Consider the following 72,089-nt stretch of genomic DNA (forward strand, 5'->3'; position numbering starts at 1 on the left):
ACTTATTATTGACGCTTTTACGACTTTGTCAAAAGCTCAAGACCATCTCTACCAGGTATTTTCTAAAAATATGACATCAAATATGCAATCCTTCGAAGACTTATCACGAAAATTAAATAAAATTCCCTCGCAATTGGCTGAAAATGTTGCTGCTATGGATAATTCGTTGTTGAAATCTATTTCGTCAAGTTTGGAAAAGTCTCATTCTAATGTTGTTGCTGATGAGAAGACTTATGTAACAAAAGAGGATCTCTCTCAATATAATCGACGCTTCAATGCCGTACTTTTTGGACTCCCTGAAAATCTATCTCCTGAAGGTGAGCTTGATGTTATGGTCGAGCTTTTTAGCGCCTGTCAAGCACCGACAACTACTTGGTTTTTTCGACTTGGTCGCTCCCCACCCCGAAACTCTCGACCTAGGCCCATTAAAATTACATTTGAAACTATTTCACAGAAAAAGGCGTTCTTAAGTCTCATAAAATTTAGGCGCCAGGATTCTCGTTTTACTCTCTCCGCTCGGATCGACCAAACACCGAAGCAAATTGAAGATTATAAAATGGCCCGTTATTAACTTGCTTGTCGTAAGAGTGTGGGTGAAGCTAACTTACTTATACGTCAAAATAAAGTGGTCCTTGCACCATCTACTAAACCGATCACTATTAGTGACATTACTACACCAATGACTTTATATTCTTCCCGCATTTACAATCAAGATAATTCTGCTCATTTTACAACACAACCTCCTGAAACTGCGCATTTTCCACTTGACGTGGCTGATCACAGTGCTACAATGCCTACGTATCACTATCAAATACCACAACTCTCAACCTCCATAGGTTTTCCTGCGTTTTCTTTGCAATTGTCCTCACCGCCAACTACATTCCCAAAGACCACTACATTCACACCGACAACTATATCTTCACCGGCAACTACGTCTTCACCGCCATCTACGTCCTCACTGCCATCTACGTCCTCAGCGCCAACTACGCCTTCACCGCCAACTACGCCTTCACCGCCAACTACGCCTTCACCGCCAACTACGTCCTCACAGGCACCTACGTCCTCATCGCCAACCTCTTTCTCACCGCCTTCCACGTCCTCGCCGTCAACAACGTTCTCAATGAATTCGTTTTCTGCTACGTCAATTTTAAATCATACCGCTAGTGAATTTATACCTGTCCATACAACACATCGTGTATGTCTGTTGCCTAAATCTGGAAGTTCATTAGCGCTTTTAACTAACATCTAAGGTCTGCTCAGCCCCTATAAATTCATGGAACTTCAAAAAATTTCCTCAGTAACAAAGCTATCTTTGTCGGCATTACTGAAACTTTTATCAAGCCTGACATTTTGGACAGTGAACGTTGCATCGCAAATTTTTGCCTATTTCGCAAAGATCGGGACCCATTAAAGGACAGAGGAGGTGTTGCTCTCTATGTTTCAAGTCTCTACGCTAGTTCAACTGTTGAACTGTTTGACGAGGTTATGTTATCAGACTGGTCTTTAAATTTGGGACTTGAGTTTTTATTTGTTTTATGTTCTAATGATAATTCTTCTATCCTTGTCTGTTTGTTATATCGTTCTCCGCTCTTCTCAAGTCATGAAGAAATTAAACTTATTATAAAAGCTGTCAATGATTATTGTGCTGCTCGGAATCTTGGGATTTTATTTCTTGGAGATTTTAACTACCCAAAATTAGATTGGAATACCTTTCAACCCGAAAAGGACGCTACCAAAAGTGCTAGAGAATTATTGGAACTTCAATCTAATACTGGTTCGCATCAAATGGTCACTACACCTACTCGCATTGGCACAATCAGTCAACGAGCGAATACTCTTGATCTCGTCATTACTTCTGATTTTAATCTTGTTTATGATGTCCGTACCTTTCATCCTATTGGCTCTAGTGATCATGCTACTGTGGTGTTTGAACTCGCTTTTCCTCCATCGTTACATGATGTTTATAATAGAGAAGCTCGTGCTTATTTTAAAGGTGACTACGAAGGCTTTAGAACGTTTTTAGGCACGATTGATTGGAGTGGTCTGCTTTCCTCGGATTCTATTGACGTTAATTGAAACAAATTCTGTAGGGTTATTAGTGAAGGTACTTCAAGATTTGTACCGTTTATAAAACAGAAACAAGATTGTAAGCCTGCTTTTGTTCGTTCTGTGAGGTCTAAAAAATTGAAGCAGACATCATGGGAGCGTTATGTTCAACTAAAACGCCGGCATGTCTCCCTAAAATTAATAGATCAAGCTTATGAAATTTACAAAAAGGCTCGTAACGCTCTATCGAATGCCTCGAGGAAGTGTAAAAGAAAACTGAGAATCAGCTAGCTGATTTAATTTTCCAGAACCCGAAAGCTTTCTATGCTCACATTAATAGTAAGAGAATTAGTCGTTTCAAAATGTCTCATCTCAACGATGACTATGGAAACGCTATTGTGGATCCCAGGGATATTGCTAATCAGTTTAATGATCACCTCGCTAGTGTGGCGTCAAATGTCTCTGGAATACTGTCTAAAACTCGAACTGTTTCCTCTACTGATTCTTTATTTCGTTTTTGTGTAACTTCTTCGGTTTTTCTTACATCATCAGTCCATTTTGAAAACCATTCTGGTGCAGCTTGCTCTTGTTTTTGATTAACCTTTCTTTTTTTAACCTTTGTTATCACAATATCATTGTCTTCACTCACCACATTTAATGAAGATCTCGATGGCGAGGAGCTTGGTGTTGAGCAATAAACTTCAGTCAATGATGATGTTGAAATTGGTTTAATACCACTATGTTTTATCGTTGACAAATCTGTAAGTAAGATAAATATTTTAATGATTTTGTTAAAGTTATACCAGAAATCACATTCACTGGTGAAATTAGAATGTTCGGCACTCAAAACCTCATCCATTGCATCGAAAAACTCCCATAATATTTTCCCTCTGCCAGTCTTATTCGATTTGTCCTTTATCTTCTTGTAAATATCATAAATTGGTTATTTATCCCAACAGTAGTACCTAAACTTTAAATTTCGCCATTTGGCATCACATTCATGTGCATTACAATCGAAACCCTTTTCCTACATTAAAAAACTTATTCGTTCCCAGATATCCTTTTTTCTTTTGGAGGTTTCAAAAGCATCTTTGAGGTCTTGGAAAAGACTTATTTATAACAAAATGTTATTTTTTTACAATTTTTTTTCTCTACCGCTTCAGTCTCTAATAGAATGAGATTTTTCAAATACACAAACATTATTAATTGAGTTTTGATAAAGTTTAAGTAGTGCTATTTAAATTTAAATCTCACCATCATCGTCATGTCTCAAGACATCGTTAATATTATTTTGGATTGTAGGATGTTGAAATGTAGGTTGGTAAACTGATTTAGGTTCAGGCGTTACGCCAAGTTCAATAGCACGATGCAATTTTTGAGTTGAAAATTGAGTATCTATTAAAAAAGATTACAAATAACAAAAATCTAATAAGCTTTTTTGCATTCATGCGAAAAATGTTAATGTGCTAATCTTATTTCTCAAACTAAAAATATCTGCAGAAATCTAGTAGTTTTCAAATTCCATTCTGATGTTTTTAAATTCTAACTTATAAATATATTTTATTTAGCTACTTATTTAGAATTTTATACAAGTCATTTTGTAAGCAAGAATACTAAGGCTTATCGTAATACAAGCATTTTAAAACAATTATCTCACCGAATGCTAATGAACTAATGAACTTACAAATTAATATCATACCTGTACATATTTTTTCGTAATCCGATGCTTGGACAGTAATTTTGTAATTATTTCCTACGTTATCTACCAAATTAATTTCTTTGAAATTTTCATTAGGAACTATAGTCGCCATGTTTAATCTTGAATCCGTGACGTTTGACCTGCTCTTTCAATCGTTGAGTTTGTTGAGCTACATGTAAGGTTGCCAACGTGACGTCAAAACCGGAAATTACAAAAACCGTTCAGTGAAAAAAAGTTGTCATCGTTGAGACCGTTGAGCTTCACTGAACGTAGCCTAAATGGCCTCAGTTTAACACCTTTCTTTTATATACACTTCTATTTTTATAGAAGTTATTTTACTTTTGGGGAGTACTGTAATGGTTAAATATTAATTATATTATAATTTTCCAGATATTAAGGTTAGTTATAAATACAAACATTTTCTTGGGCTTTTGGGGGAAATTGATTTTCCATAGCTATAGGCCAATGTGCCACACCAACAAGTTAGTCGTGGTACATTTCCAATTTTTCCCAGGGAATGTTGTCCATTTTAGTTGAAAAATTAATAGTGTATCCGCTTCGTCTTTAGGAAGGAAATCCAGATCGTAGTAGATTCTGTGAATACGTTTATTGCATTTTATTTCCATTGAAAACATGCATAAGGATTGAATAAACTAATTTACAATTATGGTTTCACCAAATTTTTGTCTAAAGCAATCCAGCGTTTATATTTCGGCACTTTAATTTAGGGGATCACTTCTCATGAAGACATTGTAAACGTCGTAGCATCACCAGCTCCAAAAATATTTTCTAACATAAACGACATAGTGGCTACTTAGAGTAACCTACCCTTCATGAACTTAAATCGTATTTTAAACTGTAAAATTGTAAAATCCTTTTTTTTCACCATCTGGAAACTAAATACCAACACGGGGTTCTTTGGGGGAAGCGATTCGTAGAGTCACGCTATGTGTCTACAGTTAGCGCAATCGCGATTGGTTTTATTCTAGAACTCTTCGAAGTAATTGAAGATGGTGTCTTAGTTAGAATTAATATCGTTGTTGTTGGTGTTCACAGTCGGAACAAGCGTACATATCCATAAAATAATCGTCGTAAACGGGTTTAAAAAATTCAACGATAATGTAGTGGTAGAATTCTTTAGTATCTTAGCCCGAAAATTAAGTTTTTTTATCAGAACGATATAGTCTCAACCAGTGGCGTAGCTCAGAACTCAGAGCCCCCCCCGCCAAAAATCTCTATGAAGCCCACCTTTTAATTTTTTTTTGTTAGCGGGGCCGCCCGAAGTTCGAGGCCCCCGCACCGTGGGCCCTGCGGACCATCAGCTACGCCACTGGTCTAAACTTTAAACACGGGAAAGGGACCTATAGAACTATGTTTTATTAAATCAATAAACGCGTTTAACCGATTGTCAATACTCCACGCAGCGCCGTCTTTAGCTTTCAGGCGCCCCTGGGTTAATTATATTAGGCGCCCTTTCATATATTATTGAATACTTTAGAATTAAAATAAAAAAATTAAGGGCTTAGCCCTACCTAGCCCAATGGTAGAGAGGGGCCTGACTCCACGAGTTGGAAAATTCATTTCTAAAGGTATTGCAATAGAGATGAAAACCAGCAATTTAGAAATCCATTTACTAAACCTGGGCACATAAGTTTTGTAATGCAAAAAGGGCACTAAATCTCGATAGTGAAACCATTTCCCACAACAAGAACACCGAAAATATAGTTCTTCATCCTCAGGCTGCCTAGAAATGCAATGTACTTGGGGTTTCGATTATTAAATGATCGACAGTAACTGCTATAGTTGCTGCTATATCAAGATTAGCATAAGATTATCGAGCCCCTTTCCCCCCTTAGTTTGAAACGAATGGGATTTAACCGTTAAGCTAATGACTGGCCAAATTGGCTACATGAATCCACTTTGTAGTGACTAGCCGGAACTTATGTCAAAATGCCCCAATACATGCTACGAAAAACTGCTACGTAGATGCCAAGATACTAAGAGGTAGTAGGGGATTGGGAAGATTTGCTCTCTTTCTCCGCCAGTTAGCGTGGATCGTAATTTTGATTAATCTCTTGCCTGTTAAGTGCTGAATACATGGGCCCTAATGCCCAACTCAAACTTAGTGGCCCGTGATTGTCTTATGATGTTGGAGAAGTTATGAGATGTACAGCTAGGACTGTTCGGGCCTGAGAACGATAGTGAGTTCGCGGCGTTATTCGTAGCAGACACATATTCCCCATATTCTTTAGTCTGCTTTTTAATGTATTCGACCAATTCTTCTTTTACTTACTTACACCACAAGTGACGTCATAGTGGGCCTCGGTTATCTCCCCATTACATTTTACATAGTTGACGTTTTTCGAAAAATAGTTTTGAAACCAGTGAAGAATAGAGCCGGAGAGTCCTTGATGTTAGAGTTTTTGAATGAGACGAGAGTGTGAAACCCGATTGAAGGCCTTCGATAGGTCTATGAACACGCAATCGACTTGGTCTCGAATGGTGACTAAATGGTCAATGTAATTGGCAACGGATAGCAGGTTCGTCTCAACTGACGTCCTTTGACGAATCCGTGTTGAGAATCTAATTTAAACCATAAGTAAATTTGGCGCTGAATAGTGAAGTCAGAGACCATAGCGGGTGATGTAAAAATGGAGATTGGACGATAGTTAGCTGGATCGCCTATAAACTCTCTCTCATGAATTGGCGATATTAGTGCGCTGGGAAATACGCCAGTTGACAAGGATTAATTAAATATAAAAGTCATAGGTGTCTTGAGGAGATCACTACAATCCTGAATTATAAAATTAGAGATCTCGTCAAATCCAGAAGAGGTATTCGGCTTTAGCTTCTTGATCGACTGTAGAACGCCAACTAGAGGCGTTGGCGTATTGTCGGTGATCGGTACATCGTTCTTAACGAGAGTGATACTCTGTTGAGGCTCTTTCCTTTTCTTATTGACGTAATTCCAAAATACTTTCGAGTTTTTCCAACGGATAACTGAAATTTTCGCGGCGTAAGTTGAGCGCTTAAAGTATTCCTTTTTTCTTCGCTTGGGATTCTTTTCAATTCCCGATGGAGATATCTTTCTTCCTTAGTGATTTTATCGTCTCGGGAGAAAACCATTTTGGGTAAGTATTTATCGATTTTTAAATGGTATTAATTTTACCGTTAAATTCTCTATTTTCCTTTAAGGAACAGCGTGGTCGAGAGCTGATAATATGGCTGATGTAAATAAATAAATTAATTAATAAAGTGGGGTATCGTGTCGTGTGAGGGGGAAGCCAACTATAATCCACGCTTAGTACCCCCGCGCGGGGGACGTGTGTGCCACACACTGCTTAGCTAGAAAGACGGTAATCAACTTCTCCCGTAGAACGTCATTAGAATGTAGTTGAACTCGTATATTATTTAAAGCAACTATGAAGTTTAATTTCCGGAGAAATTATAACAACGTCAAATAGCCTAAATATATAAACTGTAATAATCTACTAATTAATTATCTTGTAGCATGTTTCGAACGCAAAAGCAAAGTGTTATCAGAAGATTACTGAACATTTTAGGTCTGTTTGTATATGCTATACTGTGTGTGCTTTGGCATTCTTCGATGATTCAAAATTGCATCTTAGTATAAGACTATATTTGTGGAAAAATAACATTACTACATTGGTAAAATATGGCCGTAAATAAGTATTTTTTATATTGTTTATCGTGAGCTGGAATAAAAAATGTGGTTCATTTTGGACCGTTATTCGGTGTAAGCAACGCTGGTTTAACCAATGGGCACGATGAGCACGGTGCCCAGGACCTATGTTGGTTTGAAGGGGCACACGAAGGTTAATGGGTATGAAAAAATTCAGTAAAACAATTTCTTCTCAGAAATATGTCCTACAAACGTCTTAGTGCCCAGGGCTTACGAACGTCTTGAAACGGTAACGTCCCATTCGACCAAAATCCAATTGGACCGTATAATTTCGAGCCCAAAGGGTTAAAAAAATTAAAAGTACCATTCAATTTAGGTTAGGTTGGGTTGGGTTGGGAAGGATTCGGCTTGGTTGGGTAAGGATAGGTTGGGTTAGGTTAGGTTAGGTTGGGTTAGGTCAGGTTAGGTTAGGTTAGGTTAGGTTAGGTTTAGGGCTTCCGTAGACGGTAGTAAAACGTAATTTAATTTTGCTCGAATGGGACACCTAATAAAACGCATTTGGTTGAATGGGACCAAAGCCTTAAAACGGCACTGGGTATAAGCCTCCACGGTTGGGGAGATACTCGCACACTCACGAAACTGCTTTGACTCTACAAAGGTTAAGCTTTGAGACGTACATCTAATTTGACTATTTTATATAATAAAGCACTTTTTAATATAAACTTTTAAATAAAATAAAAAATAATTTTTCGAAATAATAACATTTTGTTACTTTGGTTTATTTACTTCTGGAACTGTTGAAATAGATTACGAAACCAGCTTTCTTAACTAGTCACGCAATCACCCAATGTTTATTTATATAATAACAAATTTTTGCGTACCTATATAAAAGAGTAGGTTTAGTTCTATCATAAGCCTATCATAAGGTCCCCATAATCAAAGGTCTAGCCAAATTTTTGACTATCACAAACCCGTTATTAAGAGGTAGGCATTCAAAATAAGATATATTTAGATGTAGAAATTTTGAAAACGAAGAAGGCGCTACTGCCCTATCGTCGTACGTTCAATTTCGTATCTCCAAGACAACGCCGTTCACATGGGCCCCTATGGTAGACCTTTGCTTATGGGGACCTTATGGTAAGCTCATGATTCTATGTATATATAAACTCTAAAACCTACTCTTTTATCTAAGCACGCAAATGTATTACAGCAATTCAAAAGGTGCATACAGATAGCAATTTATTTGTATATGTATATAAATAAATATATATAACGGCTATATATTTATGTTGCTTGTACTCTTTCAAATGGGCAGCTTTACGGCACTCCTTTAATTGCCGTCGTTTAGTTTTATGTAAATCGATCGCAAAGCCAGTTTAGAGTTCGCTTTAACTCCCAGTTTCTATTTAAAGGAACTCTGAGGCATGTGATTATTGCATCGAAATTTTTAAGAGTAACATACTGAAATAGATCAAACTGTAGAGAACCTCATTTAGCATTACTGAATAATTTTCAAATACTTATCAATTAATTGGCAATATCAAAAATGTAAGTGACCGTTAAATTTTATAATGCATGTATGATTAAAATCGTGAGATAATTAAGACGAAAGCAAAATAAGAATCCATTCCTCTCATTATCGTTAGTGAATGTGTTAATTTTTTTATGGATTCAAAAAAGTATTTAATTATTTAAATTAAATAATGAATGCAAGCTAAAGTCAATTGATAATAGTTATATGTGTGAAATTTAACTAGCACTGTTTATAAAATAAGATAATTTCGAAGTGTTTTTGCTTTGAAGCTAAATTCTGATAGTTTAAGACATTCTTTTAGCTTACACTAGTATTACTTTTTTTTCTTAATTTTCGGTTTCTCATTAATTGGATTAATTTAAAAAATTATCTAAACTTGTTCATCTAAGTCATAATGTATCACCGCTTACCCAGGATAGCGTGATATCAGCTCGCACTCGCGAAAGTTTGAGCTCTTCGTTTTTCGATATTTCTGAAGCTTCCATAGGCAAAATTGAATGTCATAATCATTGGCCAGGGAACATGCTCTGTGGTTGTAAGTTGGTTGTAATAAAACGTGTGCAGCATTTCCCTTGTTACTCGTACACACATTTTCTATGAAATAAAATTTTTATTTAAATTACATACAGGGTGTTTCAGAGATGTCTGTCACAAATTTATAAGCGTGTTATTTGGGTAACAAGGATTGAAATAGGTCCGAACAAATGTTTTCCCTAAATTGAACCGTATCCAAGTAATTGTCCGTCGAAAATCAGCCTCGAAAACGTCTAAAACGCGCAAATGTTCAGTTTCTATTATTCCTTGGACCCAATTGTTTCCTTTTACTAAGCATTTGGTTTTTTATCGTAAAAGATAAGAAAATGATCACTTGTATTAAAAGTGCGTTTTTAGTTGAAAGATGTTTCCTAAGTGTAGAAATTAACAATATAATATAAAATGCTTCATAGTGACCACGTCAATTGAAAAAAAGTTCCTAACTAATGAAATTTAACTGAATTAAAAAAATGTACAAAATGATCACCTGGGGCACACGCAGATCATTCTTGAACCCGTTCGAAGATTCAAGGCATGTTACGAATTCGCAATCGAAAACTATGGTTGAACTCCCCAACGGCGGCGTTCGGAACTACTAGTCGGATGTCAAATTTAATGCACGGTGAAAGCTAGCAAGTTAGATAATTAAGCAGACGCTTGAAGTTTCGGCACCGTTGCGTCATCTAGACCCGTTTTGGTCGCGAATAGTTTCTTTGTTTTAGGGTTTCTCAGAGGTTACATGTACAGTTACAAAAGACCATAACAATGATCATTGTATTTACCAAATTTGTTGGAAGTTGGCCCCCATGGGCGTGTAGGGAAGCTTGGACGCGTCTTCGGAAAGATTCTCGAACATGACAAAAGATTTCTGACGTGTTTCGGATTGTGTCGCAGGCGTCAATTATGCGTTGACGTAGGTTATCAAAGTCACGAACTTCAGGCTGGTATACCAAGTCCTTGATATGGCCCCAAAGTAAGAAATCACATAGGTTCAAATCAGGTAATCTGGCTGGCTATGCATCAGTTCCACCTAAACCTATCCACCTCTAAGGAAACTCGGCATCAGGATGAGCTCTACCCCGAAGGCTAAAATGAGGGGGTGATCCGTCTTGCATTGAAATTAAGGTCCAATTAAATGGTCGCCAACAATCCAGCACCAGACGTTGAGACGTAACTGCACTTGATGTGTCCTAACGGTTGTCACGTGCGGATTGTTTTGCTGCAACTCATGACGTTTACGTAAATTGAAGATTCGGTCAAGGGAAAAATTAGCCTTGTTAGAAACTAGGAGCTTACTTAATCAATTGAAAATGCTAGTTAGCTTCTGAAACCAATGAAAAAATTTTACTCGTCTTGAATAATTGGCCTCATTGAAGGATGGAACCTTTTGTTAATAGAATGGGTGGTACTGGTGTTCTCGAAGGATACGTCAGACAAGTACATGGTAGACCCGTAATTGAGGTAAAACTTGAAACGTACTTTTCATAGCAGGTCTCATGGGTTATATTTTTCCCGTTTATCTTAAGTGTCTGTCAACCACCGTGAACGTTTGAAGATTTGGACGCTGTCTTTGATAAAAGTGCTCCTGATACAAGCACCGCGCTTCCACCGAATTTCCCTTAGCCCCTCATATTATTGCAAATTTAAGCCTCGTACCCGTCCAAAACAACTATTAGAACATGTGTTGTAGACTAAACCTGAAGACTTAAAACATTTTGTTGTGGGTGACTATATTAATGAGACCATTAATTACAAAAGTCAACTACATTCAGTTTATTAGCAAAAACAAGTTGGCAAGCCAAAATATAGCTCTCCTCGGAAGAATTGTCCCTAGTGGTTTAAATTTATCGAGAGAACTCTTAAAGATAGATCTCCGCAATTCAGAGTTATTTACTAAAACCGTAATCCCGGTTCTACCCCGCCCGGTATACAATTTTAATTATAATTAAAATAATTGAGACGAAACAACCGATTATAATTTATTCAGAATATTATAAATTAAGTAGTAACAACAGTGCGTTAGACTAACTAAAACAATGCACAATTGAATTAATCCTTATTACAGTACAATTTTATTAGTTGAATATAATACGAAGCAAATTTTAATGAAATAAATATCTACAGAGGGTATTTGTATTTTTCTCGTTTACGAAATAGTTGCCGGATCCTTAACGCTCATTTTATTTCAACACTCGCCCTTTATAAAGATACCGTAGAATAGCTATATTCGACATCTGGTAGTTGTGACACATACCGCATGAAAAAGACCAATGCCGTCCAATTTCCAATATCATATTATGACTCGCACACCCAGGAAATCAATGGCTGCATTAGGAATCGTAGATGTCCAAAAATCCACACCAATAAAAAAATTATTAACAAGAAGCGAAAAACTTACCACTCACAAAGCACAGAAAGCCACTTGACTAAACGACAGCTCGTATATCACTAAATGACGGAATAGTTATGGCTCTTTATAAATAAAAAAACGAACCCAATTGATGAACTGCATTAAACATCTTAATCAGTCGAGAAAACATTTAAAATAAATTACGAAGTGATGACGACCCAGTTAAAAAATAGACCAACATAAGTGTAAGGGCACGATGTATACAACTCGATAAAAATATACGACTGAAAAAACGAAATAGATTACAAAAAACTAACGGGTTCTACCCTTTAACTATCTTATCTGCTAACTGCGCTAAAACAAGATTTGACCTTTAAATTTTCATACGTAAAATATTTAGACTTTAACAAGTTCACAAAAATTAAAAAAGCAAAGTTCAATAAACAATATATACAGATATTGTATTCATCCGTTTAGTAAAAAGAAAAACCCGCCTTATCATAATGGTTCCTTTACTTTCATATTTTAGCTAAGGAAGTCAATGGCTCGGCGTTGAACTATCCGCATTGTAACAATGCGACCCGAGTTCAAATCCTTATCACGTTCAAGTTTTACATTAAAATACTTAAATATTTAAATAAGTATAAGATTAATATAATTTATAAATATTTAATTAAATATAAGATTAATATAATTTATAAATATTTAATTAAATATAAGATTAATATAATTTATAAATATTTAATTAAATATAAGATTAATATAATTTATAAATATTTAATTAAATATAAGATTAATGTAATTTATAAATATTTAATTAAATATAAGATTAATATAATTTATAAATATTTAATTAAATATAAGATTAATATAATTTATAAATATTTAATTAAATATAAGATTAAAATAATTTATAAATATTTAATTAAATATAAGATTAATATAATTTATAAATATTTAATTAAATATAAGATTAATATAATTTATAAATATTTAATTAAATATAAGATTAATATAATTTATAAATATTTAATTAAATATAAGATAAATGTAATTTATAAATATTTAATTAAATATAAGATTAATATAATTTATAAGTATTTAATTAAATATAAGGTTAATATAATTTATAAATATTTAATTAAATATAATATTAAAATAATTTATAAATATTTAATTAAATATAAGATTAATATAATTTATAAATATTTAATTATATATAAGATTAATATAATTTATAAATATTTAATTATATATAAGATTAATATAATTTATAAATATTTAATGAAATATAAGATTAATATAATTTATAAATATTTAATTATATATAAGATTAATATAATTTATAAATATTTAATGAAATATAAGATTAATATAATTTATAAATATTTAATGAAATATAAGATTAATATAATTTATAAATATTTAATGAAATATAAGATTAATATAATTTATAAATATTTAATTAAATATAAGATTAATATAATTTATAAATATTTAATTAAATATAAGATTAATATAATTTATAAATATTTAATTAAATATAAGATTAATATAATTTATAAATATTTAATTAAATATAAGATTAATATAATTTATAAATATTTAATGAAATATAAGATTAATATAATTTATAAATATTTAATTAAATATAAGATTAATATAATTTATAAATATTTAATTAAATATAAGATTAATATAATTTATAAATATTTAATTAAATATAAGATTAATATAATTTATAAATATTTAATTAAACCCTTCGACAGTCCTAGCAACGATTAACCTTTGCACGGAAAATGCGACACATTCGCAGGACACACAGACAGACATGGTGATTGTATAACCCCTCCTAGGGAGAGGTAAAAACACGGATATGAGCGAGATATTTTCCAAACCGCCTCATAAGGTGTTAAATTTGTACTTACTTATGGCATTAGAAGAATAAAAAAACAAAATTAAAAAATTCCCATTTTTAATAGGTGTAGTCAGTTAGAAACACCTTGTTATTGTTAAATTGTATTTCTACACATAGCTAACTGCTTTCATTTTAATTACGCACTTTTAATACTAGTTTGGTTTTTCATCGAAAAAGATTAGAAACTAATGTTTTGTGAAACCAATGCTTTGTGAAACCTGATTATATCGCGACTTGATTCCGTTTCTATTTTCACTAAGGCTGTGAAAAAAAGCCACCTTATTGATTATCTTTCTAAATTTTTTATCTTTTCTTCATTAAAGCACGCAAATTTATCGCGAGATTCTAATATATCTTTGAATAAAAATAATAATAAAAAGTATAATAATAATAATAATAATAATAATAATAATAATAATAATAATAATAATAATAATAATAATAATAATAATAATAATAATAAAAATATTTATTTGCTTTCTAGTCAATATAGATCCCCTTTTGTAACAGGGTGGAACCATTTTAAAGATTTGCAAGCGACAACGTTCGTAAATACATAAACAGAATATTTCTTAAAATACAGCTACAAACAAAATCCATAGATCTTTAAATTTTCCCGTAGCAGCAATACCTTCTTCGCGCACTGGGTGTGATCCGAAACTGAGAAAAGACTCCAGGGTCTTCCAACTTTTCACATTCAAAATCTACATGATGAATATCTTCCACTTGGGCTCCACACAGTTGACAAGAAGGATCACCCCGGAAAATTTGAGAGACATGAGAAGCATTTTTTAAACAGCTCTTTCTAGCTTGATACAAAAGCGCACTGGCACGGTCATGGTTGTAAAACGGTCAGGGGCGTAGGAACCAGCGGGGGGGGGGGGCAAGGGGGGCAATGCCCCTCTCTAGAATTTTACTGGGAGGGGCAACTAATGTTATTGCCCCCTCCAACTTTTTGGTCAGTTGAAATCTTCGCAAGGCTCAAATTATCATTTTAAAAGCATGTAAAGCTTATAGAACCTCAACTGTGTTTAAATTTCAGTCTTTTCCCGCCAATGTATATAGTAGAAAAATGTACAAATGCATTCGGAAAAGCTACAGTCCATTAAAAATTCAAAACCATTCTCCAGACCCCTTTTGGTTTCCCTTTGCCCGCTCCAACTTCTAGAACGTTCCTACACCTCTGAAAACGGTTCTATCGAATGGACCTCTTTGTTGAAATACAACGCTAGACTTTGTGGCTCCAAATTTCCGATCTCCAAAAGGCATTTGTTGATTCACTTACGGCTTTCCTTATTTTCTGGTTCCATACACGCAGAGTGGTGGCATCTATCATCTGAAAACTTTTATTGGTCAACGAGTAAACATATACTTTCTTTACCGCGTTACTTTCAGACATAAAATGTAACCGTCCCAAGTATAGAAGTTTACCAGCGCCTTCACGTTCGGTGAAATCAGCCCATGCCTGCTCACCTTTGATTTAGACGTGAGGACCAAAAGTGGCCGCCAACCGCCGCCTTACCGACGGAAAACTGTACTTTATGAAGACGATGATTTACTTCCGGAGTATAACAAAGCACTTCGTTCGAGTACGTAGGCCAAGAACCGCGACTGCTTTCCAAAGTGAACGAGTAACTGTGTAGCGGTTATAAGAATGTAAACCTTTGTTTTATCGCACCCATCAATTTTAAAGCCTCGCTGCGCACCTTGGCTTCGTGGGAAGTCAGGTGTTTAGGCCTACCGTCAAACAACACTCCGAGATATTCGAAAGTTTCCGCGCGCGTAATCTCTTGGTTCTGAATTGTCAGGTCGAAACGAACTTCACCATCTTTCTCTCCCCAAGCGATGATCTTGCATTTCGAGACGCTGAAAAAGAGGCCATAATCCGCTTTGGTCGTAGGGAGGGAAACTGATTGTTGCTTCCGACTAACCCAATTGACTAGAGTTGCACCCATCAAACAAAAGATTCCCGACGTTGATCGTCTTGTCTGCTCACAACCGCCGTAATCAGTATCACTGTACGGAGTATTGGTCGGTGAACAACAGTCTCAGGCTTGTTGTTTCTTTGATGTAACGAATTCCAGTCTGACATATGTGGGCTTGCCATTGCTTGAAATGCACGATTTACAGCATTCTCGATGTCAGACCATGTTCCCAAGTCTCCATAAAGTAGGCTCCCAATTTCCGAGGTGTAGAGTGTCGAATCAAACTGCTTCTTCCTTCATCACTTGTATATGGGGCGCTAGCTGGTATTTTGACTGCTTTGCGGTCCGCCAAGTTGAAATGTTCCAAGACCCTCTCCAGATGTAAGAATATTGAACCATCAGATGTAGAGTCAAGGTTTAAGCCAAGATACGTCGTTGCTGTTCCAGCAGTGATTTAGAATTCTTCGCTGAAATTAAGCAGGAAGGCGTCCACTTTTGCAATTGTGCTCCCCGCGATCAGGCCATCATCTTCATAGTGTACCAAAACCCGGAGTTTTTCGGCAGATGACAGCGCATCGAGAAAGCGATCTCCATTAGCACTTTTGAAACCGTAACCCACAAAGATACTTACTTAGTTTCCATACTTGCCCTGTACCGTCATTGAAGCCTTCTGGTTGTCGCTTGTAGGTCTTCGGCAAGAGTCCCGTAAAAAAATGATGTTCTTACGTCAAACTGCCTCATACAGTGCTTCTTCTGGGCTACGACGTTGAAGAAGATGCGAAGTGTTTCAAAGCGGGCGATACCCCCTCGTTCCGTGTGGCTTTTTTCTACCAGTAGAGCTTTGTGTTTCGTGATTACGCCATCCTCGTCACTCTTCGTTTGGAAAAATCATCTGTTTCCAACGATCTTTCGTCGAGCCGGAAGATCGACCACTTCGTATACTTCGTGCTTCTGCATGGATTCTCGTCAGTCATCAAAATTCTGGAATTTAATGTACTTTGTCGCATCGTTGGTAATATACTGTCTGTCCTCGGATGCAACATACCAAGCTTTTTCCGACGATGAGTGGTAAACCAAGCCATTTGCCGCCAAGAGATCCCCGCCGCGGATGCCGTCACCCTTACTGCTGCATTATCGTTCAGCTTCATTCTCCGATGCCGTCTTTGGTTTCGGACAGTCTTTGGCTATGTGACCATGCTTAGAGCAATTGAAGAATTTTGGACCGTTGCGTTGGTTCCTCCTTTTCTTGTCACTTCCAGTACCCGACGTCTTTGGTACGTTGTTGAAACCCCTTTGGACTCGACTGGTAAATAGTCCAGATGACTCTTCAGTAGCGTTGCCATCTCGGGTAGCAGGACCGATCAGCAGGGTCTCCAGTTCAGTGACTGCCTGCTTTTCTTCGGGTAGGGTTTCCCACAGCATTACAATCTCCTGAAACTTAACTTGTGGCTGTGATTAAAAGAGGCAAGCTATGAGGATCGAGTCATTGGAAGATACATCTTTTTCTTTTTTCGCCGTCGTAAGTTTATCGTCCCACAACGCCTGAATCGATGATAGGTGTTAGTCCATATCGAGTTCTAGATCCTGTGTTGTACACATCGGGTGGGCCAAGAGATTTCACAGTCTCTTGGACGATTTCTGCTCAAATATGTCAATCAATTTAACCCACATCTCCTTGGGCTCCTCGTTGTTCGTGATCATGTTGCGGATCTGGTCAAACATCGTTGACCAAATGAGTGTTCGGGCAATACTGAAAGCGACCTCGCAACATACGTGATCATTGCTGATTCTGCTGCAGTTGAAGACGGGGCTGTCAGTGCAACGCGTTCGCCAGTGACATCTCGGATCGTGAGCATATCGACAATTTTCCGTTTCCAGTTTCTCCAGTTTTCTGACCCAGTCAACTAAGTTTCTCAATTTCAATCCGCGGAAGCCCTAAATGGTGATCAGGATGAAAATCATCAGGAGCGTGTCGTCACCAGGGTACTGATCGTCAGGAACGTGCTGCTAGCAGGAACCAGGAACATTCGTTGTTGCTTTCGTACTCGAAACATCAAGTGGCGCGGTGGAAGCGTGCTGGTTCTATAACCTCTTGGAAGTTTTTAATCTCAGTAGCCGGCAGATTGATGAAATGACCAGAAACGATCAATTAAATATTAAGTTAATTTTTTTATTAATATAAATCATGTTAAAGGAACTGGTAATGTGCTGTTGCTAAGTGAGCTTCCGGCGCGTATATATACTATACAACAAAAAACAACACAGATTCTTATCTGACATAACCTTGGGGAAAAGACATCATAACGTGGATTGTTTTTTACATATACATAAAAGGTCTTTATAACTTTCTTCAAACTTCAACCAGATCTGCTATTTTTGTTTCGTTAGTCAAGGTTCGATTTGATTAAACTAAGATATCGATAAAAAACACGTTTCGGTTTTCGCGTATTTAAATACTAATGAAGAAGATGTAGTGACGCATTTACGATGCAACAAATAGAAAGCACACGCTTCTTCCATCGAAATATAGTTTGTTTGATGCGTGACACTATTAGGTAGTACTGCTATCAAAAATTTGCCTTCAATTGTGCCATATGATTTATCATTTTCGAAATGCAAAATTCTATTTTGAAAATCAAAAAACACGTTACGTGATCATCAGAAGTCACCAAATATTTAACAATTCTCCACCCATATCATCTAATTTTATTTATAGAAATTTTATGGAGGTACTGTAACAAGTCTATTTTAACTTTGGGAATCGTTAAATATTTAGTTAGCCTCTGCTGATTTCTGATAAGGCGGGCAGAGGAAATGCCTCATATATCGATACCAAATTTAAGAAGTGTGTAATTTAGTAGATCATTCTCAAATTTTAGTAGAGATGTAAAGTCCATTTAAAGTCTGCCTTAATTTAGAAATTTACCGTATATTAGGCTATTTGCTTTTAAATATTATTACGGAAAGAAATATAGGCTTTCATAAACAAAATACAAATCTTATACCGACAAGCGAATTAAAGTCTTACATTACTTACCTTTCCAAATGAGCTCTTAATCGTTACGAACTCGGAACGTGAATTTATAGAAAGCTCTAAGTTATTAATAAAATAAAAATAGCGTGTAAGTCTCGGTGTAAGTACTATTTCAGAGAAAAGCGAGCAATGTTTCCAAACGTATCACATATATAAGATTGGAAATTATTAGACCAGAAACAGCGTATGAATTTATGGCGTTCATATATTAAATCTTATTTTTTTCTTATGCACAGGAATTATTTCGGCATAGCAATTGAGGGCTTTTCATTTACCTGCAGAAACATGTTTTGTCCGGTTTATTTTAACTCGGGTTTATTGGGCAGTGTTAAACGATATGTTAAGAATATATAACCTTTTCCTCTGTTTCACGGAGTTTGCTATTTTACAAATAAATTATTTTAATATAAATTCTATTAAGTAAAGATCTTTCATTTAATTGTCTTCAAAATATAGGTTCAAGAACGTTTTGTACTTAACATGGAAGTAGCAACAGCGAATAATTTAAACACCTCAAAAGTTCTAATAAACAATGTAAGTTTTAAAATAGTGTGTGGGAACTTGTAAGACCCAGGGTACTACTTTAGGCCCAAGTCATCTAGCGGCTTCTAATGCCTTTAAATCAGGTGGCTCTGGTTATAATGCGTAGGAGGGTGGTGGCAAGCTCTTCACGCCACGCCACCTAACAGCTCCATACACTCATTAATACCATTAACCTCGACAATGTTTTACGGGAAGGGGAAACCGAAAAGCTCAGAGGATAGTCCCTTTAATATTGTTGGTACTATCGTCTATATGCTTTTGTTCCGTTGAAATAACCGGATTCCCCTTCGGTTTGCTCTGAGTAGTTTGATTTAAACCGAAGTTTTTAAGTTAAGTTGGCTCCATAGTATGATGAAATAACTAAATTTATTTGGCAGTTTTTGAGGACGTTGGCTCCATTCTATGATGAAGTAACCAAACTAGTGCTAGCGTCACTACTGAAATGCAACAAGACGTGAGTTTGTGTACGAAATATATTTTGTAGTTTTAACATATTTAAATTTTTTTAATTTTGATTAACAGGGTTTTGAAGAGTTATGGAGAGGTTCATTTTCCATTGGACACATTAGTGGATATGTTGAAATATCAGGTTAATTACAATTACTTACTGATGATGCAAACAAAAGTCGTTGTGTATCTCCATTTCAGACTAAAATCTTTTTCATATTAATATATTTATAGTAATATTAACTTGGATAACAAATTATTAATTTTACTATTTATTTTAATGATTCTTAAAAATCAGAGCAGTTTCAATGAAAACGAGAGTAGTTTTGTTTTAGTATTGAATCGCACTACTTGGCCAAGCAACGCGATATTTTACAATATAACACAACATTGAGATAAAAGTAAACTTCATTTTGTTAAATATGCAGTGCTTCGACTGGCTGTGTCCCTTAATTATTTGGCCTCCCTTTGCAGATAAACGGTACTTTAAGTTGAAAACAGGGACTCTTACAGATTTAAAAAATAGCCAACTCTTTTTTCTCCTATATCACTAGTATTGTTAGCAAACAGAGTGAATAGAGCTATTTAAATTCGATTTGCTTTTTTGATGGTATTAAGCTTTCAATTATTTTTTAAACCCCACAAAGATTTTATCCGTATTGACTCACGTGGATTTCTTTCTATAGGGCTTTGATGTCATAATGGATTTAGAGGATATTACGTACGCGAAACACGAACGTATAAATATGAGTCAAGGATACTCCTATGAGCGCCAAAGTATCTTCTCGACTAATCCAAAAGAATTAAGCAACATGAACACAAACAAACTTTTCACATGTGATATTAAGATAAGTACTCGAATAATTTTGACTTTGATTTGATCGGGGTAGGTACATTTGTTCGAATTTCAATCGTCCGAACGGTGGAACAAATGTTTGAATTTCATTCGTCCGAACCGCCAAAATAACAAATGTTTCTATTGTTCGAATTGGACAACTTGCTTTTTTCATTCGTCTGAATCGGTAGCATCACTTGTCCGAATTCTGTCGCTTAATTAGTATTTCTGCTATAGTAAGTGGGAATTTAGTTGATTGTTGTGGATATTTTAGGTTAGGTTGACGTTAATATTACTTATTTCTTAATTTAACAATATTTAAAAAAACATCCAATTCCTAATGTTCGAAAAAACGGACAAATGATTATTCAAACAAATGAAATTCGCCAGTAAAGTTAACATAAATTGAACGACTAAATCACCAACAAAAGTTGTGATAAATTTTTCGGGCAAATGAAATACGTTTTCGGACAAACGATCCTGTTTTCCGGCATTCGGACATATGATCATTCGGACCTTTGTACCACCGTTCGGACGAATGAAATTCGAACCAATGTACCCGAATCAGAAAATTAAAAGAAGATCAAACTGCATTAAAAATTCATTAGGTGTTTAAAATGCATTGTTATTTTAAGTAGGTTCAATTCTTTCATAAAAGAGAATCTACGTCAAATTGACACACTAAAAAACTTCTACATGGTCAACCAACATATCAAGAAAATAAAAATTGTTTTACTTGAAATTACAGGTTTTATATTTGATCTTGATTGGATATATTTTGACGGTTATTGTGGGAGGCTTATCCGAAAAATTAACCAATTTCTGACTTTCATAAAGTTACACTACTCTCCCAATGGAATTCAAGAAACGTTATTTTAGCTTGCCCAGCTTGTCACTTTTTCAAGTCGTATTTTATCAGTGAAAAATTTGTACGTTTTCTGTGACGCTCTACAATTTTCACATTGACAATTTTCTTATAGCACCTAGCGGTTAAAATTTAAATTTTCAAAAAACCTGAAAATATTTTTCGATTTAGATGCAATTTTGGTAGAAAGTGTCCCCCGGCACGTATAATGTACAGTAAAAAATTTCGACTTTCTAGAAAACATAGTTTTTGAAAAAAATCACTTTTTCGAGCAAAAAAAACACTCTGAATATATATATATTACTTTAATTGATATTTGAATATTTAGTTGGTGCCATATCAAGGACGACAAATGGATCACTCTTAGCCCTAGGTTTGACACACCCTAAAAAGAGGTTATCTTTAGGTGATCACTTCTTTGCTGGATGTGAGACTGAGCACAGAGTGACCAAATTTATCGTACGATAAACAATTCTGAAAACTGACTGATTTTTTTGCGGGAAAACAAAGGATTTTGCATGAGAGAGCCTTATCGGTTTTAAAAGCTTAAGTATGGATTTAGTAGGGTTAAGCATTTGTTTGGGCTGTGGACGCTAGTGCAAGGACACAGTTATAAGGCTGATGGATCTGTTCGTTGTTACCTATTACAGTGGTATTTAGATTATGATTGAATGTTTCCAAATTGACGCTAATGGCACAATATAATTGTAAATCAAGTTGAAAATTATTTCGTACGTCAACAAGGTTTGTATTATAAGCGAAAGAAGTTACGATTTAAGTACGAAAATCTTGCACTTTTAAACCTCAATTATCAATATTTTTTATTATCATAGGTACAGAAATAAAGGTTAAATCACAAAATAGAAGTAAACAACTGCTATTTTCTTTTTGGTTTGTTTCCTCGTTTTTCGTCATAAATGTTCTTCTTTGTCAACTGAAGTCCGATTTCCCTTCGAATTACGAAACAATCGATACATTAAGCAACATAATCCAACAGCCCAACATAAAAACCATTATCCATAAAGACCACTATTCATATAATTGGTTACAGGTAAGATTATTTCGAAGCAGCAACTTTAGAAGATTTTACATAGAGAGAGAGACTGAATTATTTCTATATAGCGTATCGTAAATGTAAAGTGTCCCACAAAACAAATTGTACACTTTTCAATAGTGTTTTAAATAGACATAATTTGAATAATGTAACAATACCCACAACAATATTATCTGCATGCAAGTTTCCTTTAAAACGAGTCCGCTGCCACACAAGACGGCTGTTGTAGCACCTATGAATATTTTATGGTTAAAGAGTCTATTAAACCATTTTAAAGAAATATCCACCGATTCCATTCTACGTCATAAGAACTCGGTATTGCTTAGCTTAGAAAAAATATCAACTAACGTGATATTTATAATTTATACCGAGGCGTTTAGCTATCAGGCAAGTATCGATCATAACCAGTGTACTCCGTCTGCTTAGGCTGAAGAAAAATTAATAATGCTTTCTTTGTAGGACGATTTATGGATTTTTAGTGTGAAATTGACTATTAATGTAAACATTCGTTTTGTTTCTTAAATTTTCATAATAAAATTGCTTGTTAATAAATTACCAAATTAATCAATTTATCCACATTTTAATTATTTTATATAAATAGATCAATGTGTGCTTAGAAAATGAGCAAATTTGTCCTTATTAGACTGGTTTTGAGCCTTATGCGAGCCATAGAAAACGTGCAGGATAAACTTGTAGCTAAGTGTCGAAGTTGCTTTATTCTGAACCATCTTCATTCTTACAAGTTCTATCTACACGTTTTCCCGGTTTGGTTTAACCTGTCAGCCAAAATACTAATTTCTATAACTTTTTCCGTTTTTATTTTTTTTATTGTGATGCAAATTATACTTTAAAATTGATTCGCAAAATTAGGTGTTTGCGCAATTTAATCATAGCAAAATTAGGTCAGACCGCGTGGTTGGTCAATTTCTTTTGACTGACGTACGCTCGGACGTACGACTCCCCGCCTATATATCGATTGCTATAAAAATTAACCTGTAGGCCTATTTTCTTCCCGACCACCACCCGTCGCTTCCAAAATAAACCCTCCCTCTTTTTTTTTCTCGCCAGTTGTAAAATTTACGCGGTAGATGGCAGCAGCAATCGACACTATTTTTTTAGGTGTAATGAGGTGAAGCTAAGGGGAAATCGTCGCGGCTTACTCGTGCTTTAAATTGAAAAAAAATTCAGAAAGAATTTGAAATGGTTTCCTATTATATTACAGCACACGAATGAAGGTAAAGTACTCCTTAAAACATCATTGGAAAACAAAGCGATATTTTCCGATCCAAAATCATTCATTGAAGCTGTGAATAGATTGGCCAAAGACAACTACGTCACGTTCTCATCGAATCCTTTTTATTTCAACTTTAAGATTGATTTTATCTTTCCTAAATTTATATTTGGGAAGGATGTTGTGTATATTGAAAAACAAAGCTACTGCCAAAATTTACTGGGAACAGCTCTCGGCCCAAGATTTTCTTCGCAATGTCGGGAGTTATTGAACTATTGGTAAATAAAATTTTCGTACTTCAAAACCAAAATCCAAATGCTTAAATTTATCTTTATAAAGAAGTTAATAACACATTCCCTGGGAAATGTTAAACGAGTAACATGGAAACGGTATCAAAATATTTTTTAAAAGATCAGCTTTTTCAACTCGTCAACAGTTCAAATACATCATGAATTTATTTATATACATTGGGGTTTATTAATAAATTGCAGAGTGTCTGTATAGTAATTTTTAAACAAGTCACCGTAGAGGTATATGAATATGTACCATTTGTATGCTAAATTTGATTTATCTGCTTACTTAATAATATAAAGCTTTAAATAATTATTTTCATTATAAAAGTTTTAAATATTATTTAATTATTACACATTTAATTTAAATATATACTTTTTGAAAAAAATATTCATTGAAACAATTTAAAATTTTAGAACAATTTACTTGACACCCAAGTAATATTTGAAATACTAACTTGTTATGAAAACCTTATTAATCTATATGAACATTTAAAAAATTAGGTTATACCGAAGCTTCGAAACGCAATACATGGAAATATATTCGAAGAAGGTGACGTGGAAATGGGACGCAAATACTTTCGTTTATGATTTAGTAGGCAACATGGTCCTCGATTTAAACGAGTCAGAATTCTTATTTACACTTTGGTTAAAAGGAATATTCATCAGCATATTTTCGATATTACTCGAACTAGTCTTTAACAAATTAACTACTTTTATTCAATGATATTTATTATTAAAAGAACAATTGTAAAGAATATAAATTGCAGTTTGTATTAAGATTCTTATGGTTATTTTACTTTGTTTAAATATTTGTTTATTGTAATTTTTTTTGATCAGAAATACATTCGATAGATCATTAAATGTGGAACGATTTAGTTCTGGAGGAAGGCACGAAACTTACACGCTTCTTCACTTTCAGACGAAACTTTATTTATTATACAAATATGAACTAATCCAGATAATTTGGAAAAACCCACTCCATACAATGGCGCTACCTATCGTGTAACGGCGAAACTAAATGAGCGCGAGAAATGGTTTGACAGTTAATGATTATTTAAAAATAAATGTAAGAGCTACTTTTTCACGCTCTTTATAAGTGAACTTATAAATTTAACGTTAAAAGCTACAGGGCAGATATAAAATAAGTAAGTCGCCGCCATTACACATGTGCAGAGTGTCGAAGTGGTAAGCACTTTCGCCTCGCAGCCAGAGGAGCTCAGGTTCCATCCCAAGTTGTGGAACTGGGTGAAAACTCAGCATTACAATTGCTACACTTAAAAACCTGAATTGAGTTATTAAATCGAAGAATTGTGAAGGCACCACGAATTAAATTTTCAACTTAAAGGAGGGGTGTTCTGGAAAGCTATTGTCAAGCAGCACTTTTTAAAATCTTAATTTACCCGAATAAACTCCTTCCCGGAATTGAGCTTAATTTGGCACCCTCTGGAAAGAATTCAGATCAAAAAAGCCACCAAATAGGAAATAAAAACCGTTTATTTTCTTGTAGATTCATAGTTTATTATAGTCATTTTTTCTCATTCTTATATTAAATGTAAGGATTGCCGAACCGTATGTTGTGGCTACCATTTCAATGCTGAATTTTTTTAACTTCTCCAAGTTATATGACTCTTACCATTATGTTTAATGACATACATATATGTTTTAAGTTAATGAAGTAGAGTTTTATATACCTATTTATTAATTGTCGTAGTATCAATGCGATTTTCAACACCCGCTATACCATGAATCGAAGTTTCATCACCGTAACCTCAAGTGGTATCAGCTAATCTTAAGTGACTGGACCACCCCCAGGCGCTTTTCTGATCCTTAAGATATCTTGGGCCTTTTTCATGCTTTTGCATTCAGACCATTTTGTTCTAATTTATGGGCCGGTTCATTTAGTCCCCATACCAACGGCTGGCACTTCCTTTGCAATCTTTTCACAAGCTTTTGCTACGTCTTCGTTACTTTTGTAGTCTTTCCCGATTACCAATACTCTGTTGGTCAAACCCATTCTAGCTTCAACCCCAGCAACAATTGCTTCCTTTAGCCTTTCGTTGAACTTCATTGTCCTTTGCTATCCTTCTTCACAGTCCATTTTTAAAACCATTATGCGTTTATGAATAATAAATGTAAATAACAAAAATGTAAATATATAATTTTATAAATAAAATTTAATATATATATAATAAAATGAGTGAAAACTGGCCGAGATTACGGAGGCGAAAGTGGAAAATTGCCACGGTTTACAAGAAAGACATAACAGACAACGCTAAGGCTTAACTAAGCGATTCAAGTGACCCGCTGGTCTCGTAGATTTGGTAGAGTAAATGTTTTTCTAAACTTTTTAAAATATCTCTGGACGGACCCTTAGTTTACAACAGTAAATATCGTGATGTTGACGAGTTTCGAAGAAGGATGTGACATTATCCGAAGTACGCCAGGAATTTTTAAACCATTTCTATGCATATGGATTAATAAAATCAGTGCTATAAATTGAATTCTAGGCAATTAATAAAATTAGATATTAACAACATGCTTAAGATGGCGCTATACAACATGATAGGGTTTCTTCGCTTCTATTTAATAACTGGGGGCAACGCACGCTCCGTGTTACCTGTTAAATGGAACGTGCTACGGAGAATTCGTCCTGTGCCATTTTTTATAAAGTAAGAAAACTCCCCTTATGTTGTGTAGCGCCTTCTATAGAATAGATTAAAAATCTTTCTCAATATTAGCTACACTGAAACTTTTTATATAGTGCGTTGTTAATCTTTGTCACCGGCTCTTTGCGTAGAGTTTTTTAATCTACATATGAGCTAGGACTGATTAGAGTGAAATCGGTTAACATTTGGAAATGCTGGCTAAGGGGTGCAATAACTGGTGGCTTTACCGAGATTTTGGGTTCCGGTACTTGTAAACCACAAGGGTGGTGGTGCACTGACAAATATGACCTTGGTCCAATAGTCATACCCCTACCTCCAACTTCGGTCTGGCGAAAGGGGAAGGTCCACGCAATGGCGCAGTTGGTTTTAATCTAGGCGTTTGTGGGTTACCGTTTGTTGGGTTGTGGCCATTTTGGTCGCAGTGTGCGCGTTGTCCGCCTTTTGGGGCCTTCGCAAATGGTTCTTGGTGCACCGATCGGATGTGTAAATAAAACCTTAATGTTAGATATTCAGGCTAAATGATATAATTTGTATTTGGCGTCTTAATTTAATTTTCAAAGATCTATGCGTACGATCAAGAATATTCTTTATATTTTAAATTTTATACTTCACATGATAAACTTTTCTACCTTTTCAATATTCGAGAGTACCTTACTTCAATTCCAGGTTATATAAAATTGCATAACATTCTATTCAATACACGCAAGAGAACTGATCATAAAGGCTTTGTTAGCTTGTCAGTAATGATTGGATAATTGATTTTATAAAGACTGACTAATCGTTTTAAAACGAGCACTTAAAATGGACGTAACAAATAAAACCTGTAGTTGGATTCTATTCCCTGCAGCCTGTTAATTATTAATTTTCGTTTTATTTAGTATTACGGCGATTCAAGCTAGTAGGGTAAAGTTGTTTCACAAGGCAAGCGTAAGTCCTTGAATGCTTTAGTTCAATTAGTGAAGAAAGTTAGATTTGTAATTGTGATAACTTTTAGACGCCCGAAAATAGAGAGCCGGATTTTGCTTTAAAATGAGTCACGCAGTTGACCAAGCTTTCTGCCACACGATAATGAGCGTGTACATTTCCGCGTCGGCTGGCCCGTTTTATTAATTTGATAATGCTACGATGAACGAGTAAAAACTTAAATGCCCTAAGGCTAACTTTGTTTACAATTTTGAGTGGGCGGTGTGGCTTTGTTATTTTAAACGAGGACCTTAAATTTACATATTTTGGGTCTACGTTTTGTCAAAAACGCGTAGATTGCATTGTAAATGACGAATTACCGAACATAAAAATAAATATTTATCCGACACAGTTCTGACATGTTTAGATAAGTACGACATTCATTATTCAACATTGTTGCAGACAGAGTTATGACAATTCTTCAAATATGGCAGGATAATATTCGGGTTTACACTCAAGAATAAGATATAATGTAAATTTGCTAGCATCATACCATCGCAGAGCATTCCTGAAACTTGGCGAGCGTTTATGCTGCCGGGTCTGTTCTGGAACACTACGTCTTCAGAAACTTGGTAAATGCTTGGGTTTTGCGATAGTCGAAAGGCTCTCCTTCTGGAAAGATAAGTATCGTAAAAACACTAAGTATATTTGCAAGCAATGTAAAGACGATAATATATTGACGACTTTTTTACTAGAGATAATCGTTATTGAAGAAGCAAATACGAATTGCTGTCCTTTTCTGTGCCCTGCCGGCTCAGAATCTGTTTCCGACAGTCACATGTTTATTGCGTGCCAAAAATGTGTCACTAAAAACCATTCCACTTGTCTAAATATTCTTACTATAGAGGAACGAAAACACAGAAATATCTTTGCCTATTCTGCAAAAAAGAGCTCCCAGAAACTGCATCAGTGACTCAAATAATTAGCAATCGAAACAAGGATACGTGCCAAACAAACGCCTCTGCACTCATATCAAAAACCAGGAAGAAAAATACATCCATTACCTTGAACAAATATAGTGGGAAATCTGACCATGATAATAATCCAGTTAAGAATTCTCAACGGACGTTATTTTAGCAATAATAACAGCTATTCTGAAGTTATGAAATGGCTACATCCTAGTCAGTAGCCAATCAAGAGACAAAGATTTAGTCATAACTGTAAGTCTGGGCATCTGTAACGAGATACTTGAATGTGCTAAAGTGAGACTACTAACCTCAAAGCACAACAATCAAGATAAAAAATAAATCAGTAAAATCATTTTTATAAAATCAACTGAATAACCGTAGAAGGAAATTAAAGAACTAGGAACGAAACAAAATTCGAGTACCTCGCCAAAAGACGCAAATAATGAAAAAACAGCGTTAAATTCGACTTACCAGCTGAAGATTCTAATTATGTAAGTAATGTTGCTCTATTCCCCTCTACGAATGAAAATATACGGAACATAATTAGTTCAACGTACAATGAAGTCACTCGAAGAGGCATGTTCCCACACAGCAATAACATAAATTTCAGAAACACGAAATCGATGACTTCGAGCAGAGACAAAAAATAAAATAAAAATAAAAAAGTAGGGAAAACGATTCTACCACTATTCGGATACTACTATCAACAATAACTAAAATAATAAAAATAAAGGTTTTCTTTATCTCACGCATGGACCCTCGTCTAACGAAATTATATTACAAGAATTTGTTGCCAAATGAATACTCATTAAGGACTCAGTTCTAATGAAACTAAAAACTCCTTTACCGAACTACGCGTCATACCACGTCACATTCGAAGACAAATATTTCGAAAAGCCCAAAAACCTCGAGACCTTGCCTAAACTTTCTGTGTATTCAGTGTTCAGGGTATGGCTCCTTGAAAATAATCCAAAGATAAAATCCTGGTTGAAACGACTTACACTGAAGCTATTTCCGCCTCTTTCAATCAGGAACGATCATATCAACCAGTTCGACAAACAAACAATACAATTTGTGATAAGATGCAACAAACATTATTTTAAAGCGTTATGAGGAGTATAAAAACAAAATTTTAAAACATCAGTGGGGTCAAAACCAAGCTACACAAGATACAAACAAATTGCAACTCCGATATAATCTGCTTGATAGAAACAATTTTTTTACGAAATGCATTTCAACTTGGACTTTATAACAAAAGATATGCTAACATACAGATTGGATAGCTCTGAAAACTCTAGCATCGCTTTTCGTGGCAGTGGCACAATAATAGTGGTCTGGAGTAATTTAAAGATCATCACAAGAACTGATCTCGAGATTACTACGGAATGCGTCTAGATAGAGATTCACGACTTTTATGAAGACAACGTGTTAATAGCTAGCCACCATTACTTTGCTCCCGAGACCGCAGTAGAAGGGTATGTAACCAATTTTTCACAATAAAAAGATACACTCCCAATACTACGAAGGAAAGTTAATTATACTTGGTGACTTCAAATTCCCAAAAGAAAATTGTACCAAGTCACAAATAAGACTTCACACGACTGTAATCGCAAGATAAAACCAATATCAGATGTGGTTTGGACATTGCAAGTTCGGTTATGTATTGGACCTCGTACTTAAAAACCTTTCAGATCATAAATTACATTTGGACGATTTACCTCTTCTGGAAGTAGATATTTGCCCTCCTCCTTTAAGCCTGGACCTCCTAATAAAATATTTCTTACTGGAAAAATAGCAGCAAATATATGGATTTAAACGTAACTACCGCAAAGGCAACTATGAAGAACTTTACCGTTCACTAAGGACATGGGACTTAAAAAGAGCCTTAAGTTACTTATAATTGAACAAACACGTACTGGATAGGAAATCTAACTTTAATTGTTAACTCTCTATTATAGTCTATATTAGTTAGTCTGTAATAACTCAGCTGAATTGGTTATTTTTTTCTTTGTTTGTGTTCATACTGTACATTTATTTATTTTTTGTTTATATAGTGCAGCTATTGTCTTTTTTTTCTTTTTTTTGAATTTTTGTTATTTAAAATTGTCATAATTTAACAGGGCTTACAAGTCATTTATGACTTAGCCCACATACTTGTAAAATCCTCAATAAGAAAACGCAACAATAAAATTTGATTTGATTTGAGTTACATGTACTAATCCAAATAAAGCTGTAAACCTACTTCAAGAAGCTATCCAAGATGCGATAGAGACACACATCCCGGAAGCTGGTAAAAAATATTGGAATTTCCCCATTGTTTCTTGAAAGAGCTATCGGAAAACGCTTCTCAAGGAAACTCTATGATCACCAAAATTCAAGGGAAATAAAGCCCCCGTTGATCTCCGTCGTTTTAAAGATAATAGACAAATATCCCAAATAATAAAACAAGACAGACGAAATCGAAAGGCGACAATAGTGTCCTAGCTCAAAGAAAAGCCCAATTCTTTATGGACATATGTCAACAGCAGTCCTTAGCCAAGCAAGGATGACGTTATTTCAACGGACGATAATGGTAAATTCATTATATCAAATGAACAAATCGCTTCAAATTTCCGTACCTTATTTGAAACCATTGAATAATCTAGAGTCTGTACAAACCAAACTAAAAACCTAACTCTAAATGAAGAATTAAATCTCTCATTTTCAAACGTAATCTTTAGGGATGCTTGGAAAACCTAAATAATAATTCTAATTTTGTAATAATCAGCTTGGCTAATAACAAAGACACCAACCTAGACCCAAGTCATCAAGCGACTTTTAATGCTTTAAATACGGGTGGGGTGGTCAAATTGCGTAGGAGAGTGGTGGCATGCCATGCGAGCCAACAGCTTCGTACACTTAATATTATTAGCAAAAAAGTCCTTAAACCGATGTGAACAATTACCGTCCCATTTCTCTTATATCCATACTTGTTGATAGTCATGAACGCTTATTCTGAGATACCGACACAACTATGGACCGAGCTGGTATCGACAGCAGCATACATTAAGAATTATTCCCGCCATTCAAAACTCTGAGACCTAGTTCCATTAGAGGTTTGGATGGGGTGAACACAAAGCTAAAATCATTTTCGGCGTATTGGAAATGTAGCCTTTGTGCATATCCCACTCCAACAAAGGCGGAGGAAATTTCAACGTAAGGCAAGAATGCGTATTGTTATTGGCTATGCAGTACGAACTTAGAGTTACAGGATACGGTTTCCGGACAGTAATACTGTTCATTTGCTAAACTACCAAGTTGTTCAGGGGTCAAATCAAGAAAATAGAAGAAGTGGCCTTTAATGGAACGCATGATGTTCTATAAAAATTATATGAACGACAAATAGTAAGAAATTTACCAAGAAATGAAATACACTGATATTAAACTACATGTTTTTAATAGGACTACGAGTAATTTAAATTTGGAATCGCAGTTGGCAGAAAATTCATATGAGGTCAATAAATGTCTGGAAGGAGACAAACTTCCCATCTTCTTTAATTTTGAAAAAGGACAAACTATGCAAATGCCACTCCCTCCTTGCGCAAATACAAATAATATCTTCAACGACGATGATGACAATGATATTTACAAGGATTTATCAGTTGATCCACCTAATTAACCGGATCAACCTAATTACATCCAAAAGACAGCTGAAAACTCAAAAAAGGTTAGCTTGACAACTAAATAAACTCCACTTCGCCACGCCAAAAAAAGAACCCATACTGAAGATCCTATTGATAAAGCCATTGTGGGAATGGTAGGCAATAACAACGCTATCGTTGAACAGCTTTCAGACAGCACTACTATGTTTTCATTATCTATGGCTCCATCCATGAAAAGATTGTCAATGATGCGACTGGAGAAGTGTAAAATTGAGTTACAAAAAGTAGTTTTTGAGCATTTATTAGAAGAAAATAATTCAAATGTAATGTAATGTTTTATAAGGAAATAAGTGAATTAAAATAACACTTTTTTGGGTGTAAATAGCCCAATATCTAAACAAGTTTCCGCCCTAGGCCTTCATCAATCAGAATGATTTCAATTTTGTATATGTACCTTGTTCAATATTGTAATCATTCCCATAAGATAAAACCTCGCTACCTTATTTCTAAAACCACTTATCTCGTTAAGATGTGTACTAAAATAGGTGTTCTTGGAAATAAGGTAGCGACCCTATTCAAATATTACCTTATTTCCTTATTAAATTAATTGAATTTTGCAATGTTAAAAAGCGTTTGTGATTTAAAATTATTTTATGAATTTTATTTAAAATTTTAATTAAAAACGATTATTCATAATTTCCATAGCCTGTTTTTCCTCTTAAAACTTCGTTGAGTTGCCAGGGCACTGCTCCTACTCTTGCCTCGAAATATTGGGCAAAATAATCTCTATTTTTTTCAACTACTTTGGCATGAGTATTCATCGAGATATTTCTGCAGTTAATGATTGCTCCTTCCTTCTCTGCTCGCCATTGTCCGCTAGTTATTTTCCCCAAACTGTTTTCACTATTAACGTATTGATGAGGGCAATATTTTTTATTTTTACTTGGCATTTCCTCCTCTTTCACCTAAATGTATTAAATTAATTTTCTACTCTAATTTAATTTTGTTTGAGACATATACCATTAAATAATTGTGTAAACAAATGGTCACTTTGACCACAGCTTCGCACGTTTTGCGATTGGCTATGATAGGCCGACGAAAAACTCTTCATTTTGTTGATAGAATACCAAACGCATTCTCAATTACTCGCCTTGCTCGACTAAGGCGATAATTGTAAATGCGCCTTCTTAAATTTAAAGCGCAGAGCAGCCTATGAAGCCCTACAAAGGTTCAAGATTCTCAATTTACCATCCTGGAGAAGTATTCAACGCAAAACAGCGAAGAATTTGGATGACCCAGGGATAAATCATAAATATCTCTCTGAACAAAGAAGGACATATGAACTGTTTGCAAATGAACGTATTTCCCTTGGCCATCCTCAACCCAAAGCAGACGGAATATTAGTCTTTGACGAAGATAAGGTAGCCGGTAAAATAATATGGAACAGTAAAAGCCACAAAATTATTGGACTAGCAATCGCACCAGAAGAATTTAAATATATGGATGACTTCTATGATGATGTTGAAAGCAAGAAGGATATTTGTAAAGCACAGTACATGCTTCAATTTTTATGGAGAGACTTAACATCAAACTACGACATTATTGGACCTTATTTTTCTACATCATCAACTGCTGATTCACACTTCACTATGTCATGCTTATTACAAGTTATCAAAGCTTTCCAATTTCATGACTTTAACATTTGTGGGGTAGTTTGTGATGGGGCTAGTGCCGATTTGGCAGTTATCAAGGAGATGTGTGGAATGTCTGGACCTCTGAGTTTTACCAAAGTAAATGAAATAATTGATACAAGCCTAGCTTCGTATTGCTCAAACCCATTCCGTATAAGACGAAATATATATTTCATCATTTGCCCATCTCATGAGATAACCTTTGGTTGCGGGGGCCATTACCAAATTATTTATTGCTAAACATTTTGTTTTTTAACCCACCCCCTACAACAATCACTTGTAAGGAAAGTAATCAATTGAGAAATATCCCCACTCTCTTAATACCTCTATGCTCTTTTGTAAGAGCTTATCAATAACCTTAATTATTTTTAAAATTTTATATTAACTTGTAAGTAAAGCAAGTCTAAAATTAGCAATATTTAGGAATTTTCTTTAATTACCTAGAATCATGACAATACAAAATTACAATAGCTTAAAGAGAATCATTAGAATCTTCCATAAAGAACAAGTTGAGGTTATACTCCACTTAATGAGGAATAAATATACAGTGGAAGATTCTTATCTTAATTTTTTCCAAAGTAATATATCCACTCCTGCGCAGAGTTTGGAAGTTCTATCTCCACTGGTTAAGGGGGTTTTCCCTCAAGATCTTTGGTTTCTTCTTTCCAAAATGCTTGTTGAGGTTGGTGTAGAGAGTTAACGTTTAGCTCGTGTGGCATAAAGGACCTGCCACCACCAGGCCCGTACACAGCCGCCAAAACTCGGGGGCGCTCAAATTATTTTAGGGGGTGCCAATGCCTTGAGTAATTTTTATCTCCCCACCTATGAAATTAGTAAATTGGGGATGCTCAAGTACTCATTTGGGGGCGCTGAGCATCCCCTGGCGCCCCCCCCCCATGTACGGGCCTGGCCACCACCCTCCTACACATCGTAGCCCAGACACCGGTAAATAAAGCATTAAAAGTCGCAAGCTGTCTTTGGCTTGTGGTGGTGCCGATGGAATTAGCCTAGCTAATTTACTACGCTAATTATTATCACAACAAATTACTTTTTTTTAATACTCTGGTAACTATAGCGTAGCTAGTAATCGTTCCTTAAAGGGGGAGTGTGGTTACAGTATATAAAATTTACAAAGGGGGCCAGAAATTAGTACAGTCGAAGCTACACAAATAGAGGGGTTTGATATAAATAATTTGTGAATGTCCCCCATTATCGTTGAGTTAGAAGACATTTATAACTAGTTAATATTCCAGCTGAAAAATTTAATTAACGCTCTTTTCGCATCTGATTCTGAGAGAGCCAAGAAATTAATCAATGATGGGGAGGAGTTTGGCTGGGCGCAGCTTGTGGATTTAAAAGCAAGAGATGATGATTTGCGAGATAGAAACATTCCTCGACTTGTTCCTAAACTAGTTGAAAGCTTCATTATTTGAGATGCCTGGACAAAACTTAATGTCCAACCCGCTAGGATTGTGCAAGTGAGTTCATTAATACCATAAGTAACATAATTTCCATAAGTATGACAATTGACAAAAATTATTATGCAACTGAGCTATTGCGTGATTTTTAGTTCGGCTCAGGCAGTATAAAATATGTAATATTTTCACCCAAGCTGTAATACCTTGTTTGCTGTTCCTGATAGCTACATGTAGAGGATAAAAACAGAACTCATTGATCTCGATGAACTGCGATTGGCAAACCTCAGCCATGCTGGTTGATAATAATAGTAGATAAGTCCAATTTGCAAATATATATTTTAATGAAAGGAGTGGACAAATTGGCCCAAGTATTTAGACCAGAGTTCTATTTTGCAGAGAGTTTAGTGACTGTGTCCAAAAAATATTTAATCAGAAAATGAAAACAATGGGTAGAGCCATACTTACGAAAATTGTTACTTATGTTAATACTCAAATGTATAAAAATTCTTTAATCTAATCAACCTTTTCTCTAGCAATATGATGTACTCTCAGCTTTATATGAATATGCCAATCCGAATAGTGTAACACCAAATTATATTCAAAAAGATGCTAGTGATGCTGATAGTGATGATATTGAATTTTTCGAAAATAAAAAAGATCCACTTTTTAGAGAAGACAACTTCACACAGGATGGCTTGATAATTAATGATGACAATGTTGGCAATAGTGATTCAGTTACAGAAAAGAGGTCTGCCGAGATTGGCTCAAGTTGCCAGCCTACGCATCAGGCTAATGCGAATACACCAAATGAACCCCCGCATGATAGAATGAAAGTAATGGCAACTTTTAACTACTTGAATGCTTACCATAATATTTTTGAGAAGGGAATGTTTTCAAAAATTCCAGTCAAATCACTTTCATCACCAATATTTGACAACAACAAGGGTTTAAATTATTTTAACGAGTGGTTTCTTACTCTATTGCGTAAGTATGAAATGCAAACAACTTTTTAGTTTTCAAGAAAAATTAATTTAGCTTTTTAAAATTTCAGAAGATCCAACATTTAACCCTAGCAATCCTAGACAAAAGTAATTTATATCTTGGCAAGTAAGTAGTCAGATATTTAAAAATATGTAACATAATAACTAAATATTTTTCTATTTTCCTTTAAGACATGGGCACTACTTACAAGGAGAGTACCCGAGGTGTTTATTGCCGATTTTGTTCAAAGTCGGGCGTAATGTAGACCTATATGAAATATGAAATTTCCCAAAAGGAGACGTTGCACTACCCATTCGATTTGCTATGGCAACCGAAAATGTTTTTGATTGGCTTCAGAATTTTTTGAAACCTACGCCGATCAAAACCATTATTTGTGTTTAATAAGAATCAATGGCAGTGCTGTGGAAACACTATTCTCTCAATATAAGCACTGTGCTGGAGGTAAACTCACAAGCACAAACTTTTACACATCAAGAAAAAATGCATTGACTATACGAGATGTCAAGGGACACCAAAGTGGTACAAGAAAAATAAGGGCAGTGAAAGGTCATTGCAGTGGTAAAGGGTACCGTGACGTTCCTCTCTATGTCAAGGAAGCTTTTGAAGAAATATTATCCTAGTAAATCTATTGCACATTGTTATTAATTTAAGCTTATTTTATTGTCACAGACTCTATGGTATTAAAAATATTTTTACATTTGAGATTGGAGTTATTTTAATTTTAGGAACTAATAATATTGAACTATAAATATTAAAACATGGTAGCTATGGTAAATTATGAATTTTATTTTTTATAAAAAGCTACTCATGGCTTTAAAAACTTATTTAAATCCGAGCTTTCGGACTATGGTCCTTCTCCAGCGAACGACTATGGATTTGTAATAGTTGTTAGCTGAATTTTTAAACCTAGGAAGTACCAGCTTTTTTTTTAATTAATTTTTAACATAAATTGAAAGGTGTGCTTTTTCTTGTAGTTTCCACTATTTCTTCCTTTTTATTCGCCGATTCCAATACCAAAGGTGCATTTGGGATTCCAACGTCAATATTGAGGTCAATGTGTGAAGTATATTTATTTCTTTTTAGGCTGCCTTTTAGTGAGAGTTTCTCATTAAGTTTTATTAGGTTAAAACTGCCTTTTTTAATTTGAGGATTACTGTTAGTTGACTTATCTACGACTTCTTTGGTTTTGCGAGACCTATTCCCTTTCTTAGAAATGATGTACAGTTCATCTCGAAGACCATTTGCACCTTTTCTTTTCGTCTTTCATCCCTCCCGGTAATGAACTCTTGACTAAGATCATGCACAATTTTCCGCCTTAACTCCTTCTCTATTTTCATAGCTGAACTTTCTTCCAGAATTCCTACTGTGCATTTTCGAAAGGTTTCTTGTAACTGTTGTTCATTTTTGATCACATAATCAAAAGCTACCTGCAGAGTTCCCAAATTAATTAAAAACATGGTAAACAGGCCAAGCAGTATTTCAAAAATGTAAAAGCCTTAAACCGTTAAAAGGGGGGGGGGGTGAATTTTTATACAGTCAATGCTTTATTAAAGGGGTTTTGAACATATCATCCTCTTCAAGCCAAAACCATTTAACTTGACTGATGTTCTCGAAGCAATAATGAAAGATACACATCAGAAGCGTTGCTGGGATTTTGTTTCGGAGGGGGCACACAATTGAAAAAAATTAAGTAATTTCAGGAAGGCATGTGCCCCTCTAACTACGCCACTGATATATCTACGCTCTTACTCGTTTCTGCTCCACATTCTCTAGCCTGGGCTTAACATGTCATTTAAAAGGAAAGAAAATAACTATACCTTTCAAATGTTTGATCCATGTTCACTAACCCCTTTTTTACACAAGACTCTCCGGCAAATGCGGTTTAGCAAAATTAGGTATTCATTTATTTCTTTTTTAGGAATAAATAAACCTCCTTCATCTCTAAATTTTATTCCACTATATGAAATATCCAGTTTTTCTTCTTCAGTTCGCCTGATGTTAAGAACTGCACGATAAAGAGTCTCAGCCTCATACACTTGCTTGTCACTAATTTGTCTTGTTTTTAAAATAGCTTGTCTTTTAGTCTTACGCCACACCTCTCCCATACACCCACCGCCAATTGTTAATAATGACCTCTCATAGTCATTGTCATTTATCTTTGAAAAAACCAAAATACAAATTTCATATTTCTGCAGTTTGCTTTTACATTGATTAAATAACATAACATTTCTTCTCCACTTGGCATATCAATATTAGAGTGCACTTCTGTTATTATACCGCGTTTTTTACACCAGAAAATAAATATATCTTCAGCATAAGCATTTAGGACTTGAAGAAGGTCATTATCGTCAAGTAAGACTGTTTTCTCAACAAGAAAATTGTGGAACCAGTCTAAGTTGGTTTTTATTGCCATATAATAAGCTAATAGTGTACAACAGCTATTTAGCTTATTTTCCACCTTTTTAACGTTTTTTTTTTACATTTGGTTTGTGAGTTTGATAAACATCAATAAAATTGGAATATAACTCCTCAATGAACTGCACTAACAATCCACAATTTTCAATTTGCTGGTGAATTTCTACTTTAGCACTGTTTGCCCAATAGAAAGATTTAATATTGTTGGTTATTATACCCACAATTTCTTGAATATTTTCCGTGGTTAAAGTGTCCATGGCGAAAAGAACATGAGCGCGGCTAAATACGCGTTAAGCCTAAAAATGGCGGTATTCAAATTTCAAAATCACCGCCAAATTCCTAGAATATCGCGTTCCCGGAAGTTGGGTTAGATTAGTTCATGGCGCCGCTACCGAGTGGCGCTATTTCGATTTTTTTTGACGTCACTGTGAGGAAAGGATGTAGTAAGAATTTTTTCAGTGTCATACTTAGGGTTATTATGTTACTTATGGTTAAACGTGGTAAATTCATAAATTAGAATTGTTAGTTGTCTTTGGTGTTAGTAGTTCAAATTTCAAGTTGTTAAGGTAAGGTTAATTCGTTTGCATAATTTAATTTTTGGCCTGGGTAGTAGAAAATCTAATAGAAGTTAAGAGAAGCACATTCTGAAAAACTAAATTTAAAGAGATACAACTGTTTGAAATTCACAATATATTTATTTATAAAATCCAACGTTTCAGAGGAATTTCAAACCGTTTAGGTCTCTTTTAATTTATAAAATCTAAATTTCTAACTAGATATTAATATCGTCTTTGGTTACATTTCTCAAATGACGGTGCTTATTGAACGAAATAATAGAATGCATGTGAAACAAAGAAAATGGATTTAGAACAAATTAACAATAGACTCAACTAAAAACAATTATACTGCTCGAATCATAGAAATCTCACCGTTATATTTTTCAAGGAAATCAGGACCGGAAGTAAAGGCAATGTCTTTCCAAAGTATAGTGTTTTGTCTTGGTAAACGCAGTTGCCAGCCCCTTTAACGCGCATTGGTGAGTTCTGTACGAGAGAATAGTAACCATAATTTTTGAAATTAATTTACAATGAGTCATAGAGATCGTGACTCTATAGTGGAGCTTGGGAGTCTGAACTCCTTACTACCAAGCTCTACCAGAATCTTTGCTTTAAATGCTCCAGACGCTGATTGGCGTCAAATTATCGTAATCGTTTAACTTAGGCCTTGCAAGATGACTTTCCATGTGGCTTTACAAATCCTATTGTTTATTCTATTATATATCCTATTATTGACGTGTAGCTCGTTAGTTTAGTTTAATGACCGTTTTACTTTAAGTTCTTCGTTTTTTTATTTTTACTCACTCTCACTTCAAACCGTGCATAGACTATGTAACTGTAAAATAACAAGACGTACGACGGTCAGAATACACACAATCCTTCTAATGTGTTAAGTTTATTTGAGCTATTCACAGCAACCTGCAACGCCGGTATCGCAACCAAAATATATCCACGGTCACACAGATATAAATATTTACACTTATTTGTTACTTTTAGTCATACTTTGAAAGCATCGAAAATTCCTTTTATTTTTTACTTCTGATCACACTTATTTGTTACTACTAGTCAGCCGTTGAGTGTCACACTTATTTCTTCTAGTAACTTATTAGTTACTTCTAATCACACTTAATTGTTACTTCTGGTCATACGCCGAAGACTAGGCCCGATCAGTGTCATACTTAATTGTTACTTCTGCTTATACGATGAAAGCGCGGCCCACTCTGAACGACCTTGAAAATCGCCAGAGGGAAACGGGCGCGTAGACCTCTATAAACACGCGGATTTACAATGTTGGAAATTGCGGGGGTCCGTATACGCTACCCAAAAAACCTTACTTAGAATTAAATTTAAGGAACGTATTTGCAATTCTAGGTTAAATGTAAACCACAGCTATTCAAAAATATAACTTTCATGAAAATCGGACTTAAATTAAGGAACGTTATGTCGACTTTCAGGCGGAAATATAAAACCACGAACATTGGGGTGCGGTAAATAACCCCGAAAACTATACTTAAATTTAATATTTACTGATATAACCGAAGTTGAGGTTCAACTGAATCCTAACCTATCCAACAATATTTTTTAACGTTATCGGACTTAATTTTAAAGAAAATATCAACCACATAAAGGAAATCACCGAAAATAGTAAGTTGGGCAAATGCTTAACTTCTTGGGCTCCGATTTGAAAACTTCATGAAAGGCTATCAATGGCGATGTCTGTACATTCGAACGAGTTATCATTGACTCTTCTAGCCCTTACCGTTGAAGAGGTATGCGTGACACGGCGGCATCGGTGGCATCGGCAACGGCTACACTGTACGTGAGACTAATACACACAAATCCTTAGGATTGTGTGTAAACAACGTGAAAATGAGATGAAACAGAACTCTGCAGTTTTAAATATTAATTACTACTGCCCTCACTACGTATCTACGCGTATTATCTCTTTGTGTTTCATTTTACGGTAGTACTGTTCACACAGCCTAAACCACCATCCATCATCGTGAGTTCTACAACACCGTAACACCAATACTGATACCTAAAGTAGCCTGACGTTTCATCTATCAGCGTCTTCAGACAAAATTTGATAATTTTAATATAAAAGTAACAAGTACAAATGCAGTCATTCAAAGAATGTGGTAATTCTAATCCAAAGAATAGAGTATACAAGGGAGGTGCGGAAAAATCTATTGTTAAGCACTTAGAGGGTTTGAAAGCAGCTGCAATTGATCCAAAGCAACGAAAATTATGTTTTGCTGGAGTTTCACATTACTCCAATATTACCAAGGACTTTTTCAACCCTGGCGATACAAATAATCCGCAACTTCCACGACCAGAAGTCGGATCCTTATTATCCTTAAACCAAGAAAATTTCGGTGGGACGTTGAGGAAATTTTCGATACCGCAGCTGTTTCATCAATGACAGATAAGAGTCTAATACTCGGTCTAATGAGCACTGACAAATCATGCGAGTGTAGTCATTCTGCTACGTCAAACACGGGAAGAACAGATACTCGCAATATAAGCAAGTCTCTACCTATAAAAAACCTTTCAGAAATACCTATTGAAAATATTTCATTAAGGCTTGATGTTGAAGATGATAGAGATTCGAAACATAGTGAAGTTCATCGTATCGATCGCGATACCGATGCACGTTATCGTTTACAAAGGTTTTTTTTTCAATTAGATCAAATGTGCACTACGTTAAAAAAGCTTGCATTTATTGAAGAACATCCTGTTCAACCTAAATCGTTCGCTATGGATATATGATTCAAAACGGAACGCTTATACTTCAGAACAGTCAGTGAAAAAATATACACAGAAAGTGGCTATCAATTCATGTTATTGATACTAAAGTTAAAGCGTTTTATTGCAGTATATGTGTGGCATTTTCAAACAAAGACAGCAGCTTTAAAAATGGATGCACTAATTTCCGTCACATCTACGCGTTACTATTGAAAAGCACGAAAACAGCAAAAGCCACAGCTCAGCTGTTGGAAGCTACATTGCCGCGGCTAATGACAATTCAATAGCGTCAGCCATTGTTCCAAACCTAGTTTCATAGCCAGAAGATCCCAAGTTAAAAAAACGTACATGTCTTGAAAAAGGTTTTTGATGTTGTTAAACTAATTAGTAGTCAAAATTTAGCGTTTCGAGGAAGTTCTTCAAACGAAACTTTAAGCCGACTAGCTATCCCATTCTAAAGCAGCATATAGAAAAATCAATTGCGAAAAGTAAAACAAAGCAAGATAAACTAAATGATCAAGGAAAGACAGGTTTATCGGCTCGTGGGAGAGGTGGTTAATTTACAATGCTTTCTAAAACTACCGTTAACAAGGTTATTAAAGCTTGTTTGTGTTCAGTTAGAAAACAAATCGTTAAGGAGATATGAAATGGAAAGTTTAGTCTCCAATTAGACAGTACGCAAGACGTCAGTGTATTCGATCAAGCCGATGTTTGCTTACGATATATTTACGACGGACAAATTAAAGAAGTACTGTTTGCAGTCTTACGAGTCAACGAATCTTCAGGAGTAGCGTTACATGAACTGCTGAAAGAATGTTTTGATGAACATGGCTTAAAGTTTCAAAATTGCATCGGACAATCCGTTGATGGTGCTGCAAATATAGGAAGTGGAAATAAAGGGTTGAGAGCTAGAGGGCAAAGAATTTGGATTTTCTTACGGCGTGGAATATGGTTGAGCACCTAAAACAGCTTGATTTTATAAAAATGTTGAAAAGGCTACGAAATTTGCGAATATTTCTAATCTTAACCTCAACTTCTACAAGTTGCCAGATGACATTTTAGTGGCCAATGAACTTAAGGTTCGACGTATTTCACGAAAGAAAAAACAACACGATGAAATATGCGATGATGAGAAGCTTGATAACTCAACTGATCTCTACAGAGTTGAAGTACTTCGCTCAATACAAAATCAGCTTCAAATGAGCTGAACAGAGCGTTTCTCAAATAGCAAAAAATTAATAACTGACGCACACTACTTGGACCCTCGTTACTTTTCGCTTAAAGAATGTTTTGATGAACATGGCTTAAAGTTTCAAAATTGCATCGGACAATCCGTTGATGGTGCTGCAAATATGGGAAGTGAAAATAAAGGGTTGAGAGCCAGAGGGCAAATAGCTAAAGAAAACGAAAATACCGTTTATATTTGGTGTTACAGTCAATTGCTTAATCTTTGCATTTGCGACAGCTGCGACAATTTGGAAGCAAAGAACTTATTCGGATTTCTAAATAGGCTAGCAACCTTCTTTGGTGACTCTTACAAAAGAATGACGGTTCGGACTAAAGAAAGGGAGAAGACATTTGGATATAAAAAACTTCAACGCTTTCAGAAAATTGGAGAAACAAGATGGTGGGCTCGCGAAAAGGGTCTAAATTGGGTGTTTGGGGTAGATGACCCTCTATTTTGTGCTGTAATTAGTGCTCTGCATTTTATAATTAAATCACAGAAATTCGATCCAAAATGTACCTCCGAAGCTAGTTCTCTTCTGCACATGCTTTGTGATTTCAAAATAATTTTGACGGCTCACGTGTTCTTGTCAATTTTCGACGAAGCTGGACTGCTTAAAGAATGTTTTGATGAACATGGCTTACAGTTTCAAAATTGCATCGGACAATCCGTTGATGGTGCTGCAAATATGGGAAGTGAAAATAAAGGGTTGAGAGCTAGAGGGCAAAGAATTTGGATTTTCTTACGGCGTGGAATATGGTTGAGCACCTAAAACAGCTTGATTTTATAAAAATGTTGAAACGGCTACGAAATTTGCGAATATTTCTAATCTTAACCTCAACTTCTACGAGTTGCCAGATGACATTTTAGTGGCCAATGAACTTAAGGTTCGACGTATTTCACGAAAGAAAAAACAACACGATGAAATATGCGATGATGAGAAGCTTGACAACTCAACTGATCTCTACAGAGTTGAAGTACTTCGCTCAATACAAAATCAGCTTCAAATGAGCTGAACAGAGCGTTTCTCAAATAACAAAAAATTAATAACTGACGCACACTAACTTGGACCCTCGATACTTTTCGCAAATACAAGTTTCAGGTGTACCACATGAAGCACTTTCGGAAATTGCGAAGCTAGCGAAGATTGATGAAGTTCTTTTGAAAAAGGAGCTTCTTTTAGGGGTGTTCAAAATATTTGGTACTACCAAATTATTTGGACCAAATACCAAATCAAATAACCGGTTTGCCAAATCAAATAGTGTTTAAAACTATTTGTCAAATATTTTATTTTTTGACCAAATAATTTGATATTTGAAAATAGTTATAAAAAGTATTTGATAATATCAAATAGTTTGGTATTTGGTCAAATAGTTCCAAAATCAAATAATTTGGTGTCTTCAAATAGAATTTGTTGATTTCAAATATTAGATAAATTAGTCAAATAATCAATTAACCGCTAGAAGTTGTCTGGATTTTCCCGCCAAAATTTTTAAAGCTCGCACGCTTTGGCCATTGGCTGAACAATGGAAATATGAAAGCGAAACTAAAACACAAAGCAAGAAGCATTATAAGCTGGACCAGTGTAATAGAAACTTGGTTCTTTACTACTAGTTAGTCTATTGTTTTAGTTAGATTTATTATTATTTAAATTTATTTATGTTAAACCGGCATTATTAAATGCTTTTATTTAAATAGTTTGAGACTTAAGTTAATTAGAAAAGTTCAAGATTAAGACTTGAACAACTTACACTAATGGTAAGAAACAATTTAAATTTCCATTTCTATTAGACTTAATTGTCACTTAATACTTATAAATCTAGATAAAGGCACGGTTAACATATTTGGTTGGAGGAAATTAAACCTATAAAAGTAGTAAGTACAATGGAATCACTTTATAATTAACAAACTATAAATAGGTTGTATAGAAAAGGGATGATATTATTTTTTATTGTCAGCGATGTAATTGTAAATATTGTAAGTGCTAGTATTGTTTACATTTGGGCCGAAAGCTACCTTTTTTATGACTTGGTAATAAAGTATCTGTCTTTTTAATTTCTATTACTTAAATTTTAAAACCATGGATCGTAATTTTAATATCTATTATAAATAGTTAAACTGAATATTTTGATGATTAATTAATTAATGATAATATAGATAAGATAGTTTCATTGAGTAATTGACTTATTGTGAAATATAAATGAAATGGAGGTTAAGTTCTTTTACTTATTTAAATTGAAACTGGTTGTAGACAACTCTTTGACACTATTTGAAAACCAAATTATTTGATATTTTATCTAGTATTTGATATTTGAATACTATTTGGTATTTGATCAAATATTTTTAACCAAATACTATTTGACCAAATTATTTGACTTTTCAAATATTTGATTTGGTATTTGATGATCTTAAAAAAAATATTTGATATTTGATTTGGTCCCCAAAAAAAGGTATTTGCACACCCCTAGCTTCTTTCCTTTACAGGTGTATAACAAGTTTTAAAATGCACAAATAATTCTAGAGTTGAAGTGGTCTACGGAGAAGGTGACTGGGACGGTGATAATAGTTCTGTGGCTGAACTTTCCCTTGAAGAGGAACAGTTATCTGAAACGACCACTTTTAAACTGCAACCTGCGATATTGGACACTACTTCTACAACATTGGCATGCTCGAAAGGAGAATGTGTAGGATGTCTTGTCTTTACAAGTACAATCTACATTCCGCGGCTTACACGAATTTATTTCTAGTGTACGAATATTTGTTAACGTTGTCATTTAGTCAAGTTAGCTGCGAAAGGGCCTTTTCTAAGTTGAAAATTATTAAAACTAGATAAAGGTCGACTATGAACCAAAGTAATTTAGAAGCATTAATGGTAATGTCAGTTGAAAGAGAAATGACAAATAACTTAACATTTACCGATATTCTCGAATATATTATAAATTCATCACAGCTGATCACTATTATCAATAAGCTAGGTGTGTTTCTCTTGTTGTATATTTTTAATAAAATACACGTGCAATTTTGAAATAAAATAATTATGGTACATTTACTGTGCATATTCATATAGTACAATTTGTAGTTGGTTTCCCATGAATGGTGGTATTGGGGGGCCGCAAGACTAATGTTTTGGGGGCCGTGACTACGAATTGCCCACCAGTCAAAACCCTCGCCAGTCCGGCGAACAGGCACCGGGCGAACGAAGTGTGCGATACCCGAAAAATGTAAGTTACCACCAGCGCCAACTTCGTTTTGCGGTGACGGGAAAAAACAGCTCGGATAAAAATAAAGCAGCAAGCGCCAGCGTCAACTTGAAAAAAGGTTTAGCCAGTGTGCGACGGGCTTAAGGGGTGCCATGGGTATTCGCCTAGCTGATTATTATTATTATTATGATCTCGACTTTCAAAAAGGCTATTTATAAGATCACAAATTGGGCCACCTCTAGTCTATTAGTAATTTAACAAGGTCTGAAAAATCTGACATCTTTGCAAATAAGAAGATTTAAAGGATGCTGTTATAGTAAACTTGAGAAAGCATTTATTTGCATAATCAGGTAATAAATCTTCTTTACTTCATACGCGCTACTCGAAATTCAATCTATATGAGATATGTGCCTTTGTTTCACGCCAACGATCAGCTTAAGTACGTTAACCATTATCTTTTGAAAATAAATTGAAAGTAAATTAAAATTTTATCACTTACTAACTTTAATACCCGGCTTCGCCCGGGGTTAGTTTTAATGAATGAGACCTGATTTGTACGTAAGAAAGGTAAACGCTGTAGCAAAAACGCAACACGCGTAGCAAAAACTCAACACGCGTAGCAAAAACGTAACACACGTAACACGCGTAGCAAAAAGTCCTGAACTACTAAAAAATCCCAATTAAACTTCCCCTTCTACGAATTTCACACTAACCCGTTAAACAAGTTTAAAGGTCGGGACGGGCGCAAGGAACTCAAGAGAGGAAAACAAACCGGGCAACGTTTTATGAGTAAAATAAATTAGATTAATAACCATATCAGGTATTTGGAATTAGGCGCGTTTAGTTGGAAATCAGGCCCTGAACATTGAGTTAAAATTTCAAAGCTCTAGAGCTAACCGTTCTCGAGTTTTTAGGTTTTTAAACAAATAACGGCGCGACCACGCGACATTTTCCCAAAAAAAAATAGATCCGATAATAGATAAGGGAAGCAAAGAGGCGAAAGTCCAAAGTCGAATAAAATAAGAATTATGAGTAAAATTGAATTAGATTAATAACCATGTCAGGTATTGGGAATTAGGGGCGTTTAGTTAGCATAGCAAATCGAATGGGAAGTGCACAGGCCCGGACTGGCCCGGGCGGCTAACCGGCGATCGCCGGTCAGATCGGGACCAACTCGAATTGGGGGCCAAAGAGGAAATATTTGACATTAATGGGAAATGGGGCCCAGACGATTGCATAGCCGTTGGGGCCAACTTCTAGCCAGTCCGGCCCTGGTAGTGCAACGCGTCTCCTTTTGAGAAATTCCATACCTGTTATAGGTCTACATTACGCCTGACTTTGAACAAAATCGGCAATAAACAGCTCGGGTACTCTCCTTGTAAGATTACCAAATAAGTATTGCCTCTGAAAGCCAAACCTCTTGATGGCAAAATTTCACAACTACAACAATTATTTTTAACAGTTTAGAATCGATTCGACCAGTTTCTCTTTTCCGATTCAGTGTCAGACTTAAGAGATCCTGAGCCCCTAGGCAGATAAGGAGTCTGGGCTCCTTTTTAGAAATATAGTAAATTTTGGTAATTGTAAAACAAAATCTTCAACGCAGTTCAACCTAGCAATTTCTAAAATTTTAATTAAGATTGATATTATAGGTTCATGCCTTCGTTAACGGTACTTAAAGTCACTGGAGGGTCCCTTCCAAGGATGGGCCCCTAGGCCTAGGCCTAGGTGTGCCTACGCGGAAATACGGCCCTGTTCCGATTGCAATACAGGGTGTCCACTAAAAAACGATCCAGGGCGAATATCTCAGAAACCGTTTTATCCAGGAATTTAAAATTTTAATGTTAAGTATCACGTGCAGGGGGCCAAAGAAGAATGATATCCTCGATGACCTTGAACCATGTCTTCAAGGTCATCCAGAAACTATCTCGAGAACCGTAAGTGTTAGAAAGTTGGTTTCAATTAGAAAAGTGTTACCCGTCACGTTTTATGCCTACATAGCGTGAACATGATCGGATTCGACCAATAGTAAGTCGAGAAATTTTTTACCAAAATCACAAAGGTCGTAAAAGGGAAAATTGCAAGATAGAGCTAATAACTCCAAAACAAGTCATGCTACATTATCGAAATTTGCTAGACAATCGCATCATCGTAGGAGATTTTAATATTTGGAAAATTGAATGACCTTGAACCATTGTCTTCAAGGTCATACTAAAATTATCTCGAGAACCATTACGTTTAGAGCAAAAATTCCAATTAGAAAGTTGTTCTTCGTCACATTTTATGTATTAATAACTTTAAATTATACTTTATAATTGGAATTTTTCGAGGTGTAAGTCACCGTATTGGTTTTATATTGAAAAACGTAAAAAATAAAAACCTACAATCCCGTGTGGTATATATCAATTGTTAACCTCCCCCCCCCCCCCATGGTGCCGCCCCGGGTAATCAGCAAAATATGTAGCAAACACCAATTACAAAAATCTTAAAATTACGCCTAACGAGGGCTACGGACGACTTCAAAAGTTTATTTACGTATGTTAGTAAACACTTAACTTCATATGTGTTTTACGTTTACGTTATCGTTAGTACTAATATAGGACCGTATGGATATTAGCTAGGCTGAAGCTGAGATTGCGTTAGACTAGTTATATTAAAGGTCAATTAAAGGTCCGCGCCGAGTAGCGACTTTCGATAGCTCCTTTAAATCCATACACATTTACCCTGCTTGAATCAATATGCCACGATCCTAGCTCTTCTAAATGCATATACCCTGGTCGTAATTTTTCGATATAAAATGCGCGAACCTTGCAGTTTAAGTAAGTGATTCAGCTTTAAAATGCCCCGAATCAAAGTCGCTACTCGGCGCGGATCTTTAATTGACCTTTAATATAACTAGTCTAACGCAATCTCAGCTTTAGCCTAGCTAATATCCATACGGTCCTATATTAGTACTAACGATAACGTAAACATATTAAACACATATGAAGTTAAGTGTTTACTAACATACGTAAATAAACTTTTGAAGTCGTCCGTAGCCCTCCTTAGGCGTAATTTTCAGATTTTTGTAATTGGTGTTTGCTACATATTTTGCTGATTACCCGGGGCGGCACCTTCAATTATCTATTTCGATTTTAGCCTGTTACCTTAAGCGCCCCTCACTTTTCAGGGTGTAGCGCGGAGATTTGTTTTCGTCGTCTTAGGATGCCTTCACGCGTTGCTGCGACATTAGTTAATTGTAAAAGTTTAAAAACCGCAACATAATAAAAAATTTTATAAAATTTCTCAACTTTTCAAATTTGTAACTAAAATAAACACTATATTTAAAATTTATATTTTAAAGTTAGTTAACACTTGTAAAATAAATTTAAAACTATTTTCAATATATAAAAAAAACTAAGTATTTGAGGAACTTTTAAAAATCTTTGCCTACACCTAAATATTTTCTGGCGTCGCCTCTGTTCGTTTCTCAAATGAGCACATGAAAATATTTATGTTAACCTTCAATTTGTTACATATTTAGAATTAAACAAAAAAGGTTACTTCTAGGAACTATAGATGGCGACAAAACCCGTCAACATTTATTATTTTAAATGGCTTGGTGAGATGTTTAGATATTTCTCAATTTCTGTGAAAACTTCTTTGGTTAATATCTTTTGAACCAATGCGTCGATTTGAATAATTGCAACACTTTCTAAATATAAATCAACCCCGGAGAACACGAAAATCGGGTTTAAAATGACCTGAGCTAAAAAATAAAAAAGTTGACACCCCCTCTTTTAGGCCAAAATAGGCCAAATTATAAATCTATCCAGAAAATGATTTTGGCCAATTTGTAGCTAAACATTTTATTAATCTATTACCGATGTCCGCTTCGACTTGATGCAACTATACAAGAAATGACGGGCGAAAATGTTCGAAATCTCCCACGGGCAAAGACTTTTTGACCAGAGTGTACAATTACGCTTGAGGTACCTTCGAACCAGCAACTCAATTTTTAAGGTAAGACATTTATTTGAAGTATCCGTCGTGCAATAAATTTGTAAATTTAGTATAGAACTTCCACCATGGTTTTAAAATTAAATATTTATGATTTATTTGAGGCCCCTTGATTTTCCAGATAAATGCTTCTTATGCATTTTTCCTTTATTTGAAGAATTTTATCAACACTTTCAGATGGATAAATTAACCCTTCATGATTCCGTTGGATTAATAAGCCTTTCGATGTTTAAGCAATAATCATACTGGTGATATGTATCCCTTCTTCCTGCACCAGCTCAAACAACATTACCGATGACCAAAATATATCCTTAAATATAAGCTTAATTTAGAAATTTTACATTTAAATTTAGTCTAATTTTTTATAGTGAAAAATACTTTGTCATTTCAGTCATCAACTAGCAAATTATGATGTTCCCACAAATTGAATACAAGTTTCAACATATGGCAAACATTCATAATGAAGGCAACATTTATATATACAATTTCTTCTCTCAGGTTATTAATTAGTCCATGGGTTTTGGGTCTAAATCAATAATTGCCTCTGGTTATTGGCTCCATAACTTGTATTTCCGATCTCCCAAAATTATTAAGCCAATATTTTTAAATTAAAATTTCAAAAAGGGCCAGAATGAAAATTAAAGAATTTATCACCGAACTCTACTAAAATTACCTTAATAATATTTCATCAATTTGATTAGTTTGTTTTATTTATGAAGAGCCCTAACTATTCCGTCTACGGTCATTTATTATTTATTCAAGGGGCTTTCTGTGCTTTGTGAGTAAGTAAGTAAGTAAGTTTTTCGCTTCTTGTTAATTAAATTTTTATTGGTGTGGATATTTAGACATCTACGATTCCTAATGCAGTCATTGATTTCCTGGGTGTGCGAGTCATTATATGATATTGGAAAGTGTTGGTCTTTTTCACGCGGTATGTGTCACAACGTCAACAGGAGGTTTACGAGAAAAATACAAATACCCTTTGTATATATTTCTTTCATTAAAATTTGCTTCGTATTATATATAACTGATAATCTTGTTCTGTAAATAGGTTTAAATTCAATTGTGCATTGTTTTAGTACGTCTAACTCGCTGTTGTAACTACTTAATTTTTATTATTCTGAATAAATTAAACTCTGTTATTTCGTCTCAATTATTTTACTATTAAAATTTTATACCGGGCGGGATTGAACCGGGATTACGTTGTTAGTAAATAACTCTTAATTGCGGAGATATCTTTAATGGACGTCTCCAGAACTTAATACCACTAGGGACAATTCTTCCGAGGATAGGTATATTTTGGCTTGCCAACTTGTATTTATTTATATATATATATCCGAGTTTTCACCCAGTGCCACAAGTTGGGATCGAACCTGGCTCCTCTTGCTGCGAGGCGAAAGTGCTAACCACTCCGCCACCCCACTTTACGGCATGATCTTTTTCGGTACGGAATGCAAACTTTTGAGATAGCGTTGCAAAAAAATAATAACTTCCTATTAAAGCAATAACTTTGGGGGCCCGAGCCAAGGGCCCCCGTAGGCCCATGTCTTAAGACGCCACTGGAAGCGATCACAGAAAACAATTTTATACATTAATAATTAAGCGCCATCTGTGGCAGCTGCTTGAACTATAACATTGAAATCAGCCATTATGGTAACGGTTTGCCTAATTTTTTCGGAGTTTTTAAAAAAATGATTCAAAGGCGTTGTGTGACGGGATGTAAGAGCAAAATTGGGTATTTAAATGAAAGTGGGGAACTAATTAGATTTCATAGAATACCGAAAAAGATAGTCAATCAGTGCGATAAAACTAAAACTTTATCAATAAGTCGTAATGAACTGTAGCTTAAAAAGCTAAGGCTAAGTAGAGAAAGTGATCATCTTAGGGTATGCTCAAATCATTTCCACTCGGGTATTTTCTTTACTCTCTTTTAAGATATGTGGAATTGGAAAGTTTAATGAGTTTCTGGTAGGAGCCCCAGCTTTTCTGTTTGATGAAAGCAATCCAGCCTAGCGTTGCATTCTACCAAGACTCATTCTCAGCAATTGAGGAACCTCTGAATTTAATTAATGGAGAGTCTTTTACTACTGTAATTATATGGAATTACCATCTATCATTAACAAGGATTCATCAGCAAATGTCTCTACTTATGTATCCCTCATTTTGAATAGTACTGTCATTGAAGATTTGATGATGGACTTCAATGAACCAACAGATAGCCAAATAAGGAACAAAAATGAAAAGTGTGTATGTTCAGACTCTATAATTTTTTTCCACAGATATGGCTATACAAACTAATAATCTAAGCAAAGACTGAAGTACGAAAACTTGTGTCAATGTTTGTGAATTGATTGACTTAAAAATGCCATCTCGAATTTAACTGAAGCCAAAACATTAATCAATGAATTAACAGCGAAATTAGAAGAAAAAGAAAGGCTTCTTTTGAGTTATCAAAGTGAAGTGCAAGGAAAAATTTCAGGGTTAGAGTTCATACGCAATCAGTTGCAAACGAAAAGCTATTTGAAGATTTCTTTCATTGCAGACAATGAAAAAGTGAAAGTATGAAGTTATAATGGAAATATTTGACGAAGTAACGTCTTATCTATTTCACAATTCAAAACTATCAGGCTTTCAACTATGCATTCTAACACTACTGAAATTAAGGCTACCTCTTACATATAGAGATCTTGCTTATCGCTTCAATATATCTGAGATAACAGTGGGGATGATGTTTTATAACACATTATATGCCTTGGTCATGCGACTTGCCAGATACATTTACAGGCCAAAAAGACATTTTGCAAGCAACAATGTCCATGCCCTTTCACGATTATTTTGATACTAAAGTTGCTGCAGGGGCGTAGGAAGGTCTTTATTTCAGAGGGGGGGAAACCGATAAAACTCCCCCAGTGTTGAAAAAAAGACTATTTTTTTTTTCAAAGACAAGAACCCCCCAGATATAATTTTTTTGGTTATTGTTTCTCTTTTTGGGTGAGAATTTCCACGGGGGATCAAAGTTTTGTACATTTTAGGTAATTAAAAGAAATAAAATTTTACTTAACTATTCTCAGTTTCTCACTGAAAAAAAAAAGAATCCATTGAATCCAAATACATGATAATTAAATACAACGTTTTTATTAAAAATCAGAACATAAATGCTAGACCGAATCGCAATATTTGGATTCTAGATAAAACAAATTTGTTTTATTCAGGACTAGAAAAAAGCGGTACGAACTTAACTCAAATCAGATGTGGATAATTATGGTCAAATGCGTTAAAACCGTTGAAAATTCGATAATATTTTCGCTAAATTAAAATTACCCGGTTGAAGAGTTCAATTTTTCTGACACTTGGTAAGTAATTTTTTCTTCCGCCCGATTACCCCTCATTTATATTCGATCCCTCTCCCGCTAGCCCAAACCTCTTTCCATCCTGTAAAGCAAAATCAAATCCCTTACAGACTCGCTTACCGACACTAACTAAAAACGTAAGATATTTAAAATTCAAAAACAATACATACTCCCTTGTTTGCCTTAGTCTAAGCTTCTCTCTCAACGCGAACTCAAGTCCTACGTTATCTCAACAATTATGAATGATGAATTTTCCCGTACTCTAGTCTCTAACCTATTAACAGTACCTAAGATTTTAACTTCAAATTTACAAAATCTTTCACTTATTGTTTAAATATTTAAGTTCATTTTTGTGTAAAATATATTTTATTAAGTTTCGTATAACAAAACATGTAGTCGTAGAAAGCTAGAAACCTCAGTCATAACTGTTTTATCTTTAATAAATTTGAAACATAATCAGATATATTTTTTGTTAAGCCTAGTGTAACAAAAATAACGTGTATTCATAAAAAATTAGAAGGCTCAGTAGTGATAACTTTGTAAGATATAAATTTTCAACATCAGACCTAATTGAGTGATCATTTAGATATCAACATATTAAAAATTAAGTCTATTAAATAAAGGAATCATAGAAAGTGATAAATTTTTAAACGATCTTAGATTATTCTTTAACATCTTACCTGATTGCGTACACTTTTATTCCAAATAAAATTAATAGGCCTACAAACACTGTTAAATAATTAAAAACATATTTACTATTTAACTACCTGGGCAAAGCCGTGGTGCTGGTGCGAAACCAACTGAAGAAATCGTAGGTTTGCAAGATAAAGGTCGTGCAAAACACGCAATTTTGGTATTTCCCAAGGTGCAGAGCAGAGACCATAGACAGTATAAATCCCTAAGGGATATATACTGTCTATGGAGAGACAGGACTCCAGAGCGCCTGTTTTATTTAACAATATTACGAGAACAGTGCGATGTTGCGGTGGCGCTGGTGTACCGACGCTAAACCCTATTCACGACTCCAATTAATTAAAACTGGCCGATTTAAAGGGGTTGGCAACCTGTATTGCTACGCGAAGGTGAGGTTATTTGTGCGATAATTTTGCCGCCTCATTGAAGCGGGAAACATTATCGCACAAATAGCAAAACTTATACATAAAACCTTTTTTTACATGATAGTGGCATTTACATGGGTTGCCCCCAGGCAAAATTCCAGGGCGGGGGTAATGCCCCCCCCCCCGGTTCCTACGCCGATGAGTTGCTGTGATTATTGATTGCCTTGCGATATTTACAGAAATACCATCAAGCGTACTTGGACAAGCAAAAACATAGTCAAATTAGAAACACCTATTAATACCGTTAAGTTTCTTATTGGTATTACACCTCAAGGAACTGTCAGTTTCTTATCTAAAGGATGGTGGGTTACGTTAGCGATAACTACTTAACATATAATTGAAAATTTTTGGATAATTTAATGCCTGGGGGTGTAGTATTAGCGGATAGAGGCTTCAATATTCAAGACTATGTTGGCCTATACTATGCCACTACCAACCTTGACCAAAAATAAAAAGCAATTAGATCCAAAGTCTATCGAGGAGACCAGAAAAATTGCTACCGTTCGTATACATGTTGAAAGAGTCATTGGACATTTCACCCAAATTTACTATATTACATAACAAAATACCCGTTGAACTTTATATGGTGCAACCCAGGAGAATGAAGCTAGTATTGATAAAATAGCTTTAGTAGCATGTGCCCTTGTAAACATTTGTCCATCAGTTGTGCCACTGGAATAACCTTGAAAGTGAACTAATTGACCGACCCAAATTTTAATTTTATATACTAGAATGTTTTTGTTGTGAAATTTAAAGTGGGACGGCCAAGCTTTTCCAAAAATGGCCTTATTTTCGTATCAAAAGATTAACAAGACGTTCAATATACTAACACGTACCTTTTTTGTCTTGTAAAAATAGCTTTTGGCCCAAAAAGTTGAAACGAAAAATAACCCCAGCTGTTTGGGTTCGAATTTTCGCCGCCATCTTAGGGGCGATTTGCGAACTATCCTAACTTTTAAAATCGTGCAATTTAGGCTTAAGTCTCATATAACTGGAACGCGTCGCGCGTGCAAAACAAATTATTCTCGTCCTCAGCAGCGCGCGCTTTTACGTTGTTTTTCTGTCTCACCGACTTCTCACCAGGTGTCGCGGCGGACGCACGCTTTTCGATTTCCCGAAATTTCTTTATTTTATTAAAAATTAATCACCCAATATTTTTTGATGCGATTTTCGCCATAAATTTTAGTTTTTAATGGGCTACAGGGCTATCTAACTGGTTAAAGCTTGACCGTTCCCCTTTAAATAAATTAGAAAATTAATAGAAGGCAATATAAAATTAATGAAACCTTTTATCTACGCTAAAACTCATGTTTTAAGGTTAAAATCGGGTACATTTAATTAAAACCAAGAACCTTAGTTAAGTTTAGGTTTTTTTTTATTGGCGAATTTTAATACAGTCTGGACAATACCATTTTTTCTTTGCTAGAACCACTATTTTTAAGCACTTAGTGTGAAACCATTGAATTTTGCAATTTTCGTCGTCGCATGCTACCATTTTAGACCCATCATCTTTTCCTTTGCAATAACACCACTTTTCAGAATTATCACTATCGTGGTTTGGATCAAAAAGGTTTACGTGGACTGAGTTTATTAGAGAGAGATTGGTTTTCATTTTCATTTGGACTTTGAAAGTGTCTTGGGACATCTGTGTTGCCTGGGGGCTTATAGACATTCTTCGTTGGACTGAACATTCCCAACTGAATAGCGTGATGGCTCGGTTGATTTAGAATACTTTTTGGGGAACTTGGTACCGGACTATTTGAGATTTGACTATTTATTGGGTGCAATTTTGATGGACTTCTGAAGGTCATCTTGACTACTAATCTGACAATGCTCTCTTGAGAAAAATTTGGCAAGCAACTCAGGTAGTATGGTACATTTAAAAAGTTTTTCGGCCTTTGCAATGTTGGTTTTCCAAAATTCAATCTCAGGAAGTATACGTTCTATATGGCAATCAACGAGAGTCCAAACGCAAAAAACAGCTCCCGTAACAAATATTTGTGTTTGAGCTTGATACTAGTAAGGGTGATTTTTATTTAATCTATACCCTTTTTCGGTTAATCCCGACATGAATTAGCAGATTTTTCGTCTAGAGATCTATTTTTTAAACTAAAAGGATCTTTTATTTCAAGGGCACCTTTGCCACAACAATCACATGAAATCATACCATCTGGAGATGCCCCTAACTATGGATATTCTTTGGTCAAAACCAGGCCTGAATCTCGCACAACAAAATTAACATGGTAATCTTTATGCGCTGAAAATAAACCTTTCAAGCCGTTTCTTCATTCTCCAAACCCCACTTGGTTGCTTTAGTGGAAAAACTATGATTGGCTGGATAACATATAATTTTTAGTATTGATAAAGAAGGCATGGATGGGTCAGTATAACAAGCTCTTTTAAAATTGGATGCAGTAATCCTTCCTGCTCGGAGTCGTTGCCATAGCTAGCTTTTGGATTGTAACTTGGTTTCTCTTTCGGCTCTACTAATTTGCTTATCTGTCAGATCGATATTTATTTTTTCACATTCAACCAGAGGTTCATTGAAAGAAAGGGCTGTATTTTTTTTTCAGAATAAAGATCTGGTAAATAAGGAGGATTTATCTCGTCAACACACTGTGGCTTGAAATTTTCCAAAAATTCTGTCAAGGTACGAAATATTGCAGCATTGGGGAATTTTTCATATAGTTTCTGGTAAAGTCATCTGTGGAATGTTTTTCTGTTTTTTAATGTTGGTTTTTGCACTCATGGATATCAAATTTGAACCACTTTTGGCAGACTCTAAAGTGTCACTAAGAAGCTTTGGTTTCGCTCTTGCCGAAATTAAATTTAAATTAACAACTGGGCCATATGTAATATCTTTAATTGTAGGAACTTTCCCATAAGCTTTTTTTCCTGTTACAGTTATTATTTATCGATGTAAAATAGAAGTGCACCAATTTGCGTACAACACTTGTCGAATCCAACCATGCATGTGCAATGTCTGGACTGAATAACCCCATACTCATTAGAAATGATCCAGGTTTTAAAAGGCGTTTCTCTTAATCTTTGAGAATGTAAAACCTTTGGGATATTTGAAAACAATTAGATATTTTTATACCTAAACAACCAAAATAAGTCAAAAATGTATACTTACTCTACACTTAACAAGGACATTCTGAGAGTTTTCAAACACCTTAAGCGCGACTTGCTGAGCAAAACCACAAACAAACTGGTTATATACATCCAAAGCTTTATAAATTTTAAGTTGCGCATATGTAAAGGGAGAAATTCCAGATATTAAATAATTGTATAGATCAGGATACAATATTGGCGGAAGATGTTTGAAATTGGTATTGGTGCCTTGATCTTGATTTTCGACGATACAAATGCAATCGCTTTTTTCAATTGCTAAGGGTCTAGACCATTTATAAAAGAAATTTTCTCAAGGTACCTTTTCTTAATATCAGGCGTTAAACTTTCAAATTAGAGTTAACTCGATTTACCCGTTCAGGGCTTTATTTCATTGGAAAACATGATTCAGTGCAGTGTTAAAATGGTTAAAACTGTTACCGTAATGGCTGCCGTGTTAATTCGTAGAAGTCCCGTTAGATATCACTTTGAAAGACTATACGTATACCTTGACGTCACACCTATGCGACCCCCTTTCTTTCCCCAGCTGCCAAGTCCCTTTTTGTTTAATTTACAGGACATTTATTTCCGTTAGGTTTTATATTGTACACTTTTTACTTTTATCTAAATTCATAAATTTCTTTTACTTTTTATTCCAGTAGTTAGTCTATTCCTTTTTAATCGCGCTATTTTGTCAGTCATTCTTCATACATTGGTCATTTTAAATATATCTTTCTATCGGAAGCGTCATTTATATTTCGTTTACAGTTCCTGTACACTTCTCTCACATTCCCTCCGAATGTTGACCTCGGAAACTCAGATCGCTTTTGCTAACTTCCAACAGGAAATTGTAAATTAGGAAACGATAACTGATTGTTCTAGATCTCTCTGAGTGTTCTCCAAAAAGACTATTCGTCAAAGAGAAATTAGAAATCAACCAACTGATTCATGTCATATTAGATATTCATGTTATTTTAAATACTAAATCATTAATATAAAAGCGATACAATTATATTAATGACCGTGATTTAGTCCTCTTTGGATATCAGGAAAGGTATTCGGTGCAAGACAACAAGCTGGTAACACCGTTTCAGGTAGCTTCGGCTAAGCGCCTTGCCGATCACTTTTGCAACGATTCTGGACGTCATCGCGTCGGCTTTCGCGTACGGTAACGTAGCTCGAGCTAAAACTTAAATCTAAGCCTTATGGCAGGCAGTGTTACCAGATTTAGATATATGCGTGTACATATAATTTCGTCTGCTAGACGTTCGAAAGAACAAGTAGTAACGGGTTTCTCTTTGAATTAGTGGAGGAAGCTGAATGTTTGGTTTTAGTAGCAAATATTGTAATATTTAATTAAACAATATATATTTACCATTATTTGTCTCTTTTTTACTGTTGAAAAAACGGTATAGTTGTGTTCTTGGAAAATTGAATTGATCGCTTTTCCTTGTTTCATTGTAAAAACTATAAATACAAGTGGCATACCAACAAATAGCCGATGAAAATGTTTTCATAAGATGTCTATATTGAGTTAAGTTCAATGGTTTAACGTTGCCAAGCCTACCTACCCAGTCTTCCCCATAATTTCCATCCTCCTAGCAACGAGGTCATTTTCTGCTAAGACTCATCCAACGTTGTTGCTGTGTTTGGCATTACTCCCTCTGTTCTGTTGCCTGTCGACACACTCTTCTAGGCAGTTTTATTGCAGTTATAACACCTTGGCCTAGTTTGTCGTTTTAGGTGGATGGTTCTCGATGATAGAATTGCGCGTCTTTATAATACAGTTGAGCTTTCTCAGCCGGCTTGTTGAGCTATTATTCTGGCAAAGGCTGCCGAACTCTCGGTATTCCCGAGGCAGCGACTCAAAGATGCCGACACTGAGGATACAGTCAGAAAAGAAGACGTTCTTCTTAATCTTTGCTTTCATCAGGATATCAGCTTTTAAAGAACGCATCTCGGCGTAGTGTGTTTGGAGCTTTCATCGCTCTCATCAACTGTGCTAGAAACTTACGGAGAAGATTTTATGTCTTCTTCTTCTCAAAACTTTTTAATAGTTAAATTAATTAAACACTATTAAAGATGGATTATGGGTGTATATTGAGAATATAGATGGCGCTTTTATCTTTACTAGGGACATCAGTCATAATTATTTTGAAAACCATGTGTTAGGGTTCAAACTAATGATCAAACTTGATGTAAAAAACTAACATATTAATTTCTTATTTAAAGGAGAACTCTCACCGATACCGAAATTTACGAGGTTTTTTTACAGAAAGATAGAAAATTTATTAATAATTATGTCCCTGAAATTTTATAGTTATTGGAAAAGTATTTAAAATGTTAGGCTACTTATATCAAACGGCTTCAAAAATTTCTGAAAATCGCGGTTGAACCTACGTGCAGCGCCAATTGAATGAAGCGGCAAAAATTTGAGAAAGGGCGGCGTGTAAGGCATATTGAAAAAACGATTAACTACAATCTACCAATAAAACTAGGTTAAAAAGCCAAGGAGAATGTCGTAGCAGACGACAGTTCCGACCGAAAAACGATAAAACCTGGGAAAAAATATTTCGTTCACGAGATGGCGCTGCAGGTAGGTTCAACCAAGTGGTTCTGAGATTCTCAAGTCGGGGGGGATAAAATACGAAATTTGGTTGCTTATAATAAATCAAATACTGGAAATATTAACATTAATTTTTTTGTATAACCATTTTCGGACGTCCTCTATCCGTTGAAATGGTTTTTAACCAATTTTAGGGTGGTGACAGTTCTCCTTTAAGGATTTTTTACATGTCGTTATGATTCGATGAGTGTAATGAATAGTCGGCGTATTTGTCCCGCGTCCTTGCCCCCATGGTAAAATTTGCTTTTACACCTGGCGGGAACATATATAATAATGGGCGTCAATTCAAATAATTCTGCAACAAAATTTCCCCCAATATTATTTTCAGTTTCCGAGTTTGCGAAGAGCCACTGATAGGGTAGAGTGTGTCTGTAATAGTGGAAGGTAGGAAATCCAAACGCTGCAGAAAGGATCTGGAAGCAGAAGAAGTGGGCGGATGATGTCTAGGTGTAGTAGCGTTGCTGGCCGAAGATAGCGATGAGCCATGTGGTGGTGATGAACAGTGTGGTGGTAAGAACATGCGATGAATGGTTGTCTGTCGATGAAAAACAGCGCTAGTAGGTTCGTTTGATCATTCCAGGAATACATGTAGGACCATCACGGGTAAAGGCGTTAATGTAGACCCTAAAAACGGGTTGAGTGAGGTCGGTGGTATAATGTCTGTCATTGTCCGTAATGCGACAAGGATGGAATGGGTCCAAACGGGTTGAAATGGGCCAGTGAAACATCAACTCCGCTGGGAAGGAACCCACGTGTAGTGGAGTGCGACGGTAGTTGATAATGAAACGAGAAATACGTTCTTCTAAAGTGCCCAGGCCACTGTGATTGTCACTGCCTTATATTCAGAGTAGATGGTGACCAAAGGTTTGTGGCCCGTGATAAGTAAAATCTTCTTTCCAAGTAAGTAATTATGGAAACGCGTGACACCATATAGAATGGCCAAAACGGGACGCAGGAGATATGCGATGTTCAATTAATATTAATAATAATAATAATAATCAGCTAGGCTTATACCCGAGGCACTACCTTAGGCCTAAGTCATCGAGCGACATTTAAAGCCATTAGTTCAGGTGGCCGGGTTACAATGCGTAGGAGGGTGTTGATGTAGTCCGATATCACGGCACCCAGTCCCCACGGTGACGCATCACGAGCCAAAACGACAAAATGTACAACATGTTCGAAGATCTAAGAGCTTGTTTAGCTTTTGCAAAGGTTTCGGTGTGAAGTAAAGTCCATTCCCAATTTTGGAATTTATGCAATAAGTCATATAAAGAAGACTAAAATTTGATAAGTCGCGAATTAACTTGGAAAAGTAATAAAAAAGGCCCAAAAATTACCGCAATTCGCCAATAGAACGGGCAATGTGGGCCTCTTGAATGGCTTTCAATTTGCAATCTTGCTTGTTAGATATTCCAGGAAGTCAATTGTCTTCTGCAGAAACTGGCATTTTCATATGTTCAGTAAATTTTAAAAGTAACAATTCTAGTATATCCAAAAAATCATCTTCCGATGAGCCGCCCAGTAATGTATCGCCCCGGAAAGGAATACAATTGCCATGATCCTGTAGGTTTCCATGAAGTGCTGAAAAATAGCACACGTATTTGAAATTCCGAAGGCAGTTCGCGTGAACTTGAAAAGGCGCTTGGATGCATTGGAAAGCTTGAGTTTGCGAGATGATTCATCTAGCTCCAACTGATTGTCCAAACGCGCGCACACCTGACATCTGGACAATTTTGCTAATATGGATTCATTTGTAGATAATGGAAAAACTTCGGTGTCTACAATGTTATTGGTAGTGACAGTGAAATCGCCACCTTTTCTCACAGAGCCATCCTCTATAATTAATGGAAACTATTGGCATCATAGCTATCTGCTTATAAGTAATATTCTCGATAGCTACGGAAGGGTAATAATGTTGGTGTTATGATTAAAGACAGCTTCGGCCTCTATAATATCATTAGCAAGGAAAAATTGTGAAAAAGTTCAGAATATATAGACCAAGGTTCTGTGGCATCGGTTAAAAGTCCTCGAACCTCCGCCTACATTCAGTCTCAAGCATTCAACGTCATCTCGGGAATTACGTCTGGAATTCCACGCACTGGGTAGCGGTGGAATTCCTGTACGCGTCCCAAGTGTCCGGCGGGTTACAACTAGGAAACGTCGCTGCCAAGATTGACGCGTTTCGCATTCAATACGCTACGCGTCTCTTCGCCGATCCCGACTGCTCGGATCCCGGGTTTGGTCTCGCGTGTACGGTATGCCATCTACCCGACAATCGGCTGCAGGATTTCTTCACGCGCGCTCTCCATCCACCGCTCCACCAGTTTTAGGCGCGCGTGGCCGACGCGTGTACCCGGTTTCATCCGTTTCTCGCCGTCACGGAATCGTCTCGGGAAGTTTTTCTAGACACGCCTGCCTTGAAGTCAACCATCGCTCGAGATGTCTCCGCCCACTCTCTAACCTCTCTCACGACTCCAGCACTTTTCCATCAAGGTCTCCGCCTTCGAGACTCAGCTGGCCATCGCTTTCGCCGCCATTCAACGGTCTTTCCCCGGTTACTTCGACGCCGATGGCCTTCGAGACGATGCTCCATTCGGCGATGAAGAATCGTCGATCTTTTTCGTCAAACTCACCAGTGGCGCGAGATGCGTCAAGACGCGATTATCACGAACCTCGGAAACGAGTTAGTTCTACGGACACGCGATCGCCAAGCGATATCCGGGACGATTACCAATGACCCCGGGCGACGTTATAGCACTTGCGCAGCCGATGTCCCCGTGGTTGTGGCAGAGACACGCCTCTCTCGCCACCAGTACCGAGATTGACAACCACTGGCGGTGCCTCCACAAGGCGCTTCCTTCTCCCACGCGGTTGCCCCACATCGACCCTGAAAACGTTCAGTTCACGGCGTGCCCTTTCTGCCCCACCGTGAGAACAGTCGCTCATCAGTATTTCGACTGTCCAATGGCGCGTCGTTTTGCCTCGCGACTCCTCCAACTCGTGCGCGAGACGCGAGACCACGTTAACTCCTACAGCGACTACTGGTTCCTAGTGAACGGCCGGAACCATCAATTCTGTAATCTCGTCTTCCTGCTTGGGAAGAACGTGTTGAAGGACGTCCTTCGTCTCGCGACAACGGGAGGCCTACGGACTGACGACTTTGAAGAAGTTGAAACCCGACTTTTTAGGACATTTCGTGCGCGCCTCAAAAGTCGGTTCGCGGCTCAAAGGAACGATTCCATGCCACAGCTCTCCGACACGCTGGGTTTCGACAGCTTGAGCTTGTAATTTATTGTTATTAAATTGTAATTAAATTGTGAATTACCTTGTAAATAAAGTGTTCCCCCTACTCTCGCCTTACTTAGACAACAAGAGAATGAACTGTAACGCCTCTGCGATGAGGACGTCGATCCCTCACGCATAGGTTATTTAAAATTTTTAAACTATCAAATTCACGGAGTGTTTTTTCACTATCTCATAGCTAGAGGTTGTTTTCAAGCGTTCTTGTCATAAATTGTAAATAATCTGTATATAATTGCTTTCCTCACCACTTTCGTAACATTTAGAAAACGAAATATAGAAAAATGTAACGCCTACGCGAATAAGGACGTCGATCCCTTACGCGTTAGGTGATTTAACTTTTATTTCACCCATAACATGAGTCCGTTTTTCCGCTCTACTGGCAGTTTGAACTAACTCAGCAAATTGTTGTTTGTTAATTGAATTATCATTGCATTTTCCCACATGTATTCCAACATGAGTCATAATAAAGAGTTTCTTTAGAAAAAAAACCTATCCGAAATCGGTATACAAGCCCGTAGCTTTGACTGTACTAAAGTGATTCCGTAATCGTATACAGATTTAGCACTACCAAAGGCTGTACTCGCTGTTATCGGTGTACAAAATTTATGGAAGTGGTTAGCTCCTCGAGAGCAGCGACAGTGTATTAAAGAGGTCTACCCTGAGCGAAACTGAGAATATGATGCAGGCGTCTTATCTAGTTTATACCCAAAATATTTCTTGCCTACGCTTCTTGGCCCTTAAGAGGTTGGAGTGCGAAATAACTGATGGCTTAACCGGGGAGTCGGGGTCTGGCTCTTGTAACCCTTAAGGGCGGTGGCGCACTGGGAGATGTTAGCTCTGATCAAATGGTCCTTTCTCCATCTCCGACTTCGGTCAGGTATGGGCAGGAAACTGAGCTTCGGCTCGGGCTAACGGAGAGGGTTCAGGCAAACTGGCCGCCTCCGAGGATTGGGTCACCTGCTGTAAGGCGGCGGGTCTCCGTATGAGGTGCAGTGGTCCTGTTTCCCGGCCTTTTGGAGCACACCGGGATATCCGGTGCCAGCTGTGCCGGGTTATGTGGACCGCTGTGTGCCCGTCGTTCCCCTTTAGGCGCTCTTTCTGAAGTGTGTGGCTCTCTACCTACGTAGATAGGGTATAGGCTGGTATTGCTATAGAATCCGCTCTTATTCCCACTGCTGTGTGCGAAGTGCGGGGTTGGTCATCCCATTGTTGCACCTTCTGCTGAGTTGAGCGGCTTGCGTCGAAGGTGAGACCGTCAGCGGTGGGGTTCTCTTGCTGCCTAGGCTGTTCTGTCACCTGTCCGGGCTTTGCCCCTGGCGTAGGGCAATGTGATGAGGAAATACTCTGATACACTTGCCTATCAATATCAGTTTTTCCCCAACATCATCGTATCACTGATTTTTTTTTTAAGTCTGAAAAACCGTAAAGTTATCCTTGAGAAAAGCTTTTAAACCAACTGCCGTGAAGTATTTAAATAAAATAGACTAAAATAATAATACAAAGCAAACAACTATAGTAAATGCAGTCAACAATAAACAAATGGTTAGCTGACGGTTAATTTGAAACCAGAACAAAAAGTGATTTTATTCACCATTTCAGATAGAGTTTTTGCCAAGAGAGGAGATTGTGAGCATCTTAACCACGGTCCCAGAAATTGAATCAGCGTTTTCGTAAAATTTCCGAAAGCTAATATCATGGCCCCAATTTCAAATCATTGGAAAATAAAGTTATCACGTTTACGACTAGTAGTAAACACAATTGTTGGTGAAATACAATGGATTGGTGGAGGGTTAACATTGGAGGCGCTAGGTATTGTTCGAAGTTACACGACAAGTGAACATATTGTAGAAAAACTCCGGGAATTTCGATAAACATTTATAAGTGATTATTCGAAAATTGCAAAGAGAAAATCATTTTCACAATTCTCAAGACTTCAATTTGAGCACATTCTATAAATCGAATACGTGTAAATGGAGCATTTGAAGTCGATTATTTAATACCAATAACAACATTTATGGTTTTTTCTAATCCAGGTGATCTGGCGAAAATTTAAGTAAACCATTGCTAAAAAAGGTTGCACCACGATTCCCTATTGAAATTTTATATAAAAAAATAAAATTCGTGTGCCATCTTAAACACCTTAATGACTTAGGTATATTTGTGTAAAGTTTTCTATCCCGTTTCCCTTATTAGTAACATAATTATTTCTGGAAACTTTAATTTTCAGCTTCGATATCATTAAGTGTTTCTACGGCCTTAAGCACCAAAGATGTATCCGAAGTCGTCGTCACCAGTTTAGCCTCTGGAAGAATACGTCGCCGATTTAGTCGCGAAAGTTCGAAAATAGCCGAAATCATCCATACAATACTTGCTCTGTTGCATAGCCGATTAAATAAATAAAAACTGATTTCACAAGGATTTATTAATCCTGGGTTTCCTAAAATGACACGTTTGCAAGACCCACTGTTATTTTATCTATCTCCCGTTGTCACCTGCAGACTGCAGCTCATTCGAAAACTTAACTTTGCCATCTAAAGAGCAAACTAGCTAGGGGGAATTTATTTTTTCGTGTGTGACTGTAAAAGTAACACATTATCAAAAGAAGGTATATATTTCCATAAATTTCTTTAAGATGAAATATTGAGAGATAAATGGGTTCGGAGAATTCAAATACAATAGTATTTTAGACCCAGTATCATGTAAATACCTGAAAAAATTCGCTTGGTTTTTGGTTTAAATTTTCAAAGAGATGGTAAGAAATCATCGAGTGGCTTCTGACAATTTAATATCTTCTTTTATGTGAACCAATAATATGTATAATTTTGGAATCAAGGGGGTATACTCAAACTTCTCACCTCCGAGTAATTATTTTCTTATTCTTTCACTATTTCAAATAATGTCTTTGAAATTATTTTTGCATTAATAATAAAGCTTCAACGACCTTTTCGTTAATAGAGGTTATAACCGACGGGGATTAACGTTTCTATTTAAGTCTAGAATCCTTAAAATCAACAACACCGGTTATATAAGAAGGATTTCTCAGAATAACGTTACCGTGACTAAACCCTTAATCTAATTTAATTTAAATTATAATAATGTTCAATTGTGTTATAAATAGTAGATCATGAACCAAAAATCATACCTTTTATTTATTTGTAGATAATCTTATAGCTCAAAGTTAGGAAATATATATATTTCTACCACATAATCCATCATCTCTTTAATTCGTGGATTGGTTCTCGGACACAAAGACGACTATTAATCTTTTCGGTCCTAAACTAAGTTCACGTCTCATTTAAAACTCAAATCCCCGGCTCCGTTTTATTACGCGGGTAGCCGCATGAGCTTAAGCTACTCCAAAGATCAACCACGAATCAAGGAGAGAAAGGCACCATCATATTCTAAGGCGGATAATTACTCCATTAGGCCCAAACAAGCCTCAAGAAATATAAAATTTCAACCGCAGTAAAGGGACCAATTTACAACCAATACACGTTGAGTTCCCACGTTAAAGACTGTTTAGGGCGTGAAAGAAATGTTTTAAACATTGGCTCCCTAACTACAAAACGACTCATTCCTTTTAGCGCGATCTCGCGTATCTTTTAAAATTTATGGTTTAAAATTATGACATTAGGAAATGAAAAATAACTAGTTCTTTAACTAAGACAGAGGCAACCGTTGATATTATCAAGCGCATTATTTCGCCTACAAATCTCCCCAATGTCAAAATAAAGTTTGATGAAAGACCGTCTATGCAGTGGCGTAACTGCATGTAGTGTCTCTGGGGCCCCTTATATCACGAGGAACATTTTTCAGTGGAATCTTTAGAGGGCTAGCCAACGTCGCAGACTCCGCGCGGCCGTTATTCACGCCACTGTCTCTATTTCAAGCCCACCAATGGTAGTTATAAGACAAATAAAAATACGTTTTCTGTAAAATCTTTTATTTTGTCTTTATATTCATACAAACATTTTATTTTATATAATTATTTTTTTTTACCAAAAATATAGGTACAGTACGTTGCGGGAGTTTTGAAATACCGCTTTCTCAAAATGTTGACGTGTTTTGAAAAATTATGGTTTGGAAACTTATTAAATCCAACCACAAAACTTGTTTACAATTGTTTTAAAGATAATCTTACTACTATGGAGAATTCGATTATAATTGTTACTTACATGACCTTTGATATAAGGTCCGTAACATGCTAAAAGCTTTTTATATTTAGTATTTGAATTCGTCTAGGTTGTTTGTATTTAGAATTGAAACAGACTAATACGTCACTAAATTTACGTTTAAAACATGCTTACTTGTTCTGTGAACTAGTTTTAATTTTCTAATAAATGATTATCGATTGCTATTCCAAGTTTTGAAATAATTTTATAGGTACACATACAGATGTTAATTTCATAAACCAAAGAAAGCAACACAAATTGTTTAATTAACCTCTGGTTAGACAATATTAATACCATTAAATTTCATATATACACGTGATAGAAAATGAATGAATTTTTTTATTATTTAAATTTGCAAAAGTAAAGGTGTTTTGTTTCGGTTTCCTCATTTACATAAAAACGTTTTGAGTTTAATAGTTATAGTAAAAATGCAGGAAGCTGGTGGCTTGCGTGGCCTAAAGGGCTTGCCAAAACCCTCCTACGCTACCCAGCTACCTGAATTAAAAATACAGTAACTTGAGGGTTTCACTTCGACGCTCTGGAATCTGTTTGCCACGTTTTGTCAATCGTATATGAACAATATTGAGTTTCCTTTTTAAAGGATCCTAATGGCACAATAAATGGACTTTAATTGAAGTTACTTAGCACCATAATTCGATTTTCCCATCGTGTCTCTTAATACTAGCTTATATCAGAGTATTAAATCGACGCTGAACTGTCACAGTAATTTTAGTTCCAAGCCTTTTAGACACAACAAGAACTAACCGATTTATCCAAATTAAACGCAGAAAAAGGTGACTTAAATTCACGCGAATTCCAAGGAGAGCGGCGATCACTTATTTAGTCAAGGAAGGTGCCAACTTGTAAAACGCGTTTCGTGTACAACGTTCAAACTGCGAATGCGCAAAAATGAGGGCTCGCACCGAAATATTTTATAGAACTGTTTTGGTATAAAACAACCTGTCCATAAATTTCGTAAGTAGAAGGAAAGTAAGGGCGAGGCTCCGATCCTAGGATCGAGGATCGAGGATCCGGGATTTTAGGGGTGAAATGGGGGTAAAATCGTTGAAAAGTCAATGTATTTTTAGTATTTTTCGCGACGATTTGTTTTCTCATATCAACATATTATGTTCAGGCCAACTTGTTGGTTTATCTCCGCTTATCTCGAAGAGTACACTTATATGGTACTTGAACGTACGGCTTGTTTATCTTGTGTTTTATCATATGGAATAAGTTGAAATTATGTAAAAAGTGATAACCTAGGCGGGAGATAACGCTCGCACGTGCGGATTACCCGGGACGCGGTTAATTTGAATTTAAAACATGGATTTAAGTGTTTTTTTTTAAAGTGACGTCGTGGAATATTCGTTGTTAAAGTGACATAAAATGGAAATATTTTTTAACTTCATTTTAATATCATTAGCGCGTAAATGGTACTTAAATATGCTTAACACTTGAACCTATATCACGAGTATTACTTAAAACGAATATCTCAAGTTTTAGTATGAGAAACGTATCGTTCTCAAGTATTGTAATTGTACACGTGATTCCGTATGAGGACCGGGTAAATTCCAATATACATAACGCGATACACTTCAAAAAGTAGAATGGATTTAATTTTAAACTCCATTTTAATATATAAGATATCGAAGATAAATAATTTCAGAGTATAAAAAGGGAAAACCGTATAATTGTAAGACCATATTTAGAAAGTTCACCATCTGAATTGTATTGGAAGCGACTCCGAGGAACCTTAAAATGTAAGTAGGAATACTCAGTGATAATTCTTAACTTGTCTTAATGTATTTCTTTTATAGGAATTGTTCATTTCCTGTGTCTGCTGACAAAGGGTTAATCGTTTATGCAGATGAAACCATCTACTGCGGTCTATTGGATTTAACAAAGGGCATCAAACTAACAGAAGCGGAACTGCAAGAGCTATGGACAAAGAAAGATGCCATTGAAGCTTATTTCAATAACGAAGCTGAAACTTCGTGGGTTTTCACAGGTTCTGAAAGCAAACGGTTTTCGGTTCATAGATTTGTAGAACAACAGGTGTTAGATGTTAGACAAATGTACCATGGTTATGGGGTAAACTATGGAAAACTGTTTAGCGTTAATCGAGAGTGGATTATTAAAGAATTAGCTTACGTAGTATTAGAAACTGAAGAATCGGAAGTGTTTACTTTCAAACGAAGATAAAAGACAATGCAGATGGATATCTCATAACATTTGTCGTCTTCGATGGAATGACGGCGAACGTCCTTTCAGAACGAGACGTGACATTTGCAATCAGATAGCGGAAAAAGCGACTTCGTTTTTCACCAAAGGCTTAGAAAAAGCTGCAGTATTATCGACACTCCTCGGTGTTCCAGTAACATCGAAGATACCGGTTGTCCTAAATTATCAGATTCATTCCGAAACTGTTCATTGCGCTTTAAGAAAGGCTAAGAAAATCTCTAAATGGATGTCTCAAAACGAGTTAAGAAAACTTTCTACGTTTCCTAACATCCTGGAATCTAAATCAAAGAAAGACAGCTATTAAATACGCTAACAAGGAAGCTATATTGGCTCTCGTTGAATATTGTATAAATGTATTGCACGGAACAATTGAACTGTCAGAACGTCATCGTAAGCGGTTAAAGAAACATAGCGCGGTTATACGAAACGTGTCGAAGAAGAACCCTATATCAAAACGACGAAATGTACTTGTACAAAAGGGTGGTTTTCTTCCATTTTTATTAGCGCCACTGCTATCTATCGTTAGCTCAGTCGCCGGAAGTGCAATAAGCCGAGCTATAAACCGATGATGGCTCGAAAAATGCTTCTAGTACCTGAAGATGTAATGGAGAGATTAAAAAACACTACACCTTCCAAAACAGAAGAAACACCTGAACTTCAAAAAGAGAAGACACTCGATGATGAAATGAAATCTATTCTAGATAATCCAGATTTAAACGAATCAGAGAAATTAGCATTATACAATCAAACTCTCCAACGACGGTTAACTTACGTACGTAAAGAGCAAATCTCTCCCGTTATTGAAAACTCTGAACGACCTAAAACTTGGTTCGCGCAAATATCTTATTCTCTATGTGCAACTTATGTTAGTGATGCAATTTCATTATACCGAGCGACTACGGAAGATCCGAGATATATTAGATGGACTAACTCAGGAGAGCTTTCTATTCGAGGACAAGTGATTGGAGGATCTAATATAATCGATCTTTTGTATGACGCTGTGAGAAAAACGCCTGGAACAGTGATTGATCCTATAGGAGTTACTGAGTTTTACGAGGGCATTCTTAAGTCAAATATTTCAAAACGTTTAATTAAAAATCCTGTAAGATTGACACTGTTAACAACATTCGCTGTATTTCATACACCACGAAGTAGTTCAATGTTATCATCATCTTCACCTAGTCCTCTAAGACCTAGGATACATACTAAATAAAATATATTAACCTGATAATGTTGTTCTCATTTCATAGTATAAGCCTACAATGGAAGGTTGTACAGAAACGGTCTCTTTGGGACTTTTAGCCTATTTATCACAATCATTTTCAAAATCACCGAAAATTATCACAGCTGTATTAATTATCATAGTTATTATAATATTAGAATTATTTAATTTCCTTTTTTGGCGTTACATGCCATTACATCAAAATTTTACTCGATATGGAGAAAGAACTTGAGAAAATCTATACTAATCCCGCAGACCCAGGGTCATTCGCTGGAGTTCGAACGCTCTATAAATCAGCTCGACATAAAGGTTTAAAGGCGGGTTTATAAGCGAGCGAAAAGCCGAAGCTTTTTGTAGAAACTGAAACGTTTTCGTCGGCGTCGGCTCTCGCGTAAGCGTTTACAAAGAAGCGATAGCCAATTTCCTACTTGCTGTAGCAGACAGCTTACGCCGAATTCCGACGCTGGCGGCATCAAACTCCGTTTGATATTCTCGCGTGTTTTTCTGGGGTCTCGGCTCTCGCTTGAAATCACGTGGTCGTATTTAACCAGTAATAATGCAAGCA

At 35.8% G+C, this 72,089-nt stretch overlaps 1 protein-coding gene across 1 annotated transcript; it reads left to right on the forward strand.

Moving 5' to 3' along the window:
- The first annotated feature begins 20,374 nt into the window (after window positions 1-20,374).
- On the forward strand, window positions 20,375-32,146 carry LOC149957448 (uncharacterized). Its single transcript, XM_090167037.1, has 5 exons — window positions 20,375-20,525; window positions 22,207-22,424; window positions 23,650-23,936; window positions 24,453-24,572; window positions 31,930-32,146. The coding sequence occupies exons 1-5, from the start codon at window positions 20,375-20,377 to the stop codon at window positions 32,144-32,146; spliced, it is 993 nt and encodes a 330-aa protein (XP_090023163.1).
- Window positions 32,147-72,089: the final 39,943 nt, after the last annotated feature.

The sequence above is a fragment of the Leiobunum rupestre genome, chromosome 2 (genome assembly GCF_980474605.1).
Source record: "Leiobunum rupestre chromosome 2, qqLeiRupe1.1.hap1, whole genome shotgun sequence".
In the NCBI taxonomy this organism is placed as follows: Eukaryota; Metazoa; Arthropoda; class Arachnida; order Opiliones; family Sclerosomatidae; genus Leiobunum; species Leiobunum rupestre.

Excerpts from the sequence above, each read along its gene's own strand:
- LOC149957448 (XM_090167037.1), top strand. The coding sequence starts at position 20,375 with ATGGATTTAGAGGATATTACGTACGCGAAACACGAACGTATAAATATG. Across the intron at positions 20,526-22,206 it reads CACATGTGATATTAAGATAA|GTACAGAAATAAAGGTTAAA; the intron begins GTACTCGAATAA and ends TTATTATCATAG. Across the intron at positions 24,573-31,929 it reads ATGGTCCTCGATTTAAACGA|GACTACGAGTAATTTAAATT; the intron begins GTCAGAATTCTT and ends TGTTTTTAATAG.